This window comes from Carassius auratus, unplaced genomic scaffold (assembly GCF_003368295.1).
Source record: "Carassius auratus strain Wakin unplaced genomic scaffold, ASM336829v1 scaf_tig00215656, whole genome shotgun sequence".
Classification (NCBI taxonomy): domain Eukaryota; kingdom Metazoa; phylum Chordata; class Actinopteri; order Cypriniformes; family Cyprinidae; genus Carassius; species Carassius auratus.
In genome coordinates this window covers 13,322-81,156 of record NW_020528185.1, presented here as the reverse complement: position 1 = coordinate 81,156, position 67,835 = coordinate 13,322, and the positions used below count along the sequence as shown (strand labels likewise).

The window sequence follows — 67,835 nt, the reverse complement described above, 5'->3', positions numbered from 1 at the left end:
ATTGGACATTGTATGTCTGAGTTACAGCAACTTCCTTTTTCATGGCGAAACATCGAAATTTGTCAGGCCGCCATGGACCCGCCCTTTAACGAAACCTCAAGTCCTTCACAATTTATTATCGCAAAGGGCTTTAGATTACACTGACCAAGTTTGGTGTTGATCTGAATAAATCTCTAGGAGGAGTTCTTTAAAGTACAACCCCTGAAAATGGCAAAAACAACACCAATTTTGAAGGAAAATTCAAAATAACCGACTTCCTGTTGGGATCCGGATTTCGTACCAAGAGACTTTTTTGTAGGTATTGGAGTGTTACATGTGTGTACCAATTTTTGTACATGTACGTGAGACATAGCTCGAGGCAGACTCCGTTGAAAGTGTATAGGTGGCGCTATCGAGCCATTCTGCCACACCCGGTGGGATATTGGCCTGCAGATCTGTTCAGGTCAGGACTCTTATCACACATGTGAAGTTTGGGGAAGATCGGACATTTTATGCCTGAGTTATAACATCTTTTATTAACATGGCGAGACATCGAACTTCGCCATGGTGCCGTGGACACGCCTTTTAACGAAAACTCAAGATCTTCACAACTGAACATCGCACAGGCCTTTAGATTAGACTGACCACAAAAAATACATTGATGTCAAAAAATTTCTAAGAGTAGTTCATCACAGCGTAAAAATATGACACTTCCTGTTGCCAATAGGTGGCGCTATGACTATAACGGAATTAGGGCATGTCAATCTGTTCAGATTCAGAGTTTCATCAAACATGTGAAGTTTGGGGCAGATTGGACATTGTATGTGTGAGTTATAGCAACTTCATTTTTTGTGGCGAATCATCGAAATTCGCCAGGCCGCCACGGACACGCCCTGCAATGAAAACTCAAGATCTTCGCAATTTAACATCGCAAAGGCCTTTATATTAGTCACACCAAATTTGGTGTTGATTTGAGGAAATCTCTAGGAGGAGTTAGTTAAAATACAACATATGGAAATGACCCAAATTACACAAAATTTGCTCATAATATTACAAATAACCGACTTCCTGTTGGTTTTAGAATTTTGCTCCAAGAGTCTTTTTTGTAGGTATTGGTGTGTTACATATGTGTGCCAATTTTCGTGCATGTACGTGAAACATAGCTCGAAGGCTGTTGATTTTCTTCGTATAGGTGGCGCTGTCGACTCATTTTGCCACACCCTCTTCTGAATCCTATATCAGACGAAAATTTTCACCTGGTTTTACGCGTGTGCAAAGTTTCATGACTTTTTGAGCATGTTTAAGTCCTCAAAAATGCGATTCATTTTGGAGAAGCGGAAAGAATAAGAATAATAAATATAGCTGCAAGCAGCGATGGCGGGCTCAAGCCACCAATGCCATCACCACCCCGGTGGCATCAGGTAAACTGTGCCCAGCGGGCACATGCATTCACAATATCCCTCTGGCAGTGAGGTTTTAAAGGATAGAGGGGAGCGTAGAGGGGAGCGTGCATTTGCAGTGGCTGGGCCACGACTCTGGAATACCCTGCCTTTAGAGATCAGACTGGCCCCTTCCTTGTCTATTTTTAAATCTTTGCTAAAAACTTTTTTATTTTCCTTAGTGTACTGACTACTGTGTTATGCTACATTTTGAAATGGGTGGTTTTAAATTTTTTGTCTGGTCTATTTTTATGTATGTGTAATATTCTTGCTCTTATGTTAAAGCACTTTGGTCAGCCAGGAGGCTGTTGTAAATGCGCTATACAAATAAATTGAACTTGAACTAGAACTTGAACTTGATATGGCAGTTAAAGGGTTAATCCGAATCATCTAGACTTTAAAATCACATTCACAGAACAATATATATATATATATATATATATATATATATATATATATATATATATATATAACTTTAGTAACACTTTACAATAAGATTTCATTTATAAACATTATGTTAACATGAACAATATTTATATAGCATTCATTCATGTTAGTTAATATTCCAAACTTAAACATTAAAACATTGTTTTATTGTGATTTTTTTCCAAGCACATTTTACCAATTCCAAACCATATCAATCTTAATAACTACCATTATTTTTTATTTAATCATTTATGAGTGCTATACAATAGTCCAGGAAAGCTGGAAGAGAAAAACAGGTCAAGAAGAACTGACAAAAGAATTGCAAAAGAATTAGGAATTAATGTGAAGATTAATTTTTAGTCAATTCTGCAAGACAGACTTTCAGGAAAGGAGGTGGAATAAAAATGAGCTCCTAAATCTTAATCCCAGATTCTGGAAGATATATTCCTCAAACCATCGGACAAGAGGAGGTGGTGCTGGTCCTTCACGAGTCACTCTAATCTGTTCATTAAGCCTATATATAAAGTCTTAATATATAGTATTTCACAATACTTCATGGTATTCTAATTAAATAATTTTTTGGAATCTTAGATCTCTCAGAACCTGACACATTGTAATTCTGAGACTCCAGGAAAGTGGCAGTTCTGTAAAATGTTGGCGCTGGAGACTAAATGCTCACTGATAGTTTCACACCTAATTCACTTAAAACACACACAAACACACACACACAGTGACAGAGGGACAGAGTGACATCAGATGTATGTTTTTTAATTTTCTGTCATCCATATAATGTTGTATAGTCATGAAACTATGCATATTTCCTCAGAATGACTTGTCTTCTATGTGTACATTTTTTTGAAGTGTTTAGAAGCTGCACTTTTTTTTACTGGTTCCTTTCTTACTATTATTTCAAAAAATCACCACGACAAAACCATTCAAGCTATCCAAAATTCATTCACACCTGTTCTGTAAGATTAATTCTTTAAACAGTGGTAAAAGAGGATGTGTTGCTGAACCTTCAAGAGTCACTTAAAACGTATCGGTCCATAAAGCCTATTAAGAATTATTCTTAATATACAGTTCACAATACTTCAGCTTGTTATTCTAATTAAGTGAGGGTCATTTTATCAGTAAAATTCCTAAAATACATATTATTTTATTTGAAAGATTTCTATAAATTATTTAAATCATACTCGTTTCTCCAATAATTATTTAAAAGTAGTCCTATAGCTCCCTCTGGTGGCCATTATAGGTACTAAGAATTGCAAGCTTGATTTATAAGTTATGATAGTTTTAATTTTATGCTGGCTCTTGAAAATGATAAAGCTATGAAACTTACTGTGCTTCCTTCAAATGAGGACTTCTACTTATATAAAAAATTATGAAGAGTTAGAATGAAAAATTTTAAAGATATAGTAAAATAACTATTGTATTTTTTATGTTACTTTAATAAATCTCTATGGCAACACCATTTAAGCTATCCTAAACCCATTCACAATTTAACATCTCAGTATATTGGCATCATGTTGAAAAAGGAGTATGGAGTAGTATGAGGAGGAGTATGAATTCATTTACAGGCTGATTTTATCATAAATCCACAATAAAATTTCTGAGTTCTGTATCAATCTGTGTTGTTGTTTGTTTATTTTTATCTTTTATTTTTCATAGGAAGATAACTGACCCTTTACTCTCCTTTTTAATAAATGTGCTTATAAACCAAGGACAAGCTATTTATAGCTGTATTTATAAACTGCTTACTACTGACTATGAATATTGGGACAAGGCTTTATAAAGCATGAACTGACTATTTACTAATGAGTGCAGTTATTATAAAGTGTTATCAATGAATTTGCTAATGTTAACAAATTAGACATTATTTTACAGTGTTATCAAATCCTTAAATGACTCATAAGCATTTGTGAAAGTTCTGCTTGCATTACAGCTTAGTATTGATCTGTGAGCTGAACAGATTTACTGTTACATCCATGAGATTATGTAAATTCAAATAAATATAATGTCACAGGATGTCATAGGTCAGTATCAAATGAGTTTGAAATTATTATTTGCAGCACAAATAAGTTTTTTTTAGGATTTTTAAAAATCCCTAAAACTGACAGAAAAAGGTTAAGGCCTAAGCTATTTCTATGTGAGTGGCTAAATTTATTTTTGTTTTCATAATTGTAATACACAAACTATAAAATTATACAAAATGTATAAAAAGGTAAATAAATAAATACGCACACATTAAAAAATCAGCCAAGTCGAATGAGTTTCCTTTTTTATATAGATTAAAATTGAAGACAGAAGCAAGTGGTAAATGTGGTCACTTTAATATTCAAATCCAGTAGATCCAGTTTATGTTCACGTGGCTGTTTTCGTTTATATTCGCCAAGCTATTATGTATTTTGAAATAATCTTGTCCGTTATGTGTTCGTTCGTACGACGAAAGACAGAAACCTGCAGCTCGAGAGATACATGTTATTCTGCCAGTCGCGCTTTCAAATAGTCTTGCACACTTAAACAGGTCACAAACACCTGCATTTAGCTCTTGTAGTGTTACAATGGGTTTATTGTGTGCATTTGTGGTAATATTTTATTAAAAAAAGCTCTTAAACAAGAATAAATTCGTTTGTTTTGAGCTCGACACTGTACGCGCTGATCGGAGGCGTGATTTCAGATCGGCAGCCACAAATATTTCATTTTCACACAAACAGTTCAAAAACATCTGAATTTAGCTCTTGGTGTGTTCTAATTGGTTGATTGTGTGATATCGCTGTAATAATTTATTTTTAAAAGCTTTAAAACAGGAATAAATTCGTTTTCTCTGAGCTCTTTACTCCAGACGCTCGTGGTCACAGCGGTGATTCATCTCTCCTATTTCTCACGTATCTCTGGCCAGAAATAATTTATCCATGAGCCCTGAACCGGTAATAATCAGATATGTTGGTTTAGCTTGTCAGTGTGAATTAAATCTAAGTATTTGTTTGTATTTTTAACCGATTTAAAAGTGAAAGTAAAAGTTCGGGAATTGAACCTGTAGGGGCGCTATTTCTCTCAGACAATGGAAGTCTGAAGCTCATATACTCAAACAGAGGGACAGAGTGAGATGAGATGTCTGACAGTTTTTAAATTTTCTGTTATCCATACAGTGTTGTAAAGTCGTTAAACTATGCATATTTCCTCAGAATGACTTTTTCATCTGTATGAAAAAATTCTTTGACGTGTTTGGAAGCTGCAATTTAAAAATACAATAATGATTCCCTTTGTAAGGTCATTTAAAAAAATCACCACGGCAAAACCATTCAAGCTATCCAAAATCCATTCACAATTTAAGTTCCTATCAGAAATACTGATGTGTGTTCAGAGTTTTGTGAAATTCTAAGTATGTTATTTGCCTCAAAATCACCTGAGAAGTATTCCAGTTTGACATGTTGCCACGCCAACAATTTTTTAGATATCAATATCCCCCTTGCAGATTTATATCGGCTGTGTTTTAACATTATTCTGATGAAGTTTGAAGCAAATCGAGTAATAATAAGATGCTGAATTCAAATCATTTTGAAAATGACACACTTCCTTCTGCCAGTTGGTGGCGCTATAACTTTGACTCCTAATAGTCACATATATGCGATCGTCATCTTACAACGAATAATCTGATGAAGTTTGATTAAAATCAGGAAATGTATGTGGATGGTATTAGACACTTCCTGTTTCTCATTTCTCGCCATAATTTCAACGCCTCGCCACGAGCAAACCGTTCGAGATATCAAAAATCCCCTGGCAATTTTTCATCCCCAGTGTCTTGAGATCATGTTGACCGAGTTTGGCGGCAATCGAGAAAAAAACCTATGACAAGTATTTCAAATTCCAGAGCATGCGCTTTTTACATAACTCTAAATAGCTGACTTCCTGTTGGGTGGAGCCTATGACATGCAATACGAAAGTTGTTCGGCACGATGAGATCTATATGTGTACTGAGTTTCATATGAATATGTGCAAGTATGTGTGAGCTATACATCAACATTTCTGACTGTGTTCCAGGGGGCGCCGTAGAGCCCCTGTGCCACGCCCGGGTCCCAGCCTCTGCAGGCTCCTAAAGGCCACAGATTCCAAAGTGTGCGCAAATTTTCAAGAGTTTTTGAGTATGTTAAGGACCCCCAAAGCCCCCACAACTTTGACGAAAAATTTGAATACTAAACCCTAAATAGCCAACTTCCTGTTGGGCGGAGCCTATGATATGCAATACAAAAGTTGTTTGGATTGATGAGATTTATATGTGTACCGAGTTTCATACGTCTACGAGCAAGAATGTATGATATATGGCCCTCCATATTCCAGGGGGCGCTGTAGAGCCCCTGTGCCACGCCCGTGTATCAGTCTCTGCCCGGCCCTAATGGCCGCAGGTTCCAATCTGTGTGCCAATTTTCAAGACTTTTTAAGCACGTTAAGGGCCCCAAAAGCCCCCGAGACGTTGGAAAAAAATAATAATAATAATAATAATAATAATAATAATAATAATAAAAAATAATCCTAAGGAAAACAATAGGCCTCTCGCCCTTTGGGCTTGAGCCCTAATAATAAACAGAGCAGATACAATAGGGTCCTCACACCATCGGTGCTCGGGCCCTAATAAACAAAGCAGATACAAGAGGGTCCTCGCACCTCGGTGCTCGGGCCCTAATAATAAACAAAGCAGATACAAGAGGGTCCTCGCACCTCGGTGCTCGGGCCCTAATAATAAACAAAGCAGATACAAGAGGGTCCTCGCACCTCGGTGCTCGGGCCCTAACTAGTTCAGTTCATAGTTCAAACTACAAAATTTTGAACTAAGTTCACACAGTTCCAAAAATGAACTAGTTCATAGTTCTTTTTTTTCCATATGTTGCTGCAAGCTATTATTTTTCAAAATTATTGCAACAGCCCATATAGAAATCACAGACAGCAATTATTTTATCAGTTTTAACAATGAAGCTATGCATCAGATTTCATCTTCATATCCAATTTTGAATCCTTATCCAACCAGGGTTTACATTAGCATTGAGGGGACAACACTTCCCCCTTGTTGCTTTAATGCTTTGTCTCCCATTCTCACCGACCTTGTCATAAACATCATAAAATTCTTATAAATGATCATACGCCTTGCTACATGCTGCTGTCGCCTCGATGTCTTTTTTTTTTGATGACGCGTCACGCATGCGGCGGACGGTGGTGCGACACTGGTGGCTGGTGTTGCCAGATTGGGTGTTTTTCCACTACATATTAAGACCAGGGTTCTAAATTAACTTTTTTGATCACCAGCCAATGTGGCTGGTAACTTTCTAAAGTTACCAGCCAATCAGAATTTCCACTAGCCATTTTTTTATTCTGTAAAAATAACAAATGAGTGCCACTGAATGAATTTGACCATTTTATTAACATTGTTGGCATGAAAAACACATATAAAGTACAATGCATACAACAAAATATACACTGACTCAAATTTAAAATGATTAGTTCACACCACGAAATTGCTTGTTTTGTTTTTTTTCTTTCGCTTAACTTACATGCGGCAATCCTGACAAAGCATTATGACATTCTTTGTGATCAAACACAAGCCATTCATGACCAGTCACCCATTTGGCATTACATTTTATTTTCTTTGTTTCTCTGTCAATATCATACGGAGCCCCGCACGTCACCTGTAGGAGGAAAAAAAAAAACATACTCACGAATTTATAAACTGTTCCCTCGCTTTAACAAATTGTGCCCACGAATTTCCAATCCGTGCGCTCAGATTTTGTAAACCGTACCCTCTGTTTTTGAATCCGTACCCACAAATTCATAATCCATGCGCACGCTTTCACAATCCGTTCCCACGGATCTGTAAACCGTACTCACGGATTCATGCAGCAAGCTCCTGTTAACACACAGTTTTATTGAATATTATTATGTGGAATAGGTTTAATAATAATAAAAGAATAATCTTATAATAGCACTTGATTATTATTGTACAATAAACCTGGCATTGTGACTAACTCTGGAGTAATTTTTTCTTCGGTTGTAAATTGTTTTGGATAAAAGATTCTTATGCATAACCTGTATAATAATATACATTATTGATAAAAATAAAGTTATTTTTATAATTTTAATTTGTAGGCTAAATACATGATTACAAGAAAACAATTCATGAATTGCTTTATTTTTAAATAAACTTTGACAGTTTTGTAAATGCTTGTGTACAATTCTTTCTTAATATGCATGAAGACTTATTTTTGTGATTTTATTATACCAAGCTCCATCCACCCCACCTGCCTGAGTTAGATGCAAGTTTCACTGTTAATGTTATTATTAAATAATGAGGCCAAAAATAACATTGCATTCAGTTAGAGAGAAAAGGAATGAAAACATAACCGGCATATTATTTGTTTTGTTTTGCTTTTTACCCATATTTTCTTCTTTTTAGCGTTTATTTTTTTGGCCATAAAACACAGGCGGCTGTGTCTTATCCTATTGGTGATTAATGTAAAATAAACGCTCAAAGACTCATTGGATACTATGAAAAATAATGTTTAATAAACAGAAATGAATCTGCCAGAGGGGGCGGAGCTACAAATGCGCGTCAGTTTACAAATCCGAGGGAATGGATTGCGAAAGCGTGTGCACGGATTAATATGAATTCGTGGGTACGGATTCAAAAACCGAGGGTACGGTTTACAAAATCTGAGTGCACGGATTGGGAATTCGTGGGCACGGTTTGTTAATCTGTGGGTACGATTTGTTAAACCGAGGGAACAGTTTATGAATTCGTGAGTACGGTTTATAAACTGAGGGGACGGATTGCAAAACCGTCGTCACAGATTGATTTTTCTTCTCCTACAGGTGACGTGCGGGGCTCCGTTATATCCTCATCCCCTGCCTCGTTCCTCTTTTCGCCCCCAGAAATCTGGCCCAATCACCGCCGCATTTAGTTTAATCTTATTTTTTTTCTTTAATAGCTAACTCCCTCCTCTTTCAGTCTATGCTCCATGCTCTGGCTCCATTCGTTTTTTTCTTCCTTGTGTTTTCTGATGGACGCTCTATTCCTTTCCATGTTTTTTTCGCGCTGGTTTCACTGCAAACTGCGTGCAGCCAATGGGCATATGAAACGTCATCACGTAGCATTACAGCACAGTGTTCATGGGAAATGTAGGAAGTGCTGCCAGGGGGATAAATGACCGAGAACAGAGCCTCATGTCATGCATCACCAGCCAAACTAGTAAGTTTTAATTAACACCCGCCAAAATGAATTTTAACCCGCATTTGGCGGGTTGGCGGGTGTTAATTTAGAACCCTGATTAAGGCCCGTTTACGGTGTGTTTTAGCCGGTTTTTCGCCTGGAAGGCTCTATAGAAATCTGGCACCCTATTGAACGAAGTTAACCTGAGAGAGCGTGCCGTTCACAGACACCAGAATGAACGAGTTGACAGTAAAGTTCATCAGGCATTAATTCAGCACGTTCAGTTCACGTTCGCCCCAAAATATGAACGAGTTCATGAACTATCCTTCAATGAACGCGTTCAGGCACAACACTGCTTACAGTGCTACATTATCAGCATGCTATCTGATTTTGAAATCTTGAAGAAGTTAATCGATCTGTTTAGATAAAATAACTGACAAAGATGTTATTTTCATCACAAACAAAATTTTCACAGCAGAAAGCAGCAATTAAAGATGTAGCTAATGCTTACAATGTTATTAGTTTGGCATGTGATATAGGGAAAAAGTTTACACATAGCTTAAGCCACTTTGAAACTCTCCTGTTATTTTTTAAAATTATTATTATTATTTTATATGCTTTGTTATGAACATAACATTTCAAACATACTGAAATACTTTATTCACGGAGTGAAGGCGGAGCGTGTTTCTGGTATCAGTTCGTAAAATGTCTCTGTCATTTGAATATTGATTTAAAAATCGGTTTAAATCATAAATCATATTTTTTTTTTTCAAAAAAAAAAAAAAAAAACTGGGATTTTTTTTTTTTAGGCCATATGGTATTACCCTACTTTAAAAGCAAGTAAAGAAGGTTCCCTTTAAAATTAAAGAGAACTTGCGTTTAATTGTGAGGACGTTTTATTAATTCTTTAGAGTTTCAAAGATTTAATCTTGCCGGTTTAATTTTATTCGTTTCTTGTTTTAGGCAAATTAGGCCTAAATAATGGGAACGAAATTATACACTGCTTCACATTTAAACATGCAACAATTCCTTAATCAGTTTACAGACAAATGTCTTTTTCCCAATAAGTTATGTCAAAATAAAGGACAGGTAACGAATAACAAAAATGCATGTTGTTTTATTAAAGGAAAAAATATATTTATATTTAAAATATAAATGAAAATATAGGCATAATATATTAAAATATTGACATTTCGCATATTAATCCATGTAGCCTACCCCCCTAAAATAGGCTACCACTTTTAATGCTCGGATGCAAAGTAAACCACAATTTATTTCGAATAATATAACGCATAATTAATATAATATAAATAATACTGCACACCTTTTAAATGTGTCCAATCTAAAATATTGTTTAATACCATGTAGCTTAGAAAATATAAGCACAGACTCTTTCTCTTTCTAAGAAATGCATAACTTCATAAATACCAAACTTTCTTCTGTGAGTATTAAATATTAAATATATTAAATATTTAAACTATAGTGTTTTTCTTTCATTTTCCGTGACTGAAGCAGTCAAATGTAACACATCAGCGAGGCAAAACTGACGTCTATTTGCGAAAATGTGCTTTGATGCGCTTGTTTGATAACTTTATTATGGTTAAATCGCCACTCAGCGGTCAAAGGCTGCAAATGCACTTTACACCGCCGCGGCGGCGGTAGGAGTGGCGGTAAAAGTGGCGTTTTGGATATCTAGTTAGTGTATGTGTTGAAAGACCTTATAATAAAATGTGACATTTTGTAGTTTTGTAGCATATTCATCTATTAATCATATAAGCAAATGTCTTGACTCCACAGCAGAGAAAGCAATTTTGTCTTTACTGTTCCAATACTTAAGGAGGGCACAGTATATACATTCTGCATACTGTTTTTTGGACGTACAAAATCTATCAGTAGTGGGTATTAAAAATTAAAATCAGTTAATCTCTCATACAGTAAGTAGACATTCAAAAGGCCCTTTTTACCGCAGCGGGTACCGCCGCGTCGTTTGTAAAGTGCATCTGCAGCTTTTGAACTCTGAGTGGCGCTTTAACCACGAGTTATCAAAGAAGCGCATCAAAGCACATTTTCGCAAATAGATGTCAGTTTTGCCTGAAAGAAAAATACTATAGTTTAAATATTTAATATATTTAATATTTACAGATGAAAGTTTGGTATTTATGAAGTTATGTGCATTTCTTAGAACTAATTCAAGCAGGATAAATGTCAAGTCTGTGCTTATATTTTCTAAGCTACATGGTTTTAAACCATATTTTAGATTTTACACATTTAAAAGGTGTGCAGTATTATTTATATTATATTAATTATGCGTTATATTATTCAGAAGAAATTGTGGTTTACTTTGCATCGGAACATTAAAAGTGGTAGCCTATTTTAGGGGGGGGGGGGTAGGCTACATGGATTAATATGCAAAATGTCAATATTTTCATTTATTATGCCTATATTTTAATTTATATTTTAAATATAAATATATTTTTCCCTTTAATAAAACAACATGCATTTTTGTTATTTGTACCTGTCCTTAATTTTGACATAACTTATTGGGAAAAAGACACTTGTCTGTAAACTGATTAAGAAATTGTTGCATGTTTAAACGTAAAGCACTGTATAATTTTGTTCCCATTATTTAGGCCTAATTTGCCTAAAACAAGAAACAAATAAAATTAAACCTGCACAATTCAATCTTTAAAACTCTATGAATGGTCAGATTAATAAAATGTCCTCACGATTAAACTCAAATTCTCTCATTATAATCAACAAAATTCACACAATGAAAAAAAGAGCTTTAGTAATTGACAACTTAAGTGATTTGAAAAAGAGGATTCTTTACTTGCTTTTAAAGTAGGGCACTAGCATATGGCCTAAAAAAAAAAAAATCTGATTTATGATTTAAACCAATTTTTAAATCAATATTCAAATGACGAAGAAATAAAAAAAAACGAGTTATAATATAGTTCTTTATCATTCATTTATCAGTCAAATTTATAACTGCAACAAGATTATAAAAAAAACAGTAATGTTATTACCTTAATGCTGGAAAGACCTTTATTTTTATTTATTTATTTATTTATTTATTGAATACTAGCCCATCATGCATCTAACCATCCACTCAGCTTTAAGAGCTGTTACGATTAAAACTGGCAGCTCAGCAGTGAGTCAAAATGCCAGGTTCCACCTCCACTCATTCACAATGCACGCCCTCACCAGAGTACTGAGCACTTCCACCTGACCCTCATCATCACCCAAATCACATCTGCACTATAAATACCACACACACGCACTCAGTCAGCGTCTGGTCTCGTTCACGTCAAGGTCTTACCTGTAAGCTAACTCTAAGGACTAACTCTTCCTCTACTTACCTCTCTCCAGCGATCCTCCAAAGATCAAAGTCTCCAACGTGCGTGTGTGTGGTACACCTCCCTCCTCTGATGTCTTCACCCAGCTATCACGGACCAATTCATCACTCTACCCAACACTACCCGCTCCTCTGCTTGTGCCTTAAATAAAACCATCTTTCTGTTACTCCTCAGCCTCCCAGTTATTCTGTAACAGAAGACCGGACCAACACCGCTTTGCACAAGCATGAGCCTCACAGACCCCTTTCAAGATCTGGTCGATGCACTCCATAGGACACTCACTGCTCAACCTGCATCCCCAACACCAGCAAGCACTTCCGTCAACGATGCCAGCACTTCCTCACCTTCCGTTCACGGCAGTTCTATGGCCAGGCCGGCGCTCTACTCTGGTTCGGCGGAGGAGTGCAGCGGATTCCTCCTTCAATGATCGCTGGTCCTGAAGATGCAACCGCACTTATATCTCACCGAGAGATCCAAGGTAGCATTTATAATTTCTCAACTGCAAGGTAAAGCACTACTGTGGGCAGATTCTATATAGACTCAAAATAACCCAGTTATCCAGTCTTATTCCAGCTTCATCTACCATTTCCGAGAAGTTTTTGGCAGACCAGCTTGGGACTCGTCAATTGGTGAGAAGCTGTTTAATCTCAAACAGGGAAAAATATCTGTCAATGAATATGCCCTTCAGTTTAGGACTCTAGTGGCCTCCAGTGGATGGAACGAACAGGCTTTACTGACTACCTACCATCAGGGAATGGAACCTCGAGTGCGGTTGCATCTTGCTGCATACGAGGACCAGAGGCCGTCAGCTCCCCAGAACCAGCCAATGAACCCATGCTAGCGGAATCATATTGACTCTCAATGGCTGAAAGACAAAGACGGCTGGCCAAGAATCTTAACCTCTACTGTGCAGCCCCGGGGCATGCCATCACTGTATGCCCCGTTCGTCCTCCCCGTCCCATGGTGAGTGCCATTCTCCTTTCAAAATACCAAATGAAACCACTCATCACTGTTGTGACACTTACTGCCACTGACATTTCTCTTCCAGTTTCCACCCTCCTCGATTCTGGGTCACCCGGCAACTTCATCTCCGGCACCCTCTGCCCTCAACTCAAACTCGCTACCACAGCAACACCGTCAGCCTACCAAGTCCACACCATTACCTGCAGACCGTTGAGTAGAAGATGTGTACGTCATAGAGTGGGTCCCATTTTCCTCCAAAACGGACTACTCCACCATGAGGAGATCCATCTGCTGGTTCTAGAGGAATCCACCGCTGACGTCATTCTAGGGTCATCTCCTGGAAACAGGTGAAGTCCTAATGTGGTGTGACGCCTTTTCAAGAGTTGCATCTCGGGTTGTCCAGTTCCAGCCAAACCCTCCCCTGAACCTCTTCCAGTTTATTCTACCTCAATAGAGAGCCCAGTGGAAAAACCAATCCATGTCCATCCCTACCTGCTACGCCCCCTTCAGTGACGTCTTCTGCCCCAAACGGGCTTCCAAGCTGCCTCCACACCGGCCATGGGACTGTGCCATCGATGTGCTGCCGGGTGAACCAGTGCCTAAAGAAAGGATCTACCCCCTATCCATTCCGGAGGAGAAGGCCATGGAGGAATACATCAAGGAGGCGCTGGCCCAGGGTTACAGTCGTCCATCTACCTCCCCTGCTGCTTTGAGCTTCTTCTTTGTGGAAAAGAAGGACAGAGGCTTGTGACCATGTATCAATTATCGGGCTCTCAACAACATAACCGTCAAATTCAGATACCCACTTCCCCTCGTCCCAGCTGACTTGGAACATCTCCGTGGTGCCACTGTCTTCACCAAATTGGACCTCCGCAGCGCCTATAAACTCATCCGGATACGAGAGGGGGACGAGTGGAAAACTGCCTTCATAACCCCTACTGGCCACTATGAATATTGTGTGATGCCGTATGGACTTGTTAAAGCCCCCTCCGTCTTCCAGGATTTTTTTATGGATTCCTCCATAAGTTTGTCCTCGTCTACATTGATGATATCCTCATATACTCCCAGATCCTAGCAGAACATCGACACCATGTTGCGGAGGTCCTGCAACGCCTAAAGGCCTTTCAGCTCTACCTCAAGGCCGAGAAATGCTCTTTCCATCAGCCCTCAGTGCAGTTCCTTGGGTACAACATCAGCAGCAGTGGCATCCAGCGGGCCTTACACAGATGCAGAACCACATCCGACCTTCGCCGATCTGAGGCCCCAACTTACTAACCCGGTCAGAAAGTCTGGCTGTCCACCCGGGACATCCGCCTCTGTCTGATTCATTGGTCCATTCACCATCCTTCAGCAGATCAATCCGGTCACTTATAAACTCCAATTACCCCCTGAGTACCGGATTCACCCGACTTTCCATGTGTCTCTCCTAAAACCTCACCATCCCTCTGTCTCTCCTTCCACAGAACCTGGCGAAACCGAAGCCCCCCCTCCACTCCTCCTAGAAGACGGTGCGGCCTATGAAGTTAGAGACAACCTGAACTCCTGGCGGCGTGGTGGACAACTTGAATATCTAGTGGACTGGGAAGGATATGGCCCAGAGGAACGTCTCTAAGGACCAACTCTTCCTCTACTTACCTCTCTCCAGCGATCCTCCGAAGATCAAAGTCTCCAGCGTGTATGTGTGTGGTACACCTCCCTCCTCTGACGTCTTCACCCAGCTATCACGGACCCATTTATCACTCTACCCAACACTACCCGCTCCTCTGCTTGTGCCTTAAATAAAACTATCTTTTTGCTACTCCACAGCCTCCCGGGTATTCTGTAACAGGCACTGTTTTTTTTTTTTCTTATAGAAATTATTTGTAAATAGAGCAGACATTTTCTGTGTGTCTACACAAGACACGAGAGCAGTGAGCAGCAACAACTTCCCCTCCGCGCACACTGATAACAGAAACACGCTCCGCCTTCACTCTGTGGATAAAGTATTTCAGAATGTTTGAAATGTTATGTTGATAACGTAGCATATAAAATAATAATAATTGGAAAAAAAATAAATGGAGAGTTTCAAAGTGGTTTAAGCTATTTTATGTAAACTTTTTTCCCTATATCACATGCCAAACTAATAACATTGTAAGCATTAAATCTTTAATTGCTGCTTTCTTTTGTGAAAATTTTGTTTGTGATGAAAATAACAGTTATTCCAGTCAGTTATTTTATCTAAACAGATTGATTAACTTCAAGATTTCAAAATCAGATAGCATGCTGATAATTGTAGTAGTACAGTAAGATTACATTTGTTTGAATGCATTATTGCGAAAGCGATTGCGTGTGAATCTGTTTAAATGATGCTTTAACCTGAAAATAATCAATAAAAGAAACAGACAAACTCTTAGTATCCCGCTCGACTCTTGCAGTCATTGTAACCTTCTGATCAAGCTATAGCTAAATATGTTTAACATGAATTCTTGCTGAATATGCAGTTATATTATGGGCTGTTGGCATGAATTGTACTCGTGATGGAGCGTTCTTGCAGCAAGTAAAAACCACGATGCTCATATTCAAGTATTTGTGCAAAAATTATTAATGTGCATTAATGACAGGGAGGCGCCATCTCATCACTTCAATGTTTTCCTGATAATGAATTTATAATGTTTTAATTAACATAATATCATGGTGTCTCACATACATTGAAAATATATCTACAGAAAGCTTGAAATGTTTTTTAAAGGAAAACAAATTGTGTAATCTGTGAATGTTGCATTTCTCTCGTCCGAGAGAGCCAGCACTGTAAATTTCATCCTGCAGCCGACAAGAAAACATTTGTTTATTAATAAATAATTAAAATGTCAAATTTTTCACAATTATTAGGCTACTTCTGCATGTGCTTTGTTGCAAACTTAATGCATGTGCTTGAGCGTGGGATGTATTAAGATTTGATTTTGTAAATTTAATATGAACCTCTGATTAGTTGAATATAACAAACGAAAGACTAGAACTAGAATAATCTTACGTGGGGGCAGACCATTTTTTAGTCTATAACCAAAACAACAGTCCTATATAAACCAGTTCAGCAAGTGAAAGCCTCATAAGACACTGTCAATATGAAAGAGCAATTCACACCTTTATCTCGACCCCCACAAATCATACATAACTACCCCCAAAAATCCAACCCCCTCCAGCTGAACTGAATTCGGTCTGTTTTTTGGCTGAGTAACGGTGTGTTACTGGGCTGAAACATGCCTGCATTCAGCAGCACTATTATTTTCTCGCAGCCCATATTATTATTTTCACAAGACCATAATGATAATAACAAATCAACAATTTATAAATAATCATTATTTTATGAAAATCATTGTTATTTGTGATCGTGGGTGTTTGCAGACCAAGCGGAATCACGGGACTCGTGCTCAGTGATGCAGCTTCACTGTCTGCAGTTTGACTTTACTAAATCAGATTGAGGCGAATACAACTTATTTATCACGAGCCCAACATTTAGCAAGGCGGGAAAACATTCATTCTAATGGAAGGAAGACGTATTTCACTGAGCTAATGCTGTTAAATAGAGAGACAGAGAGAGAGAGAGAGAGAGAGAATGAGAGCGAGAGAGAGAGAGAGAGAGAAATAGAAACTAGTCTTGGGCTAATCTTAAACTGTATACAACTGAATACATTGCCATAACTAAGATCTTAAAGATTAATATTTTATCATTTGAAAAGTTTTTTTTAATCTATTAATAAATTGCTGAATAAAACCAACCAGTAAACAGTCTTGAGTAACCAATATAACGCCATGTGTATGCAATTTAATCTAGTCTAGTTACGATTGACTACTGACTGAAAAGCAAGACTTGCACCAAGGTTAGGACTAACCTCATTTAATTCGTAGTTCATCTGAGTTTCCAGCCCTGAGAAAAGCCCTCCAGTGCTATCCCTGCTGGGAGTCATAGGCAAAGGAGAGGATGAGCCACTGTGAACAGGAGTCTCTGGATCAGCAGTAGAGAAACACATGCAATTTCAAGATTAAAAAATAATATATATATATATATATATATATATATATATACAAAGATTTAACTTGCATATCTATAAAAGATATAACTATAAGCTCTACAGACCAAACCTAATTCAGTTTGGTTCTAAGAATTTGCTGCACTTCAGTCAATGCTGCAAGTCAATCATCATTAAAAAATAAAACATTCTGAATGTAAAAATAAATTTCTACTTTCACTCAAGCATGTGCACTGTCAGTCATTCATCCCAGTCCTGACCCTGGAAAGGGTTTGACCTGGGCGACTTCAAAACCCCATACTGGTGAAGATGGAGAGCTACAGCTGCAAACTTAACTCATTACAAATATGGTAGAACCATCACTTCTACAACAAAAGACTGCTTTTTAAATAATGTTCTTGACTTGTCGCAATAACTAAGCGAATAAAAACTTGATGTTTTAACAGAAACTATGGATTCTGTTTAGCACTTTAGATAAGGTTGCTATTTTATTTTTAAAGAAGATTAATGAAAACAGTCTGACACATTCCAAATAAACAAAACGTACTCTGTTACTAACGTAACCTTGGTTCCCTAAAACACGGGAACGAGTACTGCGTCGAAGACGCTATGGGAAAAACCCCTTTTTTCTCCTGAACTGAAGCCTTATTCAATCTAGCAAATGTGGATGGCGAGTTTGGCTTTGCAGGCCAAAAGAAGAGTAGACTAGGCTGGATTGTTTCCACAATCCACTTAGAAAGCCTTTGCTTTGAGACCGGTAGCTCTCTGGTGCGGTTTCCAAAGCATATAAAGAGCTGCTCTGCCTTATCGGCGCAGAATGCTCTATGTAGACTTTTAGAGCCCTCACTGGGCAAAGCAGATTCAGCTCTCGATTATCCTCTGTGTTTTGTAATGCAGAGAGATTGACCACTTGTGCTCTGAAAGGTGTGGAGAGCACCTTTGGTACATAGCCATGCCTTGGTTTCAGGGCGACCTTAGAGTCGTTAGGCCCGAATTCTAGGCAATTAGGGCTTATCCAGAGTGCTTGCAATTCGCCCACACACTTAACAGACGCTAGTGCCAACCGCAGAGTGGTCTTTAGTGACAGGGCCTTAAGGCCTATGGACTGTAGCGGTTCAAAGGTGGCCCTCTTTAGGGCTCTCAGTACCGTGGGCAGGTCCCATGAAGGGACAGTGGGAGGGGCGAGGGGGATTAAGCCTTCTGGCACCTCTCATAAATCGGACGACTAAGTCGTTTCTGCCCACCAACTGGCCTGCTATAGGGGCATGATCTGACCAGCACGTGGTAATAATTATACATTTTATTTACAGGCACCTTTCTTGGCACTCAAGGACACCGTACATGAATACATAAAACAGTAGAAGTAAAAAAAAAATAATAATAAAATGGAATAGGCAGTTTTGAAAAGATGTGTTTTGAGTTGCAATTTAAAATGGGGGAATGAATCAATGTTTCTAAGTTGGGTGGTAATGAATTCCAGAGACGGGGAGCAGAGAATTCAGCCATGGTGAGATGGTCAGAGGGGACAGACAGGTGTATGGAGGAAGAGGGGGGGGGCAAGATTGTGTATGGCCTTGAATGTAAACAGAAGGAATTTGAATTGGATGCGAAACTGGACCGGGAGCCAGTGGAGCTGTTGAAGGACAGGAATGATGTATTGAATGGAGGGGGTTCGAATAATGATGCGGGCAGCTGAGTTCTGGACCAGTTGAAGTTTATGGAGAGATTTGTGAGGGAGGCCAAAGAGGAGAGAATTACAATAATTCAGATGGAAAGTGACTAGACTGTAGACAAGGATGGCAGCAGTGTGGGGGGTAAGGGAGGGGCAGAGGAGATGTGCCGTAGGTGGAAGTAGGCAGACCGGGTAATGGTATTGATGTGGGATTGAAATGATAGTGAGTGCGACCAGAAAGATGAGATGTGAACCAGTCTAACAGAGTGTGGGTGATGTTGATGGAAGAAAGCCTGTTGAGGAGGGTGGTGTGACAGATGGTATCAAAGGCTGCACTTGGGTCGATGAGAAGGAGGATGGTGAGGAGTCCAGAATCAGCTGCCATAAGAAGGTCGTTGGTGATTTTGATAAAGTGCTGTCTCAGTGCTATGGAGTTGGCGGAAACCGGAATGTAATTGTTCATACAGGTTATTATGTGATAGGTGAGAATGGAGTTGAGAGGCAACTTTTTTCAAGGATTTTGGAGATGAAGGGTAGATTGGATATAGGACGTAAGTTATTGAAGGTGGAGGGGTCGGCACCAGTTTTTTTTTTTTTTTTTTTTTTTAATTGGGGTAATGGCAGCAGTTTTGAAGGATGTATGGATAGTTCCAGTGGTGAGAGGGGAGTGAATGATAGCAGAAACTAGATGGACCAGGGGGGAGGGCAGGCTTTAACAAGTTGTGTGGACAGGGTATCAAGTTGACAAGTAGATGGCTTGGTTTTCCGGATGAGTTCTGTAATTTCTAAAATAGTGAGGAGCTGGAAGGAGGAGAATGAGTGAGTGAATGGTTGAAAGTCAGCTGAGATGTTGAGGTGAGGGATTGTTTCAAGGTGCTGGTGGATGTTTTTAATTTTTTTTCAGTAAAGAAGGACATAATGGAGTTGCAGAAGGAGGTTGTATACAATTGAGGGGGAGAAAGTCCTGGGGTTGGGTGATATTGTTAAGTAGGGAAAACAGTAACTATGAGTTTAGTACTACTTCGAGTAGTAGTTGATTTTGGTGCTAGCAATTGAGTCCCTATAAAGTAAGATATGGTTATTGTACATTTCTTTGTGACTAGTGAGACCAGTTTTTCTGTAGAGACGTTCAAGTTGCCGACCTTTGGCTTTCATGAGACGAAGATCGGAAGTGAACCAAGGGGCAGAGACAGAAAAAAAAACAGTTTTGGTTTTTAACCGAGCAAGGGAATTAAGAATATTGTGGAGTCCAGTGTTGTAATGAGAGACGAGGTCATCAGAGGTGGATAGATTGTGAGTGTCAGAGAGGCAGAAGGAGTGAATACTTGAAGTGAGAGTGGCGGGGTTGATATTTTTTATATTCCGAAATGAAATAAGTCGTGGTATTTTAGATATGGATAGAGTGAGTTTCACAGTAAATGAGAGGAGAAAGTGGTCAGATATGGGGAGTTCATCAGCTGTAAGATCAGAAGGGGTGACACCAGAGCAACAGATTAAGTCCAGAATATGTCCTTTACAGTGTGTTGGAAAAGTAATATGTTGCTGACATCCAAAACTGTCAAGGCATAAGGTGAAGTCTTTGGTGAGAGGCAGATTGATATTGTCCATATGGATATTTAAATCGCCCAGCAGTATTATGTTTGGCGAGAGAGAGGATAAATGGGTGAGGAAAGCAGCAAAATCATAAAAAATTCACTAATCAGTTTAGGGGGGCGGTAGACAGTAGCAATGATTGTTGGAGTGGGGCCAGACAACATGCAAATGGCAGATTCAAACGAGCTGGAGACAGGCACAGACACCAGCAAGACTTTCCACTTCTCGCGGTAAATTATCGCGAGACCTCCTCCCCGGCCAGAGCCACGGGGTTGAGAGATGTAAACAAACCCACTAGGAGTGGATTCATTCAGCTGAGAAAAGGTAGTGGCTCTTTAGGTTTGAAAGGAAGCTCTGGAAGGCTCGCTGAACTGCAATCATCTTGAGGTAGTTGATGTGAAGACTGCTGTCCTCTTTTGACTAACGGCCGAAAGCGTGTTTCCCTTCAAACAGCACGCCCCAACCTCTGTTGGATGCGTCTGTGGAGATCACTTTTCTTCTGCAAACCATACCAAGCGGAGCACCCCGTTTCATCCATTGCATGTTCATCCAAGGTGTCAGGGCCAAAATGCAGTCCTGACTCTCCTTGATATTCAGGTGTCCTCGACCACGCATGAGGTGGAACACGATGTTTCAGCCAATATTGGAGGGGGCGCATACGTAGCACCGGGCAATGCTGCTGACATAAGGCCCAGCAACTTCTGGAATGTTTTTATGGGGTGAGAAGCACCTATTTTGAAAGAGGCCGTGAGTCGCTGTAGAGTTGCAGCGTGCTCTGACACCATCATTGCCCTCATCGTCACGGAGTCTAACACTGTTCCCAGAAATGATATCCATTGACTCTTGGCAAGATTCACCCTGAGCCCTGAGAGGGGCTCTGGACGAGCTGCAATGACGAGACGCCATTTGCAACAACTCTGTAGAAAGGCTCTTTAAGAGAAATTTGCTCTTTCAATCTCGCTCTCTCTCTCGCCAGAATGGCTGCAGGAAAGCGATGTGTCTGCAGCAGGGACCAGCAGTCGTGTGTCAACGGTGAGCAGTTCAGCAGAGATCAGTGAAGCGTTGTGACGTCGTCGCTGAAGGAGAAGTAATCTGAATTCCTGTGGCGAAGTGGCCAATATATAGCCAGATCCCCCGCCCATTTTGGCAGGCTTTGCTGTCATAGGTTTGTGCAGCACCACTGCCGAGCCATTGCTTTGTTTTAATAACACTGCACGAACCAATGGCCGTGCAGTTTCACTGCGTGATATCAGATTACTTTTAATCTCTTTTAAAAGAAAAAGGTGGCATTTTTTCCTGATAATGGCAAAGGGAAGAAATTATTCTGTTATTTTTTTTTAATCATAAAGATTAAAGAGACATACATCGTTAAAATCTGTAAAGGGTCTAGTTTTATTTGAATATACTCATAATACCAACAAAAACTCAATTAAATTCAAGTTTATTTTATTATTTTTTTTTTTTTTAAATGCTGTTTGGTAAAATAAAGAAAAAAACTGGTGTGCTTTCTGGCCTTTCTTTCTGAAATGCATCACAAAAATGAACCAAAATTCCAAAATGACACATAAACATGAGAAATATATCTTTGGAAAGCTTGAAGTGTCAACTTTTAAATGCAGTAAATCATGTCAAAAACAAATATTCTCTGATAAAGTAGTATGTAATGCTAGATCCAGTCTTTTTTCAGTCTTAGCTATTTATCTGTAATGGGATCACTCCTACGTGTAGCACATTTTATTCATACAGTAATCATCCACATGAGATGGCAAACATGTGAACACCCACATCAGCTCTGTAAACAAAGCATGAAGATTCATCAAGTTAATCTCGGCTATTTTTCATTTCTGGAAGAAGACACACTGTGATGAATAAGCCAGAATTTTCCTCAGAAGAAGAACCTTTGAATCAGTGGAGGAGATCCTTTCTGATGATCAAGTAATTTTTATTACTTGCATTAATTGTTATTGTGACATAACTTAACATTTGACAAATTTGACATTTTCAGACCTATAATTCCTGACTAATTGCATGAAATGAAGTGAAACATTTACAAAATTTTAATTTAATTGCATTTACATGTTTTTAAATGTTCAATACAATATAAAATAATACTGTAACAATTAGATAGTTTAAAAATGTTTAGACCAATCTTTACAGAGAAATTTTCTGTTTGTGAATATATGTATGAGTGAGAATGAGGTGAATATATGAGGTGATTTTGGGGTCCTTGAGATGTTTTCACATACCATGAAATTATTTCAGCTACTTATAACATTGCTGAAGCGGTTCTAGTCCTCGAGTCAAAAAACAGTTTTTGTTTCATCGGTTTTCAGGGCATCAGTACCCTGAACTGATTTGAGAACAGATGAGCTGATGATACTGTGTATGAGTGTAATTTTTCAAAAGGATGAAAAGCATGTTATCCAAGTATATTGTTAAACATCAGAAAGTTTAATAATATAAATACATTTCATTGTACTTTTTTCAAGATGAAGATTCTGTTAGGCTATAAGCCAAAGGGGCTTGTAAGGGAAGTTGGACAATAATTAAGATTCTATGTTTAATAGGAATAAGAGATGATTTATGAAATACCTTTACTGTAACGATCACACATTTTCAAATTGAGCTTGTAGTAAATAGAACATGAACACGAGAAAAGTAGCTGATGATATACTAAACTGCAGCACAAGAGCAGTTCAAGATTCTTCAAGATTCAAGATTTTTATTTGTCACATACATGGAGCATATTACCAGCAGTAAGAAAACAAACAAAAAATATATATATAAATATGGTATGGAAAAAGATAAAAATAAAGAAAAATGTAAAAAGTAGAATAAAATAAAATGCTTATAAAATAAAATGTGCAGGACAGTATACTGTACACTTAACCTGTTAACCTCAACACCCCTCAACTCGCACGTGTCAATGTTTACAAATAGATTAAATGAAATGGGACAAATTTAATCTTGACAAACTATGTATCATTATAAAGATCTAAGCCTCAAGCATCGACAACAGCTGTTTTTCAATGGAAAGCTTATAAAGACTGTATTAACTACATTTGTGTAAGCAGTACACATAAAAACATGAACATTAGAAATGCTGTATATACCAGATTATGTTTCAGTTTTTCAGCGACAGAACAGTTTGCGTCCGTTATGGAATAACTCCCGGTCGGAAACTGCATCTTGGTAGTAAAAAAACGGCATGGTTTTGCAGCGTACAGTGTCATAAACAGAACGAGACGATCCACCGGAAAAAAGAATGAATGATAGGCGAAAGATAGTATATTTGAATTTTGGCACTCCCTCGTGACACGCTCTGATGCACCTGTGAGCTGATGGAGGCAGAACTTATAGCTATTGCCTTTTTCTTTGTTTTATTTTTCAACAGTTTTTTTATATATGTGAGAGTGTGTTTTATGTTGAATGTGAATGTATCTGCATGATTACCATCTGTTTGAGTGCAAATCAGCCCAAACCAACTCGCTATTACTGTATGATCACGGCTATCAAAGTGAACGGCGTCTATATGAATAGAGAGAGTGGATTATTTACTTTATGGCACATTTGTGTTATTACCATTTTTATAAGTGGCCATCAGCACATCAACATTTATTTGCATTGTAATTCATTGTAAATGCTGCATTTCTAGCAATCTCAGGATTTTCTGTAATTGGCAAACAAAGTTTAAAAAAAAAAAATTTTCTTACTCAAATTATTCTTATTGTATTTTTGTAGTGCTCAAATAAATCACTTATATGATGTCTATGTTTCTGTCTAGTGTTTTATAATTGAAAAAAAAAAACTATGCAGTGGTATGTTTACTGACAAAAGAGTTTGTAGAAGCCTTCAATACTATTGGGAAAATATTTTTTATTATATTTGGGGGGTGGGGGGTCTAGACATTTTTCATGATATCTTATAGTGATCGACCGATGTATCTGTTTACCGATATTTTTCCAGATATTTAAGCATTTTTCCATAATCGGGTATCGGTTTTATAATATCGGATTCGCCGATTTACGGCGCCATCTTGTGGCCGTTTTGAGATTTCCGCCATTGCAGCCCGGGCGTCTGAGGAGATCAGTCAACAACAACTCAGTGCACAGGTAAAGTATATGTTCTACTTGGTTTGCTTTAATTAATCAACTTTATTTAACATAAAAGACATGCACAAAATGAGATCTGAGACATAAATTCCTGATATAGTTAATTTATGCAGCTTGTTTCTAAACAATTGAGACGAACTCATTGAGTCACGTAGTGTAATTCGTCATGTCCTGCCCCAATAAAGACGTATCTTTACATGAATTAAATAAAACAGACATGAATGAGTGCATGTAAAATAAAAGCGCTGAATTTAATTCTCTATCTGTTGTATATGCTCACCATTAGTCTAGAAGAGAAAGTTCGTTCATATTGCTTAGCAACTGACGGATGATCTGGAGGCTTAAGCACGGCCACTGAATGAAACTTTTGACAAGATTATCTTGTTTAAACACCCTAGATTATATTATCATGTACTACATAACAATTATTTTGCTAATACACATATAAATATACCGCTTTGTGGAAATTATTTATTATCTCCATGCGCGATTGCGGTTGATTATTAGTTATATTAGTCAATAGTCAAACAATAGTTAGTTATAGTCAAACAGCACTTTGTCAGTTGGCATTTCATGATTTAACGTTAGATTAAATTTAGATCATAAAATGCCAACTGACAAGTGCTGTTTAACTTTATATAGTCTCGGGAAAAAAAGTTCGTTCATATTGCTCAGCACATGACTGGGTTGATGATCAGGAAGCCTCAAGCACGGCCACTGCATGAAATTTTTGACAAGATTATCTCGTTTAAACCCCCTAAATTATAGAATCATTTGATTTACTACATAACCATTATTTAGTTAATACAAATCTAAATAAATGCAGCTCTGTGGAAATTATTTATTGTCTCCACACATGATCGCGGTTGAGTAACCCAATTTATAGTTTTGTGTAAATGCATAGATAAGTTACAGCACTTTGTCAGAAAGCATTTCATGATCTAGACCGACAAAACATAATAATTAATAACACTAGTTGGAATCAGTGATTGATAGGAGGATGGGCAAGCCACTTGAATGGTGGAAACAAAATGAGAAAAGGTTCCCCATTCTTGCTCGTCTGTCAAGAAAGTTCCTTTGCCCCCCACCGTCTTCGGTGCCCAGTGAACGAGCCTTCAGTGAAGTGGGAGCCATTTATGAAAACAAAAGGAAACAGGCTTACAGGGCAGAATGCTGAAAGACTCTGTTTTCTACACTAAAACCTAGTCCTGCTTAACTGGGAGTATTAAGTTACACTAGTAAATAGCTATGCACTAGCCAGGATGTTTTTCATATGGGTGGCCAGGTTGGGAACAGCAACCAGTCTGGGGTGGCACAGACATCTTCATTATTTCAATATAAAAATATGTTTGATTATAATGTACTGGACTGTTTCAGTGCCTATAAAACAACTGACTACAATTATTTTCTACTTGTAATTGAGAAATTTGTAAATTAGATAAAGTAATACTGGGTGAATATGACAATTTTTGTATTATTCCTCACCTCCAGGTATTTTAATAAAGGGGCTCACTTTATTGTTTATTCAGCTTCTAGAAACTCTCAAATGCTTGCTTTCCAACACTGCATACTCCTGAATTAGGCATGCGTAGTGACAGAAATTTGAAAAAGGCCGAAGTCAACAGTCACAAATGCCAGAGTATAAAAGGAGTCATTTTATACATTTAATGTTTTCATTTTCGCATATTTTCTAGTATAAGTGCACTGTGCTCACATTTATTTGTGCATTAATTTATAAATAAAAAATACATATCGTGTGCCTTATATAATAGGCTAATCTTGAATCGCAGAATTTATAGGACATGCATTTGAGAGACATTCTTGTGTGCCGAGTACATGCAGTTTGTAGTTTTAATCACCTTTTTGGTGATTTCATGACTTAGCGGATGACAGAACAAGGTATGTAGCTAGTACTGGGCGGTATACCGGTTCATACCGAAAACCGGTGTAAATTTACGTTGCAATATTAATTTTTAATATACCGCCATACCGATGTATTTAATTACTCAACGTTTTGAACGAATGTTATGCTGCACCCCGGCCACGCGACATTGTTTCAGACGGACCCTTTACAATGTTTGCACTTCAAAGCAGCGACAGCGATACCTGGAGTTTTGTTTTATTATGTGCTAGTAATCCTTTGTCAAACTCTTCTGCAATCAAAACACTGGCCCATACTCTAGTAAATTTCACAAGGAGATTTCAAATAGTGTTTTAACCATGGCAGTCCTTAGGGCTCCTAAAGTAGTTTAACATCCCGAACAAAGCTTAAGGAATCTTTCAGAAAATATTTTCACGAAGAATAAGAATAAAACAAAAAATTTGCAGTACATTGCATTTTTTTTCCCTGTAAACACACAACTTATACCTGTTTAGCTTTATAGCTTATGCTGTGAAATTGTAAACAATCCTTCGAATGAAGTGCCAGTGGCATGAAACCTGAATGGAACTCACATTTTAAAGTAAAATCCATCAGAAGGTTGACCAGAAAAAAATAAAATAAATTGACACACACAAAAAACTTGCTGTGTGAAAAAGAGCAGTGAATACTTACACATTTACCTCTCTTATTCAGTCATAATTAGGCTGCAAGACTGAATTATGAACTGGTAAATGACAAACTGATCACAGAACATGTTTGTAAATCTTTAAATGTTAACTGTTAAAAAGCAATGTTATTAGCTTTTACGACTAAACATTTGCAAACAACATTGTACAGGAGAATCTGCACAAATAAAAGTCTTAAACCGTTAAACATTTCAGTAGTGCAGAGTTTACAGGTTGCTCTTCTTTTTAGCTGAATACTGCAGATGCAGTTCGGGAAGCACGTGACATAAAACGAGGCCAGCTATTTGCATTTCGCTACGTCTCCTGCTGTACTGGCTGAATTAAACCCTTTCGGTGGCTCATTACTGCCACACTTTGGTCACCGCAGATTTTAAATATGCACAAAATGAGCCGCTTACGGCAAATAAAAGTTGTTTAGCAACTAAACGATGACTAAATTAGTTGACAACTATTTTAATAATCGATTTTAATCGATTAAATCGATTAGTTGTTTCAGCTCTAAGAAAATGCATTGTACACCTGATCATGCATGAAAAAAAAAATAATAATAACTGGGAAACTTGCATAATAAAAAAAAAAAAAAAAAAAAACGTGATATAAATTTTTGTTCAAACCGCCCAGCACTATATGTAGCCTATGCTCAAAGTTTCTTGTGCGGGTTATTTATGATGACGTGATATAGAGCGTACGCCACATATCTGCATACTGTTGAAGAGTGCGCCGTGAGCACAATAAAGTGGCTGATGGGACAGAGAATTGTGTTTTTACTGACAAATAGTCTAACAATATCTCATCAGACCAAAGTTCAGTTTTTCTACTGAAGCTCATTTGGCTGCTGTAGCTTTACCGTGCTCGTTTGACTCAAGCCTGACACTGAGGTTAAGCTCAAGTGCGCGTCAGAAAATTTTCCCGTTTGATGTGGTCATTCCCCAAAGACATACAGCAGTTCCGCATCTAAATAAATGTATTTCTTGTCAAGAAAAAAAAAATGGGGGGAAAAATGCAGTTTTGAGTGGGGTGGCCAAATGAGTGGCCACGCTTTCATTAGTGGTGGCCACCCTGTTAATATATTTGGCTGCTTTTAGCCTTACCCTGGAGTTGGTTCACCCCCGCCTATGATCTCAATTCATGCAATCTCACAAATCTTTGTTACAACACAATACATATATGCAGAATGTTTCATAATGTCTACAATTTGTGTGTTATAATGAGAGGAAATGTGAGCACGCATATTTCAGCACTGCATTGCTCAACGCTGCAAACACGTTATAGCCTAAATAGAAACTCTGCATACACTTGCGCCTTCTAATCATTTATTATTTATATTCGTTAATGTTGCTTTTGTGAAATAGATTAATAATTTATTTGTTTTAGATATTTTATTTTTAGATATTTCTATTTTACTGGAGTCCCGTGAATCATTTTATTCTCCCGAATCCCGCACACACTCGAGTCTCTGCACTCTCCTGTCAAGTCTTGTCCCCCGCACTGCACTCTGTTGTGTCGGGTCTTAGTGGAGAAGGTCTCTAATCCACTGGCACTTGACTTGACAGTGCATGTGCTACATTCTTTTTTACAATCACTGGATTATAAAACACTGCTTTCTTTCAGCCATGTAATGTGGCAGCAATGTATAGAGACCTCGGCTTGTAAGGATACTCTAATTACTATTTTAAAAATTATAACACATTAGATTACTCCGTTACTAAAAAATAAGCAAATTACAACACTGCCCAAAACTGTACATTACACATTAATATACTTAATAACCAGCGATTTCATTGACTTAATTGTACAGATACTATTTAATCTGAATTTAGCTGGATGATGACATCCTTGAATTCAATGATGAACTGCCTTTTTCCTTTATTGACACTATTTTCCTATTTAGTGCTGTTCAGTTGCTTTGTTACAATCTATATTGTTACACCTGTGCAATAATCATGCTGTCTTTTTTGTACAAAACGTAGGATATTTACTTGGAATGTTTAGATTACATTTAAGCATATATGCATTATGCCATCAAAAAATTAATGCTTGAAAAGGTGGCTTATCAGAATCAGAATCAGAATGAGCTTTATTGCCAGGTATGTTTACACATACGAGGAATTTGTTTTCGTGACAGAAGCTCCGCAGTACAGCAGAATGACAGCGACAGAACATAAAAAACATAATAAAAGAATAAAAAATACAAATAAGTAGACAGTGAATGACAATATACAAATGACAATTGTAGGCAGGTATATTACAAAATGCAGTTATGTATGTACATATATATTGTGTGCAAAATTTAAGTGTATACTAAGTATGTGTGTTAGATAAATAAAGTGTATGTGTATATAAATATAAAGTGTAGTGTGTTCGCAGTTATTGTCAGCTGTTCATTAGATGGATTGCCTGAGGGAAGAAACTGGTCCTGTGTCTGGTCGTTCTGGTGCTCAGTGCTCTGTAGCGTCGACCATATGGCAACAGTTCAAAGAGGGAGTGTGCTGGATGTGAGGGGTCCAAAGTGATTTTGACAGCCCTTTTCTCACTCTGGATAAGTACAGTTCTTGAATAGATGGGAGGGTTGAACCGATGATTCGCTCAGCAGTCCGGACTACCCTCTGTAGTCTTCTGAGGTCAGATTTAGAAGCTGAGCTGAACCAGACAGTTACTGAAGTGCAGAGGATGGATTCAATGATGGTGGAGTAGAACTGTTTCAGCAGCTACTGTGGCAGGTTAAACTTTTTCACAATGGAGTCAATGTGAATGTCCCACTTCAGGTCCTGAGAGATAGTGGTGCCCAGGAACCTGAATGACTCCACTGCAGTCACAGTGCTGTTCATGATGGTGAGTGGGGGGAGTGCAGGTGGGTCTCTCCTGAAGTCCACGATCATCTCCACTGTTTTGAGCGTGTTAAGCTCCAGGTTGTTGAGACTGCACCAGACAGCCAGCTCTTTTACCTCCTGTCTGTAAGCAGACTCGTCACCGTCCTGAATGAGGCCGATGAGTGTGGTGTCGTCTGCAAACTTCAGGAGCTTGACAGAGGGGTCCTTAGATGTGCAATTGTTGGTGTACAGGGAGAAGAGCAGTGGGGAGAAAACGCAGCCCTGGGGAGCTCCGGTGCTGATTGTACGGGTGCTGGATGTGTATTTTCCCAGCCTCACTAGCTGCTGCCTGTCTGTCAGGAAGCTGTTGATCCACTGACAGACGGAGGTGGGCACGGTGAGCTGATTTAGTTTGGGCAGGAGGAGGTTTGGGATGATCGTGTTGAAGGCCGAGCTGAAGTCCACAAACAGGATCCTCACATAAGTCCCCGGTCTGTCTAGGTGTTGCAGAACATAATGCAGTCCAATGTTTACTGCATCGTCCACAGACCTGTTTGCTCTGTAGGCAAACTGAAGAGGATCCAGCAAGGGCCCAGTGATGTCCTTCAGGTGGGCCAGCACCAGTTTTTCAAATGACTTCATGACTACAGACGTTAGAGCCACAGGCCTGTAGTCATTTAGTCCTGTAATTTTGGGTTTCTTAGGGATGGGGATGCTGGTGGAACGTTTGAAGCATGAAGGGACTTTGCACAGCTCCAGCGATCTGTTGAAGATCTGTGTGAAGATGGGGGCCAGCTGGTCAGCACAGGATTTTAGACAGGCTGGTGTAACACAATCTGGGCCTGGTGCTTTTTTCCTTTTCTGCTTCCGGAAGACCTGGCGCACCGCATCCTCGCTGATCTGAATTGCAGGTGCCCCACCTGAGAGGGGGAATGCAGGAGGTGTGAATGGTGAGAGTGCTTGATTGGAGAGGTGTTCAGGATGGGTTGCAGGAGCTGTTAATGGTGTGAACGGTTGTTTGGAGAGGCATTTGGGGCTGGTTGCAGGAGTTGTGAAGGGTGTGAATGGTTGTGTGGGGAGGCGTTCAGGGCAGGTGATGGGTGTTCTTTCAAACCTGCAGTAAAACTCGTTCAGATCGTCTGCCAGTCGTTGATTCTCTACAGTGCTGGGGGGTGGTGTCTTGTAATTGGTGATCTTCTTTAGACTTTTCCACACTGATGCGGAGTCGTTGGAAGTGAACTGAGTCCTTATTTTTTCAGAATAATTCCTCTTTGCCACTTTGATCTCCTTTTCCAGTGTGTATTTAGCCTGTTTACACAAGACATTGTCCCCCTTCACGTAAGCATCTTCTTTGGCCTGACGGAGCTGTCTGAGTTTTGCAGTGAACCACGGTTTGTCATTATTGTAAATTAGTTGAGTCTTTGTAGGAATACACATATCCTCACAGAAACTGATATATGAGGTTACGGTCTCTGTGAGTTCGTCCAGATCAGTGGTAGCAGCTTCAAAAACACTCCAATCAGTGAGGTCAAAACAAGATTGTAAATCCTGCTCTGCTTCATTAGTCCATCTTTTTACAGTCCTTGATACAGGTTTAGCTGATTTTAGTTTCTGCCTGTAGGACGGTATAAGATGAACCAGAAGGTGATCAGAACGTCCCAAAGCTGCTCGTGGAACAGAGTGAAATGCATCCTTTATTGTGGTAAAAGCATGTCCCGCCGCCACGCGATTTCCCCGTTGATTCTGATTCGCGATCCGCTCTAAACAGTTGAAAGTCCGGCAGATGGAGCGCGCTGTCCGGTATGGTGTCATTCAGCCAGGTTTCCGTGAAACACAGAGCAGCAGAGTGTGTGAAATCCTTATTTGTCCGAGAAAGCAGAAGGAGTTCGTCCGTTTTGTTGGGTAGAGAGCGGAGATTTGCCAGATGGATGCTAGGCAACGGCGTTCGAAATCTGCGCTTCCTGAGTCTGACGAGCACTCCCGCTCGCTTCCCCCGTCTGCGCGTCCTGAAGCGTTTGATCAGCGCCGCCGCTCCTCCGATAACAACGTTCACTAAAACATCTGAATAATTGAAATCCGGAAAAACATCTTGTGGTGCGTTCTGCCGAATGTTCAGCAGTTCTTCCCTGGTGAAACTGATGGCAGGAATATAAATAAAGACAGGACAAACTAACAAAAACACAAAAACATATGCAGAGCTTGTCACGGAGGCAGCCATCCTGTATCGGCGCCAGCGTATCATTGTATGTTATAGGCTAGGCCTATTTCTTACAAATATTATGCATTGTGCAATTCAATGCACACAGACTGAAGTAGTTTAAGTCTTTGGTTCTTTTAATTGTGATGATTTTGGCTAACATTTAAAAAAAATCCAAACAAATTAGAATATGGTGACATGCCAATCAGCTGATCAACTAATCAATCAAGACACCTGCAAAGGTTTCCTGTGCCTTCAAAATGGTCTCTTAGTTCACTAGGATACACAATCTTGGGGAAGACTGCTGATCTGACAGTTGTCCAGAAGAAAATCATTGACACCCTTCACAAGGTGGGTTAGCCACGAACATTCATTGCCAAAGAAGCTGGCTGTTCACAGAGCGCTGTATTCTAAGCATGTTAACAGAAAGTTGAGTGGAAGGAAAAAAAGGGTGGAAGAAAAAGATGAACAACCAACCAAGAGAACCGCAGCCATATGAGGATTGATAAGGAAAATCAATTCAAGAATTTGAGTGAACTTCACAAGGAATGGACCGAGGCTGGGGTCAAGGCATCAAGAGCCACCTCACACAGAGATATCATGAAATTTGCTGAACCACAGACAACGTCAGAGTTGTTTTACCTGGGCTACGGAGAAGAACTGGAATGTTGCCCAGTGGTCTAAAGTCCTCTTTTCAGATGAGAGCAAGTTTTGTATTTCATTTGGAAACCAAGGTCCTAGAGTTTGGAAGAATGGTGGAGAAGCTCATAGCCCAAGTTGCTTAAAGTCCAGTGTTAAGTTTCCACAGTCTGTGATGATTTGGGGTGCAATGTCATCTGCTGGTGTTGGTCCATTGTGTTTTTGAAAACCAAAGTCACTTACACAATTTACCAAGAACTTTTGTTTTCTTCTGCTGACCAGCTTTTTGAAGATGTTGATTTCATTGTCAAACAGGATTTGGCACCTGCCCACACTGCCAAAAGCACCAAAAGATGGTTAATTGAGCATTGTGTTGGTGTGCTTGACTGGCCAGCAAACTCACCAGACCTGAACCCCATAGAGAATCTATGGGGTATTGCCAAGAGGAAAATGAGAAACAAGAGACCAAAAATGCAGATGATCTGAATGCCACTGTCAAAGAAATCTGGGCTTCCATACCACCTCAGCAGTGCCGTAAACTGATCACCTCCATGCCAAGCTTAATTGAGGCAGTAATAAAAGCAAAAGGAGCCCCTACCAAGTATTAAGTACATGTACAGTAAATTAACATACTTTCCAGAAGGCCAACAATTCAATAAAAATGTTTTTTTTTTTTTTTTTTTTAATTGGTCTTAAGTATTCTAATTTGTTGAGATGAATTTGTGGGTTTTTGTTAAATGTTTCCACGACATTCTAATTTATAATTTTATGAATACAGATGCACCTGTATTTATTCATTATCTGGCCTTGGGTTGTGCGGGAGTGTAATAAATAAAATAAAGAAGTAAATACAACTTAAAAATTTTGCCAGTTAATTAGAAAACTCCTGATTCACAACATTCGTTTCCAAACACAGAAATTAGGTAGAGCCCTGCACAAGCCTCAAACCTAAGCTCTAAAACTAAAGGTGCCGTATTCATTACTAGATATACTAGCTGTACTATATGGTAGAACTAGTCATAACCTCTGATTATTGGATAGACTTGAGCATGTTTTATATATCTATATATATATATATTTATTTATTTATTAGGTAACTCCAGATACTAAACAGGACTACTATTTAAGCAATGGCAAGCATGGATGGCCTATCAAAATGGTATTAGAGCTAACTTTTATCTAATTGTCAGACAGGCGAGTTTGTGAACATGAGATCTGCAAAAGACTTACAATCTAACAGTTTTATACAGACCAATAATCTGTCTTTAAATATTAGAAACAGATTTTTAATGAAACAACAGTTACAGTTTTAAGAAATAAAACAGGACATAGAATGTTTGACTCACTCTTCTCTAGGTTGAGGAAGAACTTGGGTAGTGGTGACTGCACCTCAGCAGGCCTTCGCTTTGGTTGAGGAGAGGCATTGCTGCTGCCTCCACCCCCAGTCTCTGCCACCCGTTCCCCCCCAGATGTAGTGCGTGTTGAGCGACGCAAAGATTGTGTAGCATCAGAATCCAGGTAGGCACTGCGTCTGCGCTTAGGTGGGGTTGCCATGATGACAGGGACACTGGAGGATTCACTCAGAGCTGGTTGGCTGTCTGTGGACTGGGGGGTGGAGGGATTCTGGCAAGGACTGGGGGAGCGTTCTCTGAAAGTTCTGTAGTAAAAGTGAAAATGATGAACAATCTTAAATTGGATTTCAAATATTTCAACTTAACTGATTCTATAAAAAAAAAAAAAAAAAAAAAAACCTGCAATATCAACACCATTCTTTCTTTAGTGTCTGTAGTACTGAGAATCCCATTTCCCACTTCCAAAGGGGCAGGGGGGTGGGGGCTTGGGTTTGGGTACCTGGTATTCCCTACATTTTGGAGACCAAATGTTCCCACAAATATATTAATATCAGTAAATTTGACCTTATAGGAAACATTTTGGTCCCCAAGAGTAAACAAGCTTACTAATTACACAGAATTGAGTTTGTTTGAGAATAAAAAAATACAGAAGGATTTGTGTGAGGATTTAATGTAGGGTCAGGGAATAAAAAAATAAAAACTATGGAATGTTCCCATAAAACATGGAAACCTGTGTGTGTGTGGTTTATGTTTATGTGGTAATGCAAAGCTTCTTAGGCATAAACACCCAAAAGAGGAACATGAATTACAGCTGAGGCAAACAGAGAAGGTAACAGAAGCAAGAGCCTTAACTTATAGCATACGACTACAACAATAATAGGTTAATCAATATGAGGATACTGGCATACATATTACACTTTCTAACAGTAGGAAATAACATATACATGATATTTATTCTTATACATTTATCTAATAATTGATATTGTTTAACAAAAACTATTTTAATTGATTCTTCCAAGTGGAAAGTTATACTGCTATTAACAACCTACAGCTCAGCCTTTGAAACATCCATACATTTATCTTATATGACTCAAAAAAGTTGAGATGGCATTCCATTCTCTAACTGCCAGTGTAGAGGAAAATGTGCTACACTTTGACTGGATCTTGGTGAAAAAGCACAAACAAATGAGTAGCAACATCAGATAAGCTGCTAAGGCAAATGCAAGACATCTATTAAGCCTTCTACACACTTCACAATTTTAGCAATCCTATAAGATCATTGCAAATCACACTGTGTGACATGGAACTGATAAACTTGGGTACAACATAAATGCAGACTGTATGATGATGACACCTACTGACTCATAGGTTATGACGCACATTACTATAGAATAATAAAAACATCATCAGCATGTGCTAGTTGTAAACATAAAGTGCATTATGAATCACTACTTGACAGTTGTAGTTTTTATGCGTGCTGACAAAAAGTGGATGTGGTGAAAGAGCACCGCATAAGTGCTTGAGGTTAGCAGTGTTATGTTTTAGCACCATGTCGCATTGATTTCATGTTGTATTTTGCATTGGTTGATCAGTAAACGTGGGTGTAAGTCGGGAAGGAGGAGACGGAAAGTAGGAGATAAAAAACACAAAAAAAACGCGAAGGCCCCTCACGGATGACTGTCACGTACAAACAAAACCAAAACACTAAATAAAACACAGGCCTGGTCCTCTCTCATCCTTCACTGTCATTACTCCTCACTTTATCCTTCTGGAGCTCCTCCGTGGGACTCGAGACCAGTGAGTGGTGCAGGTGTCGCTCATCTTCAATTACTCCTTGCTCTGTTTGAGGGCAGCCGGCAACGAGTCCCCCGCTTCTCCCCCGCTTCTCCTCAATCAAGGCGGACGGGAGCAGGCTACGGCTTCCTGGCGAACGGGGGCCGACTCCTCTGCTCCCTCTCGGAAGGCAGCCACCCCTCCTCAACCCAGGAGCGTGGCAGCGAGCTCTCTGTCCCACCTCATCTTCATGCGGATGACTGTCACGCACAAACAAAACCGTATATGTTGTATATGTTGAGGAGTTAAAACCCAGACCTGGTCCTCTCTCGTTCATCACTGTCATTACTCCTCCCTTCATTCCTTCCGGAGCTCCTCCGTTCCCACGGCTCTTGGCCCCGCCCCAGTGGGTAATGATAATGCTAAATTTTTGACAGTTAAAAAAAAAAAACGTAGGCTATCTTTGGTTGAAAGACTGCGATAACATCCATCTTTGAACCTCTCTCTCTATACGACATAGGACCACTGTTTAAGAGCCATGATCACAGGAATCACCACGATTGTTTCACAATGCCAATCTTTCGTCTGGGACAGCCGAATATGAAAATGAAAATGATGCAGTATGTCTTGGGCTTTACAGGACAGAAAGGGAGATCCCCTTGAATCCACGTCTGCATAAGAAAGGATTTGTCACTGGACAACAGGTTGACATTAACCACCAACATCAGCAGAGAATGGCATTAAAGTTCTTTAGTACCTTGGGATGTGGCAATTGCGGCTAAAACAATAAAAACAAAAAGAGCAACAAATATACATCCAAGATCATTTTCATACCCATCTTTGGAAATGCCAAAAACTAGAATAAATCCACTCTCTGTTCAACCAAATAGACCTATTAACATAAATGAATTCCGTGGTGATACTTCAACAATTCCTTAGGTTTAGACTATGCACTCAGCATAATACCTGTAATAACTTAAAAGAGGTTTGGTAAAGGAACAAGGCACAGGTAAAATATTGAATATTAACTCTGTGCTTTATACAATGTAAGTTTCAGACCTTCCTCTAAAACCAGTGTGAATATAAATTAAATGTTCTAATACCAGCTGCCAAATCACATCATTAAAATGGAAAGGTGAAAGTTTTAAAGGGATAGTTCATCCAAAAGATGTTTATCTGCTTACCCCCAGGGCATCCAGGATGTAGGAAATGTTGCTTCTTCAGTAGAACCATACTCAGTTACGAATGTAACCTCGGTTCCCTGAGATACGGAACGAGTACAGCGTATGGGGAAAAGCTCCTTTTTACTCAATACTGAAGCCTTTTTTCAATAATGCAGTGCAACTGCACTGCCATTGGTTTAATCCGTAAACTTTTTTAAACCAATGACAGCGCTGCGTAGCTGTGCAAGCCTGTGGCGATGCAGCGCGCCAAAGACCCCGTTCCCTTTCGATAATTCACTTATTCTACAAATGGGGAACGAATTCAACCGTGCTGTGCCACGGTAGGGAACGACAAAAAATGTATCTTGAACACCTTGGGGTACAGGGGATAAGTGAGAGAGCCGGAGGCGTCGAACCCTTAACGCTACAGTGTTTAAGAGCGAGCTAGCTCCCTGGAGGTGACATGATCACGGCGTCTGATAGAGGGCATCGTATCAAACCAAAAGAACCTGATTGTGCAAGGTTGTGATGTCCAGGTCATAGAATCTGACAAAAGTGGATGGCGAGGACCAGCCGGCCGCCTCACAGATGTCCTTGACAGAGACACCACTAGACCAGAGACACCTGACAAAGGAGGCAGAGCCGAGAGGGAAATTACTTGTGCTCTGAACAGCGTCGAGAGCACTTTAAGGACGTAGCCATGCCTGGGATTTTAAAATGACCTTTGAATCATTGGGCCTAAACTTAAGGCATGCAGAGCTCACCGAGAGGGCCTCCAAGTCATCAACACGCTTGACCGATGCTAGAGCAAGTAGCAGAACGGTTTTGAGCGTTAGGGGCCGAAGGTCAGCTGTCCGCAGTGGCTCAAAGGGAGGTCCTTTGAGTGCTCCAAGGACCGTGTGGAGGTCCTAAAGTGGGAACGGTGAGAGGACGCGGGGGCTTTGTGGGTGTCGCTGTTGGACAGTGTTTTCTCTACTTCCTGCTGGCCTAATCGTAGCTCCGTGTAGCTGTTTTTATTCTCTAGAATCTTTATCTAACTATCACTCTCTGTTTTTTAAAGTGATAAAATATAACTTAATTCACACCATATTTCTGATATTAACGATCAATCTTATCAGATTAATTTTGATCGTTCACTTTTATATTATATCCGTGAGTGCAGTACACCTGCATTGCATTGGCATTTGTTAGCTTGTCATTAGGGTTTCATTCGAAACTATCGCTGTTTTCTTTTCTCCTCTCCTCTCTCTCGCTCCAGTTTTTCACAAGTTCATCAAACAACTGTGCTAAGACTATTTCATCAAGCACGGTGAGTAATGGCTTCTCCTGCTATTGTTATTTGCACCTCTTTTCACATGTACAGTTTATCTATTTCTGTCACAGATGAGGGATTCACATGTGATGAATGCAGGGATATAGTTAGGCTGACAAAGAAGATTTCAGAATTAGAGAAACGCATCCAAACTTTAATTGAGAACTGTAAGAATGTTAGGGCTCTAGATACGGCTTTGGATGCGTCTAGCTCAGGGATTCCTGTACATTGTTCGGTTCCGGCAACAGAGCCCCTGCAGCAGGGCAACTGGGTGACAGTGAGGCAGCGTATTCGTGTGTCAAAACACCGCTCTTCTGTTCCGATCAAAACATTAAACAGGTTCTCCCCACTCAGTGATGCACCCACTAAGAAACCTGACGAAAGTGCTCTTGTTATTGGTGATTCAATTCTATGGAATGTGAATATAGAGACACCAGCCACCATAGTCAAATGTTTACCGGGAGCCAGAGCGCCTGACATCCTGGCAAATTTAAAAGTGCTGGCTAATGTTAAACGTAAATACAGTAAGATTGTTATTCATCCCGGCGCTAATGATGTTTGACTTCGCCAGTCAGAGATCACTAAAAATAACATTAAAGAGTTGTGTGAACTTGCAAGCACGATGTCAGACACTGTAATATGCTATGGTCCCCTCCCTGCTTACCATGGTGACAAAATACATAGCAGATTGTCATCACTCAATGGCTGGATGTGTAAGTGGTGCCCACAGAATAACAAGTTTCATAGACAATTGGACGAGCTTTTGGGGCAGACCTGACCTGTTTAAAAGAGATGGTCTTCATCCCTCCTGGGTTGGCGCCACTCTTCTCTCTAGAAATATGGCAAATAGTCTTAGTGTTTATATTTAACTAACTGGGGCCCAGGTCAGGAAGCAGACAGACTGGCTAAACCGACCGTCTGCTAGCTGTCTCACGTCACAGAGGTCAGCTGATTATCAGCACATAGAGACTCTTTCACCTAGATATCACACTATAGAGAATGTGTCTGTTCCCTGAACTAGAAAATACAAAAATGTCCAAACCAAGTTAAGATTAACAATTTAATTGAGGTTCAACAAATAAAAAACAGATGCAATACAGATCAACACATTTGGATATTGCATATCCAAAACCTCAGAACAACTTGATGTAACAGAAACTATGGACTCTCTCTTTTCTAACATTTTATATACAGTTGCTCCTTTACGCTTAAGGAAGGTTAAGGAAACCAGTATGACACCATGGTATAATGAGCATACTCGCACCCTAAAGATAGCAGCCCAAAAAATGGAGTGCAGCTGGAGGAAAACAAAACTAGTGGTATTTCGTATTGCTTGGCAGGAAAGTAACCTATCCTAGAGAAAAGCATTAAAAACTGCTAGATCCGATTACTTTTCTTCTCTTTTAGAAGAAAACAAACATAACCCCAGGTATTTATTCAACACAGTGGCTAAAGTAACGAAAAATAAAGCCTCAAGTGTTGACATTTCCCAACATCACAGCAGTAATGACTTTATTAACTACTTTACTTCTAAAATCCAAAAATTTTAAACATTCAGCCGTCATCTACAGAATTGCATTAGACAGTGCCCTATAGACCCCCTGAGGAACAGTTCCACTCATTCTCTACTATAGGAGAGGAAGAACTGTATAAACTTGTTAAATCATCTAAACCAACAACATGTATGTTAGACCCTATACCATCTAAGCTCCTAAAAGAGGTGCTTCCAGAAGTCATAGATCCTCTTCTGACTATTATTAATTCCTCAATGTCATTAGGATATAAACTGGTAAACTGATAAAACTGGCTGTTATTAAGACTCTCATCAAAAAACCACGACTTGACCCCAAAGAACTAGTTAATTATAGACCAATCTCGAATCTCCCTTTTCTGTCCAAGATACTAGAAAAGGTGGTATCCTCACAATTATATTCCTTCTTAGAGAAAAATGGTATATGTGAGGATTTCCAGTAAGAATTTAGAAAGTATCATAGTACTGAGACTGCTCTCCTTAGAGTTACAAATGACCTGCTCGTATCATCTGATTGTGGTTGTATCTCTCTATTAGTTTTATTGGATCTTAGTGCTGCGTTTGACACAATTGGCCACAAACTTCTTTTGCATAGACTTGAACACTTTGTTGGCATCAGTGGAAGTGCATTAGCATGGTTTAAATTATACTTATATGACCGCCATCAGTTCGTAGCAGTGAATGAAGATGTATCATATCGATCACAAGTGCAGTATGGAGTACCTCGAGGCTCAGTACTAGGGCCGCTACTCTTCACACTTTACATGTTTCCCTTGGGAGATATCATCAGGAAACATGGTGTTAGCTTTCCCTGTATGCTGATGATACTCAGCTCTATATTTCTTCGCGGCCCGGTGAAACACACCAATTTGAAAAACTAATGGAATCCATAGTCGGTATAAAAAACTGGATGACGAGTAATTTCTTACTGCTAAATTCTGAAAAAAATAGAGGTGTTAATTATAGGACCTAAAAACTCTGCACTTCTAAGACTTGATGGTTGCTCTGTCAATTCTTCATCATCAGTTAGGAACCTAGGTGTGTTATTTGATCGCAATCTTTCCTAAGAAAGCCACGTTTCTAGCGTTTGTAAAACTGCATTTTTCCATCTCAAAAATATATCTAAATTACGGCCTATGCTCTCAATGTCAAATGCAGGAATGTTAATCCATGCATATATGACCTCAAGGTTAGATTATTGTTATACTTTATTGGATGGTTGTTCTGCATGCTTAGTAAACAAACTACAGCTAGTCCAAAATGCAGCAGCAAGAGTTCTTACCAGAACCAAGAAGTATGACCATATTAGCCCGGTCCTGTCATCGCTGCACTGGCTCCCTTATCAAACATCGTAAAAATTGTAAAATATTGCTTATTACTTATAAAGCCCTGAATGGTTTATCACCTCAGTATTTGAATGAGCTCCTTTTACATTATAATCCTCTACGCCCGATACGTTTTCAAAACTCAATCTAATAATACCTAGAATATCAAAATCAACTGGATCCTTTTCCTAGGATCCTTTTCCTATTTGGTGCCTAAACTCTGGAATAACCTACCTAACATTGTTCGGGGGGCAGACACACTCTTGCAGTTTAAATCTAGATTAAAGACCCATCTCTTTAAGCTGGTTTACACATAACATACTAATATGCTTTTAATATCCAAATCCGTTAAAGGATTTTTAGGCTGCCTTAATTAGGTAAACCGGAACCGGGAACACTTCCCATACCACCCGATGTACTTGCTACATCATTAGAAGAATGGCATCTACGCTAATATTACTCTGTTTCTCTCTTATTCCGAGGTCACCGTAGCCACCAGATCCAGTCTGTATCCAGATCAGAAGGTCACTGCAGTCACCCGGATCCAGTACGTATCCAGACTAGGGCTGTGCGATATGGACAAAAAAAAAAACGTATCACGATTTTTTGATCAATTTTGCGATTTCTATTTTAATCACGATTTTGACAAACACAGACATGCTTTACAGTCATAAATGCATTCAGTATAAATTTTAAACATATTTCCAAAAGAAAACAAATGAGTGCTTTATCAAATGTCTCTAGAACAGACATAAGTCAAAATAATCACAAAGTAAAGATGTCAAACAAAATGTCTAGACATATGAAAAAAAAATAGAAAAAATAAAATAAAATCGTGTTCAGGGATCTTTTTTTTTTTTCTCCATGCATTGGTCATAGAGCTCACTGTAGCGGTGCCTCAGGTGTTATATGTTTTGCCCAATATATTTATTGCCCAAGGGTCACGTACTCCATCTGCAGTGCGTATACATTAAGTTATGTGTACAAGGTTCAGAAGCAGCAATGAGAGCGCATTATTGAAACGCAAAAGCACATTAAAATAATGCGCGAGCTCGAATCTCGCTCCACTCGCACCAGTGATGCGCTGGTCAATGTATTAATAACCCGCACCCGACCGACGTTTTCAACTAACCCGCCCGCAACTCGGACCGCAAAAAACAACAAAAAAATATTGTACCTGACCCGCATTTTTAAAAAGCAGTAAATTCTCATCGTAGCGTCATTGGGCCATAGGAACGTAGGCAAAACTAACTAGGCAAAAACAACAAGACTTAATATATCATAATTTTGTCAAAAATTATAAAAAATCATCAGTAAGCTCATAATTTGAGCTCATAACGTGCAAACATCGCCGACGGCCCCAGTTTATTATTGTTTCACTTTCACAGCACATTAAACATCACTGTCTTACTTCATCTGGACAAACTGTGCATCAATTGAAATTTTAAAGACTCTAGTTTCGATATTTGACCAATATTTTGATAAAACATTGTTGCAGTGACAGATATTTAGTGATTTATGTCAGAAGTGCAAAATAATAAATCCGTATTATGCCACATTCTGAATAGAAATTCACCACTCACGTCAGCAGCGGTTTATTTGTGTTCACATAGACTCACTGAACAGCGTCAATAAGGATTTATAGACCAAAGGTGCATATCTGCGGAGATATATGGATATATTTACTGATGTTTACTTCATATTTCTTCAGACAGAATCGTCATTTCTATTCATTTTCCACGGATTTACGCGATCTGATGATAAACAGCCTCTCCCAGCGATCTGTGTGTGTGTGCGCAGTGGTGTCAGCTCGTGCTGTGTGTCACTCAGACTCTGATTGGGCCTTCCCAATGTCAATCTTAGAGTGTCATATCTGGACACCGCCACTTCGTGTCACATGCTTCCTGCACACTTCCTGGTAGTTATCTGGCCAAAACAACACTGAAACACCTCTGTACAAACGAAATATCCGAATAATAAACCCGCGATTACGATAGTAAAGCTTGGTATGAGAATTTCTTGAGATCTGGGGCGTTTTTATAAAAAAAAATCGAAAATGTACATGGGAAATGCTAACTTGTGCAGCGATGAAAAATGCTACAAATAACAGTAAACGACCAAATTCCACCCCTGGTCGCTAAAGGAAGTTATTATAAACACTCGATCGGGGTTTAAAGTGAGTTTTGAGTAAAAGTGTACTAATAATTTCATAAATTGTCTGATGTAGCTTGATGCTAACGTTAGCTACAATGCTACTAATAACAGGTGCTTTTCTTCTTCATAATGCATTTGTCTCAATAATTCACGTAAGGTCGTAAGAAAATGTTTTGTTGTATTTTCATAGTAAGACTTTTGATAAATAAGGGCTAAATGCAAAGAGAGACTGAAGTGAGATCGCTGTTTTGTTGCTTTGTAAAGCCTGAAAAACCACAATCAATGCTAATAAAGGTGGAATAAAAACAAAAGAATAATGATAAAAGAATAATCCGGATAATGTGTCATACCTGGCGGAGGTGTGAAAGACTCGTTTGCTGAGAACAATAGAATCATGAATGGGGAGTTTTGCAAAGCCAATACACACACAAAATACACAGGAGAGTTTACATGTGAGATCTTACAGGGATGACAAGGGCCATAAATGAATCTGATTAGCCTTCTCTAAAAACACACATGACATGGCCTTAGAAAATATTTCATAAAATTCACAGTTTTACAGATTTGATTATGACATTTTTTATGAAGTTTTGGAAGACTTGTGGCCTTAGCTACACTGTGTTTTCAAACTCATTTCCTACATCAACAATTTTTAAAATACATTTAAAACATATGTTTTTAATATTTTTATTTTTGTTTTTATGTTTGAGCTTATATATCTCTATTATCATAACAGTCTGAGTGATTCTGATTCCTGAACAGTAAACTTTAAAGTGTCAGCTTTGTGAACAAAGGTTGATTATGTATCTAGTCAGAAAGAATCATTAGCAGAAACCTTTTTATTTTGGGTATGTAATTTCGGTCTCCATGCCAAAAAGGGGGGTTACTAGTAAGGGGTTAAATACGAGCAACTTATTGATAAAATGATATGACTTTGCTGCAGCCTGGAATTGAACTACTGGTTTCTTCTGGTCAGAGGAGAACTGGCCCCCCAACTGAGCCTGGTTTCTCCCAGGGTTTTTTCTCCATTCTGTCACCGATGGAGTTTTGGTTCCTTGCCGCTGTTGCCTCTGGCTTGTTACGTTGGGGTCACTTCATCTACAGCGATATCGTTGACTGGATTGCAAATAAATGCACAGACACTATTTTAACGGAATAGAGATGACATCACTGAATTCAATGATGAACTGCCTTTAACTGTCATTTTGAATTATTGACACACTGTTTTGCTAATGAATGTTGTTCAGTTGCTTTGACGCAATGTATTTTGTTTAAAGCGCTATACAAATAAAGGTGACTTGACTTTAACCACCTAGAACCACTCAGGAAACGCACAATGAGGCTGGTGTCATTTGAAACCCACAGATTGGCCAGCGATAGGAGCATGAAATGCTGCGATGGCTGCTATGTACACCCTGAGTGTGGAAGGGGTAAGGCCCTTGTCTAGACGCACTTGCAGAGCCCAGAGTTCTGGCCGTGGCTGCCAGATTGTCCTGTTCGCCTGAGAGAGGAGGTCCCGCCTCAGGGGGTTCGGCTATGAGGCTTTTGTTGAAAGCCTGAACAGCTCCGAGGACCAAACTTGGCTCCTCCAGAGTGGGGCCACCAGGAGGACTCGGTGCCTGTCTTCCCTGACTCGTCTGATGACTTGAGGGATTAGAGCGATCAGGGGGGAAGCGTAAAGAAAGAGGCTGGGCCAGTTGTGGGCCAGCGCATATATGTCCTTTGAAAAAAAGGTTGGGCAATGAGAGTTGAGGCGAAGAGGTCGACCTCTGCCTTCCCGAAAAATCTACCAGATTTTGAGAACCGTCTGGGGATGGAGCATCCACTCGTCCGAGGGGACATTGCTCCGTGAAAGCATGTCTGCTCCCAGATTAGTCTTGTCAGGTATATGCATCGCCTTGAGTGACCGCAGCCTGGGTAATGTCCATTCCAAGAGGTGCTTTGCCAGTGCAGAGGCGGCTGGACGAAAGGCCGCCTTGGTGATTTATGTAGGACACTACTGTCATGCTGTCTGACTGGACTAGGACGTGGCGCCCCTTTCAGGATGACCTCGAAGGGCTCGTTCTACTGCCAGCATCTCGAGGCAGTTGATATGAAGATGGCTCTCCTCGTGCAACCACGAGCCGAAGGTTGGTCTGCCCTCGCATAGAGCGCCCCAACCCAAGTTGGAAACCCCTGTAGGGGTACCCCACGGCTGAACCAAACAGGGTTCATCCCAGGCTCCAGGGCTGCTAGACAGGCCTGGTTGACCCTGATGCGAAAGCGGCCGGGCCGCCAATCATGAGGAGACACCCGGAGTTTCAGTCAGTATTTGCAGGGGCCACATTCGTAGGAGGCCGAGCTGTAAAACAGGAGAGGCGGAGGCCATCAGCCCTAGCATCCTCTGAAAGAATTTCAGAGGGAAACAGGCTTTGTTCCTGACGGAGGCCACGAGCTGCTGAAGTACCAGAGCACGCTCTGTTGATATGATCGCCCTCATACGGACTGAGTCTAAAACCTCTCCCAGGAACGTAATACGTTGGCTGGGGAGCAGTGAGCTCTTGGCAAAATTGACCCTACTGAGTCCTAGGCACTGGCTCAGGAGCAGGGATCTGTGGTGGTCTAGCTCGGTACGCGACTGGGCTAGAATGATCCAGTTGTCGAGATAGTTCAGAACACGAATTTCCATCTGTCTCAGAGGGGAAAGTGCCTCATTCATGCACTTCGTGAAAGGGACAGCCCAAAGGGAAGGACTGTATATTGGTAAGCCACACCCTCGAATGCGAATCTCAAGAATAGTCTGTGATGGGGGGCTATCTGAATGTGAAAGTAAGCATCTTTCAGGTCCAGCGAGAAGAGTGAGATCCGATTTCCTATGGCGATTTGCTTGCTTATATTCGCCCTGCCCATTTTGGCAGGCTTTGGCGTGCTGCATCGCCACTGGTTTAATAAAGTTTACAGATTAAACCAATGGCAGTGCAGTTGCACTGCGTTATTGAAAAAAGGCTTTAGTATCGAGGAAAAAGGAGCTTTTGCCTGTATGCAATATCAGTGAAGTATCGAAAGGGATGTAAGGGAAACAGGTCAATTTAGCTCAAAGGGAATCATTTAAGATTTTAAAGGGAATTTGAACAGAATCACTGTTTCACGGCTGGTCACGGAGACGCCCTGCGATTCAGTGAACTAGCCATTTAACATCAAATCTGCGCTGGATACTAATATCCAAACTATAGTAAAACACTATCAATTAGAACAGTAACAAGATCGGCAGTTTAAGACATTAACTTGTAAGCACAAAACACAAGATACTTCTCTTTTCAATATGAATAAGGCTTTATTAGATAAATCTAAGACATATAAACTAATCTAACACATAAACGCACGCACTCACACATTCACACAAGTTGCAGGAAGATCGAAAGTTAGGAAAAGGTGAGTTTAAGAGAATGGAAATATGGAATCCCAAGTTTACAGCAATACGTTAAATTGCATAGACATGAACAACCATCAATCACGTAATTAGCCCTCGCATTGAGTTCCTCAATGTGACTAAAATTATATTAGATACACCAGCACAACAAATATCTGGGGATACGTTGCCTTTGTTTCCTGTGAAAGGGACTCCCGTTGAAAGGGGTATCCCGGTGTCGCTGATTGGCTGGAAGTTCAGTAGTGGCTGAAGAGACGTCTTGGGAAGCCCGTGGTTGTTGGGCGTTGGCTGAAAGTGCAGAGTCGTGTGCGCTGGTTGAAGTTGAACGGGCACCCGAGGTCAGGCGTCGGAGACTCAACGTTACAAAACTTAACTCAGAACACGAAACTCTCAAACGGAAAAGAAAAGAAATAAAGTTTGACGAGACTAGGTTGTGTTCCTTCTCATCGTGGCTAAGTAGCAGCAGGCACGCTGGAACACGCAGAACCGCACTCAAAGAACAATGATGACTACACAGCATGGCTAGAAGCTAAAAGCTAAAGCTAGGTAGCAAAGCTACAAGCTAAAAGCTAAGAGCAGGCATGACTAATAGCAGAGACTAAAAAGCAGACTGAAAGCAAGGCATGACTGATAGCACAAGCAATGCTAGAACTAAAAGCCAAGATTTTACGATGTCCTAGGTATTTAAAGTGGCCTGTTGGCCACACCTCAAATGTTGTCTTGACCAATCAGATATTGTCTTGGCTCAGGGGTACCATAAATCGTTTGTTTATCTTACCAAGCATGTGGTCTGAATTTTCCTGCCTTGCAGGGTCTAATTTTGGACATGATTCCTATAACACGAATACGATACATGGGACAAATAAATTATTGTCAGGGCTAATTCAAGCAAGAAGATTCGATCACACACATACCAAACACAATTATAAATCGTTAAGCTATGCCATAGTTATTAAAAAAAACATACACAATAAGTGATTATAACATGATAGTCAAATGTGTGGGTTACACATAAATGAATATGGAGTGATGCGATGGACTGATTCATTTATGAGTCTTTTTGAGTTCATTCTGGTCCATATATCTGTACGAAAGAAGTTTCTTTGCCATTCTCATGACAAAAGACTTTTCTGTGAAGACAGAGGTTTAAAGCCCTTCCCCCCCTTAGGAATTTCAGTCTGGTTCTGCTAGGTGGGGGGAAGTCAATGTAAGTGTTTAACTCATGGGTTTCCATGTGATGTCCAGCGTTGCATTTCAATTATGAACAACAAATTTGACACCAAATTTCTCTTCTTCGAACTGAAATTGTAAATAATTGTTCTAGTGGTGTTCATGTTGAAAGCTGTTGTGTGAACAAGTTGGTTGGTCATCTTGCTTGGTTCTTGTGGCACTAGAACTGATTTATGACTTCCTGAGGTAATTTCGGCTCTCGTGTTTCAAACATCGCTTTGATAGACTCTTTAATTTGTCTGGTACGACTCATTTCTGTTACAGGGAAACAGAGATTTTTAAGTCTTATAATTGATGTGTATGGGAACCACAGCAAAAAAATAAAATAAAATACAATATAACATATTTCATACAATAAAACTAATAAACCAGTAAAACGGAGTGTTTTCTAAAGCAGGCACATGAGGCGTATTCTTCTTCTTGCTTTATGGCAGATCGCAGACATATAAGTGCATTACTGCCACATATCTCTCAAGTGGACCGCTGACACTGCTTGTGTTCCACTGATGAAACAAAGTCCCCTACATCTCGGCTGCCCTGGGGGTAAGCAAATAAACCGTTTTGGATGAACTAGTCCAAGTTTCACCCATGCATTTTTCACTCCCCAAACCACCTTTCCCTTGAATTTGCCTTGACCTGGCATTTAAGAGGTCTTTGTACCATTAAAACCTCTGGAAGTTTAATAGCTTAAGACGTCACCCCCATTATAAACTAAGCATTCATATAATCAAGCTCCAAATATGGCTTGTGGATCCTATAGTGCAAGGTGATGTCACCTAGCACTAGTCGTTTGCATATGACCGCCTCCAGCACAAGCCAACTGTGCTTATTTTCGCATCATCGCACGGTTGTCATGCCCACAGGTGTTCAGTAGACGTGCAGCAAGTGGGTCTGAAGTAGCAGCTCTTTACGATAAGATTGTGATGCTACACAGATGTGCCATTCCTGACTGTGGAAAGATGAGTTGAATACATTGCCAAAGGATCCAGACATCAGGGAAAAATTGGTTCAGTATATTTTTTTTGAACGTACCAGTCACATTAGTGTTAATTTACACGTTCACTACATTTCACAGATGACTGTTTTGAGAACAAATCACAGTATGATGCTGGCTTTCCAGAACACTTTTGTTCAAAGATCTGGCTGTGCCGACTATTCTGGACCCAACAATGACACTGCAAACTTTAAAGGTGCCATCTGTAATGTTTGGCAAATAAAATCAAGTCATACTCCACATTCCATACCAGATGGGCGCAGTATGCCTCAATAAAGTGAATTGGTCTACTCTAGAGTAACAAACGAGAAACGGCATAGTCTCTATGCTCCGCCCCTACCTTCACAACAACACTACAGCCATAGCCGAAGCCTAACTGTGCGTTCACACCGCCGGCGTCTAGAGCGTCAAAAATCGCTCTTGCCGCTCTGCTCACGACCCTGCAGAAAGATTTGTGAGTGCTCAGACGCTCTAACATAGATCGAATGCTTATTTTGTATTTAGAGCGGCCGCAAAGCAAACAAGCTTGTTGATCTCGTGCAGACTAACCACAAGGAGTTATAATTTAACATCATTAAATATTGTTGTGGACGAAATATTAGGATCCTTTACTTAAAATGAACAATCTCAGACACCTTGGTCCACGTATCACTTTTTAATTTATTTTTTATGTCCCTGTACGCAAAAAGGGACACATCATAGATTAATACAAACGCTAAACAGCAATAATCAACCTGTCCTTTATTCTGCTTGGGAACTAATGTGCCAACTCTCAAGCATTCACCGTAAGACACACGCAATTGACTCTTTTCACACACTTTCACGCCACACATCAATTTTTTCACGCACAGAAAAACCACGAAGCAAAGAGGACACGGAGACCAACAGACTAGACAGAGCAGGTTAGTTATGATATAATAATAGGGCTTTGCAAAAAATCGAATGCGATTTCCATGCACCTCTCATCAGTAAAGACGCTCCTGTAATTAGAAGTATATCTCCAGCATGTGTGTTCAGATCAGGGTTGCCAGGTTTTCACAACAAATCCTGCCCAGTTGCTTTTTAAAACTAGTCCAAAACTAGCCCAATCGCGTTTCCTGTAGGTTCCCCGATAAAAATTGCTTCCTGGGGTTAAAAAATAAATTTTTGGGAAGGATTTCCCTCGTAAAATTAGCATTTTAGGGGCTAAATATCACGTTATTGGTATTGGTATTGCCGAGGACATGAAATTATTAAACCGAGGACATGAAAAACAACCGCAGACTTGGCAACACTGGTTCAGGTGGAGCGGCAGTTACTACACGGAGCCATAGTCTACCGACAACCAACACAAAATCGCCTTCAAAATCGACAAAGTATCACCTGCGATTTTAACATCGATTTTGTGTAGATTGTCAGTGAATTATGGCTCTGTGTAGTAAATGCCAACCAGTGTTGCCAAGTCTGTGGTGGTTGTTTTTCATGTCCGAGGGACACAGCGACCCCAATACAAATAACGTGATATTTAGCCCCTAAAATGCAAATTATACCAAGGCAACCCTGCTAAAAAAACGTATATTTTAACCCCGGGAAGCAATGTTTTATCGGGGAACCTTCTGGAAGCGGGATTGGGCTAGTTTTGAGAAGCAACTGGGCAGGATTTGTTGTGAAAACCTGGCAACCCTGATCTGAACACAAGTGCTGGAGATATACTTCTAATTACAGGAGCGTCTTTACTGATGAAGTGTACATGAGTAAAGACATGCACAGCCCTATATAATAAAATGGGTAACGTTAAGTTATAGCTAGCTAATTATCAAACGCAGCTACGGTTAGCCATCGCTAACATTAGCAGGTTTATCGAACAGCCTTCGATACATTTCTATGTTATAACTTCCCGAAAACAAATACACAAACATATAAAACAAACTTCTAGCGAAATACTAACAGCATCTAACTTACTAATCCAAAAGAAATGTTGCAAGTTCGGAGTCGAACCTCATTTCTTTCAGGTCCATCAGCTGTCTCCAGCGATTAAAAGCAGTGCCGATGTTTACTCTGGTTCGGCTCCTTTTCTTATCGGATTTGTGATAACGAGCGCGGTTGTTTCCCTGTAGCGGGTGGTGTCTCTTGCCAAGGGCTTGAGACATCCTTTCTCTCTCTTCCCTGAACTGAAATGAAGTACTGGGCTGTACTTTCCACATGATTGACATCAGGTTCAGGCACTCCCACAAGCCGTGCGAGTTATTAGTGTATTGCAGGATGGCTGGAGGTTATGTTGCCCGCATACTGCCTCCCATGGCCAAAACTGGTATTACGACACCTGTCGGGCCGGGGCTATTAATGCTAATGCTAATTAAGGTTGATATCTCTGCAGCACTATAACTTGACATTTTTTTAATGACATCATCGCCCTTATTTCTTCTCATTCTTTGATGCGTGTAGGTCATGTTATGGATATTTTTACCTCAATTTTTGCATATGGCACCTTTAAGTAACATATTTCATGTAAAAACTACTGGCAGTTTAATTCATAATGAATAATCACATTGTTCTTACTTTGTTTACTTGGATATTGCTTTTCATAGTTCGTCATTTTCAGGCCCTGTGTTAAAAGCTGAACGCTGTCAAACTGACCGACCCACTCAGACATCTGACGTTAGCCAATCATAACAGTGGGCAGTTACACTGAACTCTTAAAAAAAAAAGAAAAGAACCCGGACTGTTTGAGTAAGAGGATGAGAAACAAAGGTGGGAAATTACTCCCAAAAACTATAGTAATATTTTATTTGGACTTAAGGGAACAACAACAACAACAAAAAAAACCCTGCCAAAAAGATACAACTTCACCCATGTTTCCACCTAATTATGCCATGGCATTTATTGAATAATATCAGTCCACAGCCCAACAACCCCCCCCCCCCCTTCATTTCAATCCCAGGTCATAGTATAAATAAGTACAATAAATAATCAAATATAGCCTTCTACAACAAAAAAAAGTTGAAATTTTACATGACATTTTTCCTTAAGGCATTTCAAACCACTTTGATGTCTTCAGCACAGTTTACTCAGTGTTTACTCTCTTACCTACTGGTGCAAGTTGTGCTGTCAATGACTGGTTGGAAGAACTTGGAAGAGCTGACTTTTTTGAACTGAGCTTGTTCGTTTGGGTACAGTAGAATTAGTGGAAGGGTAAAGTCAAATGTGATCCTCAAACCGTCCACCATTTCTTTGCAGAGCTCATCGCTGTAATGGGAAAACAAAGAAGGCCCTTTTAGCTTCAAGATCTGAGTAATTGTCTTGTCTCAAACATTATGGCAACCTGATCAAAAACATTTTTTTGTACCAGACCTGTATGATGTACACAAAAATAGTTACACTATATAGTAGTAGCTTTCAACTTTAATGTGCTATTTATATTATATATAGTGTGATATCACATGGGCCCTTATGTGATATTGCATTTATATATGATAGATCAATGGCACAAGTGTATAAATAAATAAGAAACAACCTTGGAGTGTCTTAAAATATTTGATGTAGAGCAATATCACATGGGTACGAATGTGATATTGCATTTATAGTATAAATGCAATATCACATTCGTGTGAAATGTATACATTTTATACATTTACATTTATTCATTTAGCAAACAATTTTATCCAAAGCGACTTACAAATGAGGACAGTGGAAGCAATCAAAAACAACAAAAAGAGCAATGATATATAAGTGCTATAACAAGTCTCAGTTAGGTTAACACAGTACACTTAGCATGGGCTTTTAAATAATATTAAATAAAAAGAAAACAGATAGAATAAAAAAAGAATAAAGCAAGCTAGTGTTAGAGGTCTTTACACACACACACACAGTTAATTTATACAAGAGTTTGATAACACAAGTGTAAATAAATAAATAAGAAACAACTACAGTGTCTTAAAAACATTTTGTATTCGGAACTAACATGGATTCAAATCTCAATTTGACAGTTGAACACAAGCCTCCATTACTAATTTGAAAATGTCACTTTAGAACTAGTAATGAATGAACGTTGAGTTGCTTTGCTGAAAGCTTATGGCATACTGTATTAAAAGCTCACTGTATTATGTAGAGCATTATAGAGAGAATTGTAGAGTATAGTAGAGAGAGATGGACTGAGCGTGATACCTGCCTGACACAGCATTCCATCTTCAGATCAATACGTTAATTTTAATGTCTGCTGAAAAAATCCGTATCTTTGTCGCACTTTCCTTTCATCTGTTAAGGGTGATTTACGATGAATGCACTGCTCAGTATTGTTATAAGGTATTGTTGAAAGTAAAAACCAGGTTACTTTCAGTATCTCTTTGTCTCGTTGCTATCTAATGGCAGAACAATGTAACTAAAATCATCATCATGAACACACGTTTCTCTATACCTAATATTATTATTAAATAATGTTATTATTTATAAAATAATACTTATTGAATAATAATATTTAATAAACAAAAACAGCCATCATAGAGGTTGCTAGGCAATTCAGTTAAAAGTACAATGCCAGGGCTCTAATATATACAAAATAAGTTATATAAAACAAATTTATGAGCCAAAACAAACAATGAAACAAATAATAGAATTAAAGGTGGGCGTACACAGAAATATCTAAACATAAAACATCTAAAACAAATAAATTATTAATCTATTACACAAAAGCAACATTAACGAATATAAAATATAAATGATTAGAAGGCACAAGTGTATGCAGAGTTTCTATTTAGGCTATAACGTTTGCAGCGTTGAGCAATGCAGTGCTGAAATGTGCGTGCTCACGTTTACTCTCATTATAACACACAAATTGTAGACATTATGAAATATTAATTATGCATATATTTATTGTGTTATAACAAAGATTTGTGAGATTGCAAAAATTGAGATCATAGGCGGGGGTGAACCAACTCCAGAGTAAGGCTAAAAGCAGCTAAATGTATTAACAGGGTGGCCACCACTAATGAAAGCGTGGCCACTCATTTGGCCACCCCACTCAAAACTGATTTTTTTCCCCCATTTTTTTTCTCTTGACAAGAAATGCATGTAATTAGATGCGGAACTGCCATATCTTTTTAAGCAATGACCACATCAAACAGGAGAATTTTCAGACACGCACTTGAGCTTAACCTCAGTGTCAGGTGTGAGTCAAACGAGCACGGAAAAGCTACAGCAGCCAAAGGAGCTTCAGTAGAACAACTGTGAACTGCGGTCTGATGAGATATTGTTAGACTATTTGTCAGTAAAAACACACTTCCCTGTCCCATCAGCCGTTTTACCGTGCTCACGGCGCACTCTTCAAAAGTACGCAGATATGTGGCGTACGCTCTATATCACATCATCATAAATAACCCGCACAAGAAACTTTGAGCATAGGCTACATGCATTTCGGATTTTTGGAAACCAAAAACCCTCCAAACAACAGACCCAGGCTCCTCTAATTGGCACAAGTTCTTCTGTGTCATGTTCTACAAGTTCTGCAGCATATATCTTCCCTGTAACACCTGTTTCACACATACTCCGTCTGCAGTGCATATGCAGTCAGCAGCACGGACTCATTGTGCTTTCACACAGGACGTGTTTGCAGTCTGCTACTTATCCGCGTATGTTTAGTCCACAAACACAACATTTGTTCATTGCTTTTATTTCATATAATTTAATATATACATATATATATTAGTGCTGTCAATCGATTAAAAAAAATTAACTAATTAATCGCACAATTTTTTAAAATTAATCGCGATTAATCGCAATTAAAAGACTGAAACTTTTTGGATATGTAAATGTAAAATGTAAATAATTGATGTAAACTCAAGACAAAGAAACTATTTAAATTCAAAATATGATTGTTTATTGGAATTTTTGTTTAACTTGTAACACAGATTTTCTCATGTAAACAACATACCTGCAATAAACCATCAATATCCTCCAAATTAACTGTTGGCTTGAAAGCCATATTTATTACAGAAATAAAAACACAGGTATGTAAGTACCATTTGAATTTCAAAACAATCAATGCCAGTAAAAAACAAAAATGATTTCCATGTTGAATTCTAAGTGGACTGCAAAAAAATTCCAAAGTATAGTCATTGCCAGTGCTTTAAGTGGGCCGGTACGCACCGGTACTCAGTACCGCCACTTCCAAATATAGCTCTTGAGCGTACCGCCACCTCTCCGTGCGCCCAGAACGTGCTTGTAGCGTACCGGTAAAGCTCATTTGGACATCTGTTTTAATAGAGGTTTTAATCTTTTACCTGCACTGCCGATTTTCAGAGCGCCCTTCTCAATGCAAGCTTCCTAATTCATCCCACCCAGAGCAGAAACTACATTACCCATTCACCCTTAAGTTATACAAGTGAATAGCGCATGTGTCGCTTTTCCCACTGTTAAGTGTCAACAACTCAACGTGGCCGGAGAAGGTGTGTGAAACTCGTTGTGAGTTATACTAAAGCAAAATCTTGAGTATTTATTGTCTGATAAACATTAAAAACTGTCTGCGGAGGTTGAGTCGTCCTGCAGCTCCCGCTGGCTGTTCATTGGCTGCAGCATCTTTTTTCTAAGTTCTAAAAAAATACCGTAGACGGCAAGGCACAAATTTAGATATTCATTTATCTAATTAATCTATAGCCTATGCACAAAGACAATATGATCTTTTTGTCCCCTTTTTGTTTTAAAGCTTGATGAAGAGAGAGAGCGCAAGTTGCTAAGGCTGAGGAGGACAGTGATGCACGCGCACAGGAGTGATTGACAGTTCGCGGCACTGTGTACAAAAAAGACTCAGCTACACAATTATTTCGTTATTTTCGTTTAAGCTTATTAACGTTAGCGTTACAGAAAGGTCTGATTTACGCACTGTTACAGTCATTGTTTTTTTTGTTTTTTAAACAATGACATTTGAGTTCATGATTTTAATGTTGCTGTTTCTTGTGGCAGACTGAAGAGTAATCCGGCAGAGTTTTAAACTGAAACTTTCCGTCTAAAAGTCCTTCCTTGGTCTTATCCATATTTCTTTGCACGTTGAACACACATAAGCCACAACTGGAAATAAAAAAAAAAACTGCAACCGCGTTAATTGTGTTATTTTTTTTTTTACGCGTTAAATATTTCAAATTAATCGAATGCGTTAACGCGCTAATTTTGACAGCACTAATATATATATAATTTTATTATTTATTTTTTCTCTCTCTTCAGCATTGTGAGTCTTATCACAGAACAATAACAATCTTTCATAGTTATAGACATTAGTTTAAACTCAAATATAAACAATGCATTATTCATGCCTTTTACTTCTAGGTTTGTATAATAAGCTGCTCAAGCAAGCGGCAAAACATTTAAACACAATAATTAGCCTACTTTTCTTGTTCAAATCCAATCCATCTGTTTGTCCCACAGACATTTTTTCCCCAGATTTCTTTAAAAAAAAAGTTTTTTAAAACCCTTGGCCCTAAAAGATAAAACTGAAATTATTTTGTTTCGACTTGGTGGTACCATCAATACCCCAGATGTAGATCTTGGCGACTTAAAGTCATATGTGAAGCCTGTTGTAAAAAACCTAGGTGTTTTAATGGATGGTGACTTTAAACTAGATAAACAGATTAATTTGGTAGTTAAATCGTATTTTTATCAGTTAAGACAATTATCTAAAGTCAAGTCATTTGTATCTTTTACTGATTTTGAGAGGGTCATCCATGCTTTTATATCATCCCTCCTGGACTATTGTAATAGTCTCTATGTAGGCATTGGTAAGGCATTTCTAACACGTTTGCAGAGGGTACAAAACGTGGCTGCACGTTTATTAACAGGGACACGCAAACGAGACCACATTACACCTATATTAGCTTCCCTTCACTGGTTGCCAGTTCATTTTAGAATTGATTGAGATTTTACTTTTAGTTTTTAAATCACTAAATAACACTGCTCCTAAATACCTCTCAGATCTACTACGGCCATATGCTCCATCCACAGCACTTAGGTCTTCTGGTCAACTGCTTTTAGTCTCCCCCAATGCAAGATTAAAGAGCCCCGAAACTCTGGAATAATTTACCTTTGTACATTAGGCAGGCACCTTCACTTACTGCTTTTAAATTACATTTAAAAACATTTGTATAGTACAGCATATAACACAGTATGAGTGTTACCTGTTAGGAGTTCTTTTTAAGAGTGTGTTATAAATCATTATTGTATTTATTGCATATTTTATTGTGTTTTTATTAGGGGCCAAGCACCGAAGGTGCGAGGCACCTATTGTTTCCGTTGGCGTTATTATTATTCTGCTGCTTCTTCTTCTTCTTCTTCCGCCGCAAGTCTATGGCAGCCCATAGAACCGATTGCGGGAAAGTTGTATAATTTGGCACACTGATAGAGGACAGTCCCAACATTAACTATAGCAAATTTGAAGTCTCTATCTCCTACTCTCTAGCGCCACCACTTGTCCAAACTTTCAATGTTTGAAATTCTTTTTTCCTCTGAATCCTTGGCTTATGCCAAGTCGAATGAACCCCAAAATTCAAAAATCGCAAGGTTTAGTTTTTTCGCTATTTTCAATTATTCGAAAAACCTACTTTTTCGAACTCGTCCTAGACGGTTAGTCCGATTGCCACGAAAATTGGCTCAGATCATCTTCAGGCCATGCTGGCAAAAAGTTATGGAATTCAAGTTGATTCGTCCAACTGTTGTCGAATGACACGTAAACAAATTTGACGAAAAGCACACAAAAATGCACGTGAGGCTATATCCCGGCAACGGTTTGTCATATTGAGACCAAACTTGGTGTGTGTTATAACAATCATGAACTGAGACTACCTGCAGTGTTTCGACACAGCGCCACCTAGTTGTCAGGAGATATGAAAAATGCATATTTTGGCTTATAACTTCTGAATGGTTTGGCCAAAAATCACACAACTGGTCTCTTTAGATTCAATGCGTCATGTCGAGTCACATGATATCCAATTTTCCTGTGTCGGCCATTTTAGGCGTCGGCCATTTTGAATTATGAATTAAAATGCTGTATTTTTTGAACGCAGCATCGTATCGTTTCGCAAATAATTACAAAAATATTCGGCTCCATGCCCTGAAGGTACTCAAAAGGTCCTCGTGTCGATATACGAAACGGTTCTCATTTAGCGCATCAACGAATTTGCTGGAAGGGTGCCAAAATGCATTTGAGGCTGTATCTCTGCAACACTTTGACATATTTGCACCAAACTTTGTATGTGTCATCGCAACCTCACACTGACCATGCCACATAAATTTGGTAACAGCGCCACCTATTGGTAAAGAGTAATAAACCATTCATTAACCATGAATAATTAAACTATAAAAAAATGTTAATAACTTTATTGCATTAGCCTATTGCAATGAAACTGGTCTCAAAATATTCCCTGGCTTATGCCGACAACATAGATACCAAATATGCCAGAGTAAGCCGAACTTCCTGTCCGCCATTTTGATTTATGTTGAAAACCTACTTTTTCGAACTGCTCATCAACCGTTAGTCCGATTTTCACCAAAATTGAATCAGATGATCTTCAGACTATGCTGACTCAAAGTTATGGATTTTGTGTTGATAGACAAAACCGTTTTCGCATACCACAGTGACGAATTTGAGGCACAATGCCAAAATGACACTTGAGGCTGTATCTCTGGAATGCTTTGGCATATTGACACCAAACTTTGTGTGTGTCATTGAAAAGTCACACAGAGTACACCAAATTGATTTTATAACAGTGCCGACTATTGGTCAAACTTGATAAGCCAAGTAATCATGCTAATAGAGGTGGTATTATGATTTTTATTTAGCCATTTCAATTACAATAATCCTAAAATTGCTGTTATTGCTCATTAATGTATTTGGTGTGATGCTTCATGCCATGCTTAGCTCCTACATTTGCCGTTGGAGTGCTTGGCCCCGTAATTGCTGCTTGCAGCTATATTTTATTTTATTTTTAGTTTTACTGTTTATTTTATATTGTATGTACAGCACTTTGGTGAACACCTGCTGTTTCAAAAATGTGCTCTATAAATAAACTTTGATTTGATTGAAATATTTAAAATTAAAACACCACAGACAGAAACAGTCTCGTGCCTTTTGTATATTTTATATATATATATATATATTTATATTTATGATCAGTCTGTATTGATATAAACCTATTTTCCAAATCAATATATACTGAGACTACAGGTATATGTCAGCTTTATATTACCGAGCCCTATCATCAAAGAGAAATAGAAAGACACTCCGTCACAATTAATGTAATTGAAGTAAAACATGATGATGTCTTAAAAGCCTATTATTGAGCTTATTTTTTTTCTTTCTTTCTTGGCAGTTGCCGTGATGACCAACTTCCCAACGGCAACTGAATTAGACTTGAGGAATGCCATCGGTGAGCTTTTTAAACAAGCACCAAGGGGGGGGGGGGGGGGGTTAATATTTTTCCATGTCATAAGTTGTCAGAATATTGGTTTTCCTTTATTACTAATTTGTTTATTACAAGTTGAAATCATACTTTATGTATAATTACATTGTTTGTATTTTGTTATTGTCACAAGTATATTATTTCTTATGTTTTTCATTTTGTATTCAATATTGTTTTAAATATTGTTCCAAGTTTTAAAAATGTTGCTCTTATTAATAAAAGCTTTATATTTTATTGGTTTGTTTTAATCGCTATGAGAAGAATGTGATATTTAGTTAACAAAAAATATTTTAAGTATTGTTTTGTTATCTATTATGTAGGCATTAATAATCTGTCTATTTGAAGATAATGGTTAGACGTCTATTGAATTTTCACTGACAGCCCAAATTCAGCCTTGTTTTAGCCTAGACACCGTCTATTACACCTATGCATGTAGTTGTTTAATAGCGGTCTATTTGATGACTAGGCTATTCTTAGATTTTGATTATACGTCTATTAACTTTTCACTGACAGCACAAATTTAGCCTTGTTTTACCCTAGTCCTCTGGGCTGTGTTTAGATGGCTAATAAACATCTTTTAACCTGTTAGCCAGCACCCCCCATAATGGGATTCACAAGTGAAAGTGCCCTAACTAACTTAAAATTGTAACAGTTCCTTACTTATGTTTGTTACACACATAACCTGGGTGTCTTTGGAAAGAAAACCCTTTGGGCTTTACATTTTATCAACCAGATTTGATAATCCTCAAAAATATTAAAATATTTTTTTACATTTTATGTAAAAATACATGAAATCAGTCCAGGAGCAATGAGAAAATTAAAAGGTTGAAAGTCACATTTCTCATGAGTTTCTATTTCAAATCTGAAGAGGATATCATGAAAAATTTGATTCCTGCAAATATTTTTCTGAGACTATGTCTTCACCCCCCACCCCCAAATATAAAAAAATATTTACCAACTGTATTGAAGTCTTCTACAAACTATTTTTGTTTTTAAACATACCACTGCATTTTTTTTTTTCCATTATAAAAGATTAGACCGAAACTTAGAAATCATATGAGTGATTTATATGAGAACTAGAAAAATAAAATAAGAATAACTTGAGTAAGACAATTAAATAAAATAAAAAAGATTTAACTTTGTATGCCAATTACAGAACATCCTGAGATTGCTAGAAATGCAGCATTTACAATGAATTACAATGCAAATAAGTGTTGATGGTGCTGACAGTTATATAGATGGTAATAATATAAATGCGCCATAAAGTCAATAATCCACTTCTCTATTCATATAGATGGTGTTCATCTATAGCCGTGAGAGCGGTGAATTCACAGTAATAGAGAGCTGATTTGCACTGATTTGCACTCAAACAGATGGTAATCATGCAGATACATTCACATTAAACATAAAACACACTCACACATATATGCAAACTGTAAAAAAAAAAAGAAAAAAAGAAGAACTAATTAAAGCTGCAAGCAGCGATGAACGGGCCCTCGCACCCGGGCTTACCGCCAGCAAGTGGCTTTAGTACAAGGGTGAACGGTGAGAAATATGTATTTAAAGTCGTAAATAAGTGGAATATGTAAAAGTCATTTATAAGTACAGATCTTCCTCTGGCCAGAAGGTGGCACTTTCAATATAATGAAATATTGGCCTTCAGATGTGTTCAGGCAAGGACTTTTTTCGAAAATGTTAAGTTTGGGGAAGATCGAACATTATATGCTTAAGTTACAACAACTTCTCTTGCTGTGGCGAGACATCAAATTTTGTCACAGCACCATGGACACGCCCTTAAACAAAAACTCAAGATCTCAACAATTTAACATTACAAAGACCTTTTGATTAGACTGACCAAAATATAAAGTTTATGTCATTAAATTTCTCAGAGTAGTTTATTACAACATTAGACATGTAACTTCCTGTTGCCAGCAGGTGGCGCTATGGCTATAACTGAATATTGGCATTTAGATCTGTTATATGTCTGAGTTACAGCAACTTCCTTTTTCATGGCGAAACATCGAAATTTGTCAGGCCGCCGTGGACAAGCCCTTTAACGAAACCTTAAGTCTTTCGCAATTTTACATCGCAAAGGGCTTTAGCCCCTTTGCGTGCAAACATCGCTGACGGCCCCAGTTTATTATTGTTTCACTTTCACAGCACATTAAACATCACTGTCTTACTTCATCTGGACAAACTGTGCATCAATGGAAAGTTTAAAGACTCAAGCTTCGATATTTGACCAATATTTTGATAAAACATTGTTGCAGTGACAGATATTTAGTGATTTATGTCAGGAGTGCAAAATAATAAATCCGTATTATGCCACATTTTGAATAGAAATTCACAACTCACTCATATTCAGTCACGTCAAGAGCGGTTTATTTGTGTTCACATAGACTCACTGAACAGCGTCAATAAGGATTTACAGACCAAAGATGCATATCTGCGGAGATATATGGATATATTTACTGATGTTTACTTCATATTTCTTCAGACAGAATCGTCATTTCTATTCATTTTCCACGGATTTACGCGATCAGATGATAAACAGCCTCTCCCAGCGATCTGTGTGTGCGTGCAGTAGTCACAACTCGTGCGGTGTGTGACTCAGACTCTGATTGGGTCTTTCAAACGTCAATCTTAGAGTTTCATATCTGGACACCGCCCCATCGTGTCACATGCTTCCTGCACACTTCCTGGTAGTTATCTGGCCAAAACAACACTGAAACACCTCTGTACACACAAAATATCCGAATAATAAACCCGCGATTACGATAGTAAAGCTTGGTATGAGAATTTCTTGAGATCTGGGGCGTTTTTATAAAAAAAATCGAAAATGTACATCGGAAATGCTAACTTGTGCAGCGATGAAAAAGGCTACAAATAACATATTTTTACAACAGTAAACGACCAAATTCCACCCCTGATCGCTAAAGGAAGTTATTATAAACACTCGATCGGGGTTTAAAGTGAGTTTTGAGTAAAAGTGTACTAATAATTTCATAAATTGTCAGGTGTAGCTTGATGCTAACGTTAGCACCAATGCTACTAATAGCAGGTGCTTTTCTTCTTCATAATGCATTTTTGTCTCATTAATTCACGTAAGGTCGTAAGAAAATGTTTTGTTGTATTTTCATAGTAAGACTTTTGATAAATAAGGGCTAAAAGCAAAGAGAGACTGAAGTGAGATAGCTGCTTTGTTGCTTTGTAAAGCCTGAAAAACCACAATCAAGGCTAATAAAGGTGGAATAAAAACAAAAGAATAATGATAAAAGAATAATGCGGATAATGTGTCATACCTGGCGGAGGTGTGAAAGACTCGTTTGGTGAGAACAATACAATCATGAAACGGGCAGTTTTCACAGCCAAACACACATATAAAACACACATCAGTGTTTACATGTGAGATCTTACAGAGATGACAAGGGGCATAAATCAATCTGATTAGCCTTCTCTAAAAACACACATGACATGGCCTTAGAAAATATTTCATAAAATTCACAGTTTTACAGATTCGATTATGAAATTTTTTATGAAGTCTTGGAAGACTTGTGGCCTTAGCTACACTGTGTTTTCAAACTCATTTCCTACATCAACATTTTTTTAAATACATTTAAAACATATGTTTTTAATATTTTTATTTTTGTTTTTATGTTTGAGCTTATATATCTCTATTATCATAACAGTCCTGAGTGATTCTGATTCCTGAACAGTAAACTTTAAAGTGTCAGCTTTGTGAACAAAGGTTGATTATGTATCTAGTCAGAAAGAATCATGAGCAGAAACCTTTTTATTTTGGGTATGTAATTTCGGTCTCCATGCCAAAAAAGGGGGGTTACTAGTAAGGGGTTAGATTACACTGACCAAGTTTGGTGTTGATCTGAATAAATCTCTAGGAGGAGTTCGTTAAAGTACAACCTCTGAAAATGGCAAAAACAACACAAATTTTAGGGTAAATTCAAAATAACCGACTTCCTGTTGGGATTCGGATTTCGGACCAAGACACTTTTTTGTAGGTATTTGTGTGTTACATGTGTGTACCAATTTCTGTACATGTAAATGAAACATAGCTCGAGTCGCACTCGCTATAGAGCCATTTTGCCACACCCGATGGCAGTGGTGGCTCCAGACAATTTTGATTAGGGGGGCAATGGGGGGTCCTGGTCATTTCAAGGGGGGTCTCATGAAAACCAACAAAAAATACAGTGGGCAGGGCTAATAACTACATATTATGTTGGGGAAGTCATGGCCTGACGGTTAGCGACTTGGACTCCCAATCAAAAGGTTGTAAAATCGAGCCTCGGGCCGTCAGGAATTGTAGGTGGGGGGAGTGCATGTACAGTGCTCTCTCCACCTTCAATACCACGACTTCGGTGCCCTTGAGCAAGGCATCGAACGCCCAACTGCTCCCCGACGCCTCAGCATAAATGGCTGCCCACTGCTCCGGGTGTGTGTTCACAGTGTGTGTGTTCATTGCTCTGTGTGTGTGCACTTCGGATAGGTTAAATGCAGAGCACAACTTCTGAGTACCATACTTTGCTGAATGTCACTTTCTGACTGAACTGCTGTGAAGAGAGAACTGAAGATGAACACCGAGCCGAGCCAGATAATGACTCGTTCACGAGTCAAGAACCGTTTCTGTCAGACGCGTCCGATTCGTGAACCGAGGAGCTGATGATACTGCGCATGTGTGATTTAGCGTGAAGCAAACCGACACACAGAGCGTCTGAAACGAACTGATTGTTTTGGTGATTGATTCTGAACTAATTCTGTGTTAATGTTATGAGCCCAGGTGCAGTCAACGCCAATGACGCCATTGCTTCGAGCGCAAAAGAATCGGTGAACTGTTTTCTTCAACTGGTTTATTGAATCGAAATGTCAGAAAGAACTACCGGTGATCCGAAAACCGATGCAACCGGTTCTTGACTCGTGAACGAGTCATTATCTGGCTCGGCTCGGTGTTCATTTCTCTCTTCACAGCAGTTCAGTCAGCATGCGCAGTCATCTTAATCGCTTGATTCGCTCAATGATGTGCCAGCTTCATCAAACCTGCCATGCCATCTACAGTTCTGGCAGTGGTTTGTAATGGAATGATTCGTAACGAATTGTAACGAGTAACGATGCAGCACATAAAAAAAATATCGGAGTAAAAGTATTAAACTCAGCGAAAATATGTACCGAAGTAAAAGTGGAAGTAGGAGAAAAAAATAATACTCTAGTAAAGTACAGATACCGCCTTTTAGTACTTAAGTACAGTAGTGAAGTAGTTCTACTTCGTTACTATACATCTCTGCTGTTGTGTGAGATTTCAAAACACTGAAGTGTAGTGACATCCGGTTCACAACAAATCATTCAATGTAACCAGATCTTCTTGAACCAGTTCACCAAATCGAACTGAATTGTTTGAAATGGTTCGCGTCTCCAATAAGCATTTATCCACAAATGACTTAAGCGGTTAACTTTTTTAACGTGGCTGACAGTCCCTCTGAACAGGTCCGTGTAGAGACCTTTGGAGGGGCAGGTGCTCAAAGTATAAAAGGGGCACATGGAACAAGGCTTTAAAAGGCGCTGTTCAAAATATCAATACAGCAATATATTGTGATGCATTCCTTGCTGATTTGCGTATCGATATGGATGATTATGTATTGACACAGCAGCAAATGCTTTGATGCAGTTTTGAAAAAGAAACAATAGAGAAGACAATTTTAAGTTTAAAATAATAATAGCTCTGGGATTAGAAACTGAAATGTCTTAAATTGTCCCAACCTGATGGCTTTTTTTTCTCTGTTCTACAGAATAATTAAGAACAGCGGTTATAGTAAAAACTATAGAAAACACTGCTTCTACATTTTCCTCTTTGCTTGCTGTTCCCTGCTCTCTTTCTGTCACTTGTGCCTCTGCATTTCCCTCTTTTTCTTCCTCTATCTCCATCTACTCATTTGATCTATTACTTTCCACTCTCTGTCCATCTAGGAACAAGGCTCAGTTTACCATTTCAGCATTAATCTATTATTTTAACCATCACTACTACTTTTGCACCTAATCAATAAGTCCACCTTAAATATTGATACAAAACTTTAAAAAACTGATACACTTGAATTTAGTGATAAATATTATTATTACTGTTGTTGTCTAAAATGGAACACCTTTGCAATGTAAACAGATGACAGGCTACATTTGTTATTCGTATCCTTCACACTGCACTTTGATGTCAGGTATATTATGCATTTTTTATTGACATTGATATTTTTACATTTATTTCCAGAGAGATATTATTGAGTTTACAGGCTAAAGTGGTCTTGCTGTTGTAAACACTGTTGCTATTGTAGAAAAAAAAATATTTGTGTCAAATTTAAAATATAATTATATAATTAATTTCTGAATTGTTTTTATTTTTATAATGATAATTCAGAGAATGAGAAAATCTGAATAAGCCTTACCAGTGTTTTGATAATTGTTTTTAGGCACTCAACGTGTTAAAAAATAAATAAATACTGTAATATAATAAAAGTTTAGTCAAATAACATAAAAAAGACCAGACCCCTCGATGCCTGTGAAACTTTTCTCCATCAAACATCACGCTAGGTTACTTCTACACTACAGGCTACACACAGCAACATATCTGCATGTTCTCACATCACATCGTTCTTGTAAAATAATAATAAGTAAATAAACATAAAAATCACTTCGCTAAGAATGAAACACCACTTACCAGCTGCCATGGTGTTGAAAATATCCTCTAACAATTAAAAAATGTGCGTGCGGCGTGAGGAAATCGTCCCGGTCAGGTGAAAGGTCATCATGTTGGTCATTTTATTTACACCTAAATAATTATTAATAAATTGTACTAATATTATGATTGGGCGTGAGCAGGCATTCACAAAAGGGTATGTTATTACAAAAAAATAAATAATTCAAGGACATTTTGCTTTGACAAAAGGGCACTTAAAGGAACACTCCACCGTTTTTTGAAATAGGGCTTATTCACATTATTTCCTACATTTAGATAGGTGGGCAAATGCATTTTTGTGTCAGTGCATGCATTGTTTTAGTTTGACTGGGTCGGCGTTAGCTTAGCACAATGAATGGAATCCTTTGTTGCCAGCTAGCATGGCCTGAGTAAAAGTGATCAAAAAAAAAAAAAAAAACCCACCTAAATACTTCTTGTGGCCTGCGTATTCACAACGAGTACAAATAGCAATCCAGATTAACACTAGGCGATTTCCTAGGCAGATATTGACTTGGGACTATATTATGGGGAAGCACAGGCGAAGCACTGCTGCTTAGGCGAAGCACTGCTACCATCCCACTGCATCTCATGTTCTTGTGGTCTCAGAAGAGAAGCTAAATGCTTTTCTTCACCCTAACTGAAATTATGCATTTGATAATTTGGTTTTTCAGATATTTTGACAGGCCTATTAAGCATTATTATTATTTTTTTAAGGATGCTTTATGTTTGAGACTATGATGAGACTTTTTTGGTTAAGAGGCTCTCAAAAATTATGTAAAAATGTGGATTTAGATTTATCGGCCAACACATCGTTTATCTGCTTTCATATTTAAAGAATTATCGCTATCGGTCAAAATGTTCATATCAGTGCATCCCTAATTTGAATTGCCCTGTTTATTCTTTGTTTCCCCAAATGATGCACAGATGCAAACAATTAACACATCTCTCTCTCTGTCTCTCAAAATGGCCATATTTGCATCACTGTATATAGATGTTGGTCATTTAACATTTCTATTGTAAAACATAGTTAAATGTTGACTATTATTAAAGGTGCCATAGAATACAAAAATCACTTTTATAACGTGTTTCAACACCATTGTGTGACCTCAGTGTGTGAAAACAACCAGCCTATAATGGTGAAAATCCACCCACTTATTTGTTTATAATCCCAATAATTCATAAACAGTCTCTCCAACCAATGAACACTGAAGTCTCCATAGACTGCTGAGGATCATACATCATATTTTGTTTTCCAAAAGAGCTTCTTGGCCCTCTGTAATGCTAATGTTGCTAAATCTACCATTTTCTCTGCCTGTTTTCACAAATTCTGCCTTAATGTGCTACCAGAATGCTCGTAAATAGGAATGTGTATTTAAAAATTGCTTTCGGAAGCAATGTGACGTCAGTAACACAGTCACCACCAGTTAAGCCACCTTTCCACTGCACACGACATTCGGACACGATTGTCGCATTTCTCCCTCTAGT

The 67,835-nt window shown here is 38.8% G+C and overlaps 1 protein-coding gene across 3 annotated transcripts; it reads right to left on the bottom strand.

The window, feature by feature from the left end:
* Positions 1-7,382: 7,382 nt before the first annotated feature.
* On the bottom strand, positions 7,383-52,424 carry LOC113095296 (male-specific lethal 3 homolog). Of its 3 annotated transcripts, XR_003288299.1 has the most exons (5): positions 52,266-52,424; positions 34,303-34,613; positions 17,228-17,340; positions 7,634-7,740; positions 7,463-7,522 (listed from the first exon to the last, which is right to left on the bottom strand). XR_003288299.1 is itself a non-coding variant. In XM_026260870.1 (4 exons), exons 1-4 carry the CDS (start codon positions 52,403-52,405, stop codon positions 7,726-7,728), a joined length of 579 nt encoding a protein of 192 aa, XP_026116655.1. In that variant the 5' UTR covers positions 52,406-52,424; the 3' UTR covers positions 7,383-7,725. The 3 variants fall into 3 exon arrangements, 2 of the variants coding, with proteins under 2 accessions (XP_026116655.1, XP_026116654.1); XM_026260870.1 differs by having other exon boundaries at positions 7,383-7,740; XM_026260869.1 differs by lacking the exons at positions 7,463-7,522; positions 7,634-7,740 and having other exon boundaries at positions 16,962-17,340.
* Between the last annotated feature and the right edge of the window lie 15,411 nt (positions 52,425-67,835).

Coding starts and splice junctions, on each gene's coding strand:
- LOC113095296 (XM_026260869.1), bottom strand. CDS start 52,405: ATGGTGGACGGTTTGAGGATCACATTTGACTTTACCCTTCCACTAATT. Junction 34,614..52,265: donor AGCACAACTTGCACCAGTAG/GTAAGAGAGTAA, acceptor CTTTTACTACAG/AACTTTCAGAGAACGCTCCC. Junction 17,341..34,302: donor CTTCCTCAACCTAGAGAAGA/GTGAGTCAAACA, acceptor CTGCTGATCCAG/AGACTCCTGTTCACAGTGGC.